Here is a 72,089-nt window from a genome sequence, read left to right as displayed (position 1 = left end):
GTTAGGTCGATCTCTTTTTTGGTTATTTTTGTAATCCTCTTTCTTAGACCTTTGTCAGGTCTCTTTCAGGGATTACTCTTATAACCTTTTCATTTTGGGCTGACTTTGTTAGGTCGAGCCCTTCTAAGTTAAAGTAATCCTCTTTAATAGGGTTGGCCAGACCTCTTTCCAAGGTTTACTTATAACTTGGGTTGACTTGGTCCGACTTCTGGACGTCGGCCAGTCTTTAAGTTATTATTTTAGCTATCCGTAAGACCTCGTCAGGTTCTTTTTTGGATTGCTTTCGATAACTTCTTACATTATTCTATGTTCATCTTTACCGATTTGTAGAAAGTGGTTGGCATCTTTAGATCGTCCTTTGGGTGAATCGCGCTTTCACCTTTATCGGACGGTTTATCTTTATCGTGGTCGTGCAGTGAAATTGTTTTTCACTTTCTGCCGACCTGTTGCTTTATAATCGGACGATGAATACTTCAGATTAATGCATCTTGAATTCTTGTAGAATATCTAAATAAACTTTATTCAAAGTAAAAGTGCAAATATATACATGTGGGAGTTTTTCATCCCTTTACGTCGGGTATGGTCTAGGTCTCAACCTGGTGCCTCATTAAAAAACTTTTTCAGGAAAAAGAGCGCATCCACTAATGAGATCCTTCACCTTTTTTAACTGTAGTACCTTCTTAGGTTGCAGGCGTGCCATGATCTGGGAAGCTCCCGTCCATCAAGCTCGGACAGTCTATAGTAGCCCTTCCCGAGTACTTCTATAACTCGGTAGGGTCCCTTCCAATTTGCTGCCAGCTTCCCTTCTCTGGGTCTAATTGTTCCAATGCCATTTCGGATTAGGATGAGATCGTTCTCAGCGAAACTTCTCGGTACTACCCTTTGATTATATCTGGAAGCCATTCGGCGCTTTAGAGCTTCTTCCTTGATTCGAGCTCTTTCTTGGATTTCAGGTAGTAGGTCGAGCTCTTCCCTCTGAAGTTGGGAGTTTGCTCCCTCATTATAATGGACTACTCTATGCGATCCTTCCTCAATCTCTATTGGAATCATTGCCTCTATTTTGTATGCTAACCAGAAGGGGGATTCCTTTGTGGTGGAATGTGGCGTCATTCGATATCCATAGAACCTGTAGAAGCTCCTCTGCCCAGGCTCCCTTTGCGTCTTGCAGTCTTCGTTTTAACCCTGCCAATATGACTTTGTTGGCGGCTTCGGCCTGTCCATTGGCTTGTGGATGTTCGACGGAGGTGTACTAGTGCTTTATATTCAAGTCGGCTACTAGTTTTCTGAAGCCTGCATCTGTGAATTGAGTACCATTGTCTGTGGTTATTGAATATGGGATTCCGAACCTTGTGACAATATTTCTATATAAGAATTTTTGACTTCTTTGGGCGGTGGCGTTGGCTAGGGGCTCTGCTTCGATCCACTTTGTAAAGTAATCTACCCCTACTATGAGGAATTTAACTTGCCCTAATCCCTGGGGAAAGGGGCCAAGAAGGTCGAGTCCCCATTTTGCAAATGGCCAAGGCGAAGTCAGGTTTATGAGTTCTTTTGGCGGGGCGATGTGGAAGTTGGCATGTTTCTGGCATGGTGGACATGTCTTTACAAATTCTGTAGATTCTTTCTGTAGAGTTGGCCAATAAAGTCCTGCCCGAAGTATCTTTTTGGTGAGAGCCTTTGCTCCGAGATGATTGCCACAAATGCCGCCGTGTATTTCTTCTAACACTTCCCTGGTGTGGGAGGTCGACACGCATTTTAGCAATGGTACTGAGATCCCTCTTTTGTACAGGATGTTGTTTATGATGGTATAGTACTGTGCCTCCCTTTTTAGCCTCTTTGCCTCCTTTTCTTCCGTGGGAAGTGTTCCTGTTTTGAGGTAGTTGATTATGGGAGTCATCCATCCTTGGTCCTGGCCTGTTATGGTTAGGACTTTTTGTTCCTCCGAGATCGATGGGCTCTGTAGTATTTCCTGGATGAGACTTCTATTGTTGCCCCCCGGTTTGGTGCTGGCTAATTTCGAGAGTGCATCAGCTCGGGCATTTTGTTCTCGGGGTATGTGGTAGATCTTATATTCCCCGATTTGTCCGAGCTGTTCCTTGGTCTTATCCAAATACCTTTTCATGGTGGGATCTTTGGCTTGGTAGCTCCCTGTTATTTGTGATGTGACAACTTGTGAATCGCTGTAAATGTTGAGTTTCTGAGCTCCAACCTCTTCAGCCAGCTTCAAACCAGCTAGCAGTGCTTCGTATTCCGCCTGGTTATTTGAAGCCGGGAACCCGAACTTGAGGGAGAGCTCAACTTGGGTTCCCTGGTTGCTTTCTATTATCACTCCTGCGCTGCTTCCAGTTTTATTTGAAGAACTGTCCACATAGAGATTCCACTCTGTGAGGGTTTCCAAGGCATCTGTGAATTCTGCGATAAAGTCGGCCAGATATTGTGACTTAATGGCCGTCCGAGCTTCATATTGGAGGTCGAACTCTGACAGCTCGACTGCCCATTGTAGAATTTTACCTGCTAAATCTGTTTTCTGCAATATTTCTTTCAAGGGCTGGTTAGTGCGAACTTTGATGGTGTGGGCCTGGAAGTAAGGGCGGAGTCGTCGAGATGTTAGAATGAGAGTATAGACAAATTTTTCTATTTTCTGATAGTTCAACTCGAATCCCTGCAGTGCTTTACTAATGAAGTAGACGGGTTGTTGTCCATTTTCGTCTTCTCTGACTAGTGCTGACGCTACTGCCTGGCTTCCTACTGCGAGATATAATATGAGTGGTTCTCCTTCTCGTGGTCGAGAGAGGATAGGTGGCTGTCCTAAGAACTTCTTAAAGTCTTGGAAGGCTTGCTCACATTCTGTCGTCCATTCGAACTGCTTTCCCTTTCTTAAAGTAGCATAGAAGGGGAGAGATCTTATCACAGCTCCTGCTAAGAATCGGGATAGGGCGGCCAATCTCCCGTTGAGTTGCTGTACTTCTTTGACACAGGTTGGGCTCTTCATGTTGAGTATGGCCTGACATTTGTCTGGATTTGCTTCAATTCCTGACATTTGCTCTTCATGTGTGAGCATGAAACCTAAGAATTTGTCTGCTTCAACTGCAAAGGTGCATTTCGCGGGATTGAGTCGCATGTCATGCTTCCTTATGGTGTCGAATACTTGAGCAAGGTCAGACAATAATGTCTCTTCACTTTGTGTTTTTACTAGCATGTCGTCCACGTAGACTTCCATGATCTTTTCGATGTGATCCGAGAAGACTTTATTCATTAGCCTTTGATAAGTAGCTCCTGCGTTCTTAAGACCGAAAGGCATCACAATGTAGCAGTAGTTTGCTTTCGGTGTTAGGAACGAAGTCTTTTCTTGATCTGGTGGATACATGGGGATCTGGTTGTATCCCGAGTATGCGTCCATAAACGAGATATATTTATATCCGGAGGAAGCGTCTACCAGAGCGTCGATATTTGGGAGTGGGTAAGGATCTTTTGGACAAGCTTTGTTGAGATCGGTGTAATCGGTGCACATTCGCCACTTCCCATTTGATTTTTTCACCAAGACAACGTTGGCTAGCCATAGTGGATATTTGACTTCTCTTATGAATCCTGCTTCCAGTAGTGCCTGTACTTGTTCTTCCACAGCCTGGGATCGCTCTGGCCCAAGTTTTCTTCGTCTCTGCTGTACCGGCCGAGATCCTGGATAGACCGCCAGCTTATGACACATCAGCTTAGGGTCTATGCCTGGCATATCTGCGACTTTCCACGCGAAGAGATCTACATTATCTCGTAAGAATTGTATTAGTAATTCCTTTGAATCTCCTTTTAGGATTGTGCCGATATTAGTTATTTTTTCCGAGGTGTCCCCGATCTGAATCTTTTCTATCTCACCCTCTGGCTGGGGACGAAGTTCTTCTCGTCGTTGAACTCCGCCCAGCTCGATTGTGTGGAACTCTTCTCCTTTGCCTCTGAGGTTTAGGCTTTTGTTGTAACAGCGACGTGCCATTTTTTTATCTGCTTTTATCGTGGCTATCCCTTTTGGTGTTGGGAATTTCATACATAGGTGTGGGGTCGAGACTATTGCGCCGAGTTGGTTGAGTATTGTCCGACCTATGAGAGCATTGTAAGCTGAACTTACATCGACCACGATGTAGTCTATTTTGAGGGTCCTGGATTGGTTTCCTTTTTTGAAGGTTGTATGTAGTGGTATGTATCCTAGTGGTCGAATCAGGGTGTCTCCTAGTCCAAACAGACTGTTTGGATATGCTTGAAGTTCTTTTTCTTCTAAGCCGAGTTTATCAAAAGCTGTTTTGAATAAGATGTCGGCAGAACTCCCTTGGTCTATTAAGGTGCGGTGTAGGTTGGCGTTTGCTAATATGATGGTGATGACCATGGGATCGTCGTGTCCTGCGATGATGCCGGATGCGTCCTCTTTAGTGAATGTTATTGCCGGGATGTTGAGTGCTTCCTCCTCTCCTTCGACATGATATACTTCTTTGAGATATCTTTTGCGAGAGGATTTGGAGATCCCACCTGCTGTGAATCCACCATGTATCATGTGGACATGTCTTTCTGGTGTCCGAGGTAATCATTCTGTTCGTTTGGTATCTTCATCCCTTCATCTCTTTCTTTGATCATCATCTCGGGTGGCCAGGAATCGATCTAACTTTCCTTCTCTCACCAATTTTTCTATGATATTTTTTAAGTCGAAACATTTGTTTGTGGAGTGTCCTCGGACTCGATGGTATTCACAATATTCCTTCCGGTTTTCTCCTCCTTTTTTGCCTTTGAGTGGCCGTGCTGGGGGGATTTTTTCTGTATGACAGACTTCTTTGTATATCTCGACCAAGGATGCCCTGAGAGGAGTGTAATTATGGTATTTTTTTATTTTCTCCCCTTGTCAATCTTCTTTCCTCTTGGATTCCTTGTCTCTATCTCGGTAAGAGGCCCCCGATTTTGAGGTCTCTCCTAACCGAACGTTTTCTTCCATGTTGATGTATTTTTCGGCTCGTTCCTGCACTTCATCCAAGGAGGTCGGGTACTTTTTTGATATAGATTGGCTAAAAGGTCCTTCTCGTAGGCTGTGATGAGTCCCATGATGGCGGCCTCTGTGGGTAAACTTTGTATGTCCATGCACGTTTCGTTGAATCTCTCCATATAGTTGCGGAGGCTCTCCCGATCTCCTTGTTTGATCCCTAGTAAACTGGGGGCGTGCTTGGCTTTATCTTTCTGGATGGAGAATCTGGCTAGGAATTTTTTAGCTAGGTTATCAAAGCTTGAGATGGACTTTGGAGGTAGGTTGTCGAACCATCGAATGGCTGTCTTTGTGAGAGTTGTTGGAAAGGCTTTGCAGCGAACAGCATCTGGGGCGTCGGTGAGGTACATTCTGCTTCTGAAGTTACTGAGGTGGTGGTTGGGATCCGTGGTGCCATAATACAGGGTCATATCCGGGAGTTTGAAGTCTTTTAGAATTTTGGTTTTCATGATTTCCCTGGTGAACGGGTCTTGCTCTTTGCGTGAATTTTCTTCGAGATTGGTCTGAGGGGCTTTTGATTTGAGATCGGCTTCTAATTGCTGTAGTTTTTCTTCCAACTCCTGACGTCGCCGCACCTCTCTTTGTAGATCTCTTCCGATTTTCCGTTGTTGTTGAGTTTCTTTTTCCAGTTGTTTTAGGCGATCTAGGAGCGCTTCTATTGCCCCTGAATTTGGCGAGTCTTTGTCCTTGTTGGTTTCCGAAGTATCTTGTAGCGTGACATCCGCGTTCTTGTGCGGTGTTCTCTCTTCCAGACCTGAATCGTGGTCGTGGTCATGGTTGTCCACCATGGTGATGGGATGACTTCCAGGTCCCCGGCAACGGCGCCAATGTTCCGAGGGTTACCTGAAACTGGAGGTCGATCTTGGTTGAGATCCTCTGTACGGATCGATACCGATGTGTCCGGCTGGTGGGAGACGACTGGAGCTGTCGTGTCCGATTTGTTGATCTGGCTACACTGCTGATCCTTCGTCACCGGAGGGTGGGGGTACCTGCAAGAGACTCCGATGCTTAAGTTAGCATGGGTATTAAACATGTTTTTAGTAGAATCAGAGTATGAGTTATACTTGGGTGCTCCAGTGTATTTATAGTAGTTGTAGAGTGACCTTTCTAGATAAGATAAGTTAGTTATCTTATCTTATCTTTATCTTTGAGTTGAGGTAAGCTTATCTTCAAGGGAACCGCCCTTATCTCTATAGGCTTGGACGGCCTTTGGATTTGGGTCGTGTTCCTCTACTTGGGCCCTTTATGGGCTTTCCTGTCGATTTGGCCGAGTTCTTTAAGAAGAAGTCGGTCCGCTTGACCTGAAGAGGTTGGTCGCTTTGTCGTCGATCATCCCAGGTCGGATAGCTCGACCCAGGGTATGAACAGTAACCATCTGGCTGATCCGATATAGGTAGAAGCTGGAGGATTTCTTCTATTACTTCTTCAGTAACCAGAATCTGCTTGCCTCGAAGCTGTACTGCATCCAGGGATGTTTTGAAGTAGTTACAGTAGAATTCTCTAAGCCAGGATGAGTTGACTTCAGTCAAGTTCCTTTCCAAGAAGAACCAGCCTCTCTGTTTAATTTGTTCTGAAGTGTATTGTTTGAGTTCTTCTGAAATTTTAAGGGTCCTTTCCAGGTATAGGTTCCTGGAAGTGGCAAAAACTGGATACTTCAGCTCACAGTATCTGTTGGCAAACTTGATAGGGTCTGTGGCAGTCAGTAGCTGATCGGCCTTTTCCTGCGGGGTAAAATTCTTTTCCCACCAGGAATCATCATGGAGGATATCCAATATAGAGGTAGAGGATTCTCTTCTTTTTCTTTTGCCTGTGGTTGCCTTACCTTTTCCTTTGCTTTTAGGGTCAGACATCCTGAAAACAGAAGTTCCAGGAAATAGTTTAAGAAACTAAAGAAGGAAAACAGGTAAGCAAATAGGAATATATCAATAGAAGCATAGAGGGGCAAAAGAGGAATAAAGTGGCAATATAAGCATGAATTGAGTTAAATTGATGTAAAATTTTGGATTGTAGGCAAGTTAAAAGTTGAAGAATAGAAATCACAATCCAAAATATATGATGTGCAGAATTGTTGTTAATCAGGAAAAACAGAATCATGCCTAGAAGTGGTTTGAAAGTGGTTAGTTGAAAGCGAATAGGAAAGTTAGAAAGTTAAAGTAGTTAAGAGTTAAAAATGAAGTTAAAGTAAGTGGCATGGTGTTTTGGTTCCCAATTAACTAAAATTGCACAAATTTGAATAGCAAGTAACTCACATTCAAGTCAATATTGCATATAATTGATGATCAATCATAGAAAAGAATTGCAAAATTAAAGTGAAATCATCAATAATTTGATTTAATCAAATAAGGAAATTAGAAAGAATAAGAAAGCTAGCCCGTGCATTCATGAATTATTTTGGTTGAAAACAATTAGTGCAAACTTAAAATTTCCAAAACTAATTCATGAATGGTGGTTGAGTGGAAACAATTTGCTGAAAAAAAAAATTGAGCAGCATTTCGTCTAAAAATTGGACATTTCTGGGTAATAAATAACAACAAAAATAGTTCATATGATAATAAGGTAGTGCAGAAAAGAGTAACAAATAGTAATTCACATGAATTCAAATTAAACAAACTCAATCTGCATCAAAAAATAGTAAAGAGCAGCTGGTGCACGAAATTGTGATCTCTGGTAATGGCTCCAAAAACTTGGTGCTCTAATTTCAATTCATAATTTGTCACAACTTCGATACAACTAACCAGCAAGTGTACTGGGTCGTCCAAGTAATAAACCTTACGTGAGTAAGGGTCGATCCCACGGAGATTGTCGGTATGAAGCAAGCTATGGTCACCTTGTAAATCTCAGTCAGGCGGATAATAATTGATTATGGAGTTTTCGAAAATAATACTAATTAAACAGAAAATAAGGATAGAAACACTTATGTAATTCATTGGTGAGAATTTCAGATAAGCGCATAGAGATGCTTTCGTTCCTCTGAACCTCTGCTTTCCTGCTGTTTTCATCCAATCAGTCCTACTCCTTTCCATGGCTGGCTTTATGTAAGGGCATCACCGTTGTCAATGGCTACATCCAATCCTCTTGTGAAAATGGTCCAAATGCTCTGTCACAGCACAACTAATCATCTGAGGTTCTCGATCATACTGGAATAGGATTCACCCTCCTTTTGCGTCTGTCACTACGCCCAGTACTCGCGAGTTTGAAGCTCATCACAGTCATTCATTCCCTGAATCCTACTCGGAATACCACAGACAAGGTTTAGACTTTCCGGACTCTTATGAATGCCGCCATCAATCTAGCTTATACCACGAAGATTCTGATTAAGAGATCCAAGAGATACTCATTCAATCTAAAGTAGAACTGAAGTGGTTGTTAGGCACGCGTTCATAGGGAATGATGATGATTGTCACGTTCATCACATTCAGGTTGAAGTGCGAATGAATATCTTAGAAGCGGAATAAGTTGAATTGAATAGAAAAACAGTAGTACTTTGCATTAATCTTTGAGGAACAGCAGAGCTCTACACCTTAATCTATGGAGTGCAGAAACTCTACCGTATGAAAATACATAAGTGATAATAGAGGGTAAGCATGGCCGAGTGGCCAGCCTCCCATGGAGGTCTAGAGATCTAAAAATGATCAAAAGATGTCTAATACAATAGTAAAAGGTTCTATTTATACTAAACTAGTTACTAGGGTTTACAGAAGTAAGTAATTGATGCATAAATCCACTTCCGGGGCCCACTTGGTGTGTGTTTGGGCTGAGCTTGAATGTTACACGTGCAGAGGTCAATATTGGAGTTGAACGCCAGGTTGTAACGTATTTCTGGTGTTCAACTCTGGTTTGTGACTTGTTTCTGGCGTTTAACTCCAGACAGCAGCGTAGAACTGGAGTTCAACGCCCTTTTACGTCGTCTAAACGCGACCAAAGTATGGACTATTATACATTGCTGGAAAGCCCTGGATGTCTACTTTCCAACGCAATTGGAAGCGTGCCATTTGGAGTTCTGTAGATCCAGAAAATCCACTTTGAGTGCAGGAAGGTCAGAATCCAACAGCATCAGCAGTCCTTCTTCAACCTCTGAATCTGATTTTTGCTCAAGTCCCTCAATTTCAGCCAGAAAATACCTGAAATCACAGAAAAGCACACAAACTCATAGTAAAGTCCAGAAATGTGAATTTAACATAAAAACTAATGAAAACATCCCTAAAAGTAACTAGATTCTACTAAAAACATACTAAAAACAATGCCAAAAAACGTATAAATTATCCGCTCATCAGCAGCATATGAACAGCATTAACATCACAGCAAATTCAAATTGCAAAAAAGATTAAACAATTAATAAGAATGGCGCAGTTATCAGGCCTAAATCTACTAACCACATCCTAGCTACCTAACCACCTAAAATCCACTACGATCATGCATCTCTAACTATCCTAATTTGAACATAGTACGAAAAAAAAATAATGCGGAATTAACTAAAAATTGGGAATGGAATCGGTGTTTGGCGGAACCTGGTTTGTAGAGGTATGGAATATGGAGTCAGAGAGATGGCGGGGGTGGTGACACGGCGGCGCTGGGAGGCGGTCACGGTGGCGGTTCGGTGGCGGGGCAGGGTGGCGCGGCAGTGGAGGTTTGAGGGTGAAAGGGGGTTATGGGGGAGGAAAAGAAGAAGGGGGCGAGGAGGGTGAGGGTTATGGTGGGTGGTGGTCGGCCGGAGGTCCTGGGTGGTGGCGGCGGTATTGGGGCTGGGGTCGTGGAAGGAGGAGGGGAGAGGGGAGGGAAGAGGGAAGAAGAAAGGGGAGGGAGGAAGGGGGTGCTGTGAGGGTGGCACGGTGGTAGGGGCACGGTGCGACAGGGCTGGGTGGTGGTGGTTGATCAGTGGTGGCAGAAGGGAAGAGGGAGAGTGCAGAGGGGTAGGGGGTGGGTTTTTGGTACGCAAAAGGGGTAGGGGTTCGCGTGGGTTGGGGGTTAGGGTATTTGAATCCACGCGGACACGTAGGTCACGCGATCACGTGATTAAGGCGAAAAAGGCAATGACGCGAACGCGTCATTTATGCGATCGCGTGATTGAGGGATGATGAAATTGACGCGTACACGTGGGGCACGCGTTCGCGTCGCTTAGAATTGTGCTAAATGCACAATTCCAGTGTCGTTTTGGTGCAACTCTCTGTTTCCATTTAGGGGGACAATAATATTCACGCGATGCGTACGCGTCGCCCACACTTTCGCGTGGTGTGTGTGAAGTGAAAGTGACGCGACCGCGTCATTGACGCGTTCGCGTGGCCCAATTTGTGCCTAACGCACAACAGCCTCACGATTCTAGCCCAACTTTCTTGGCGTTGGATTTTAACGCCGATTTGCAATTGTCGCCCACGTGTGGCCCATGCGCACGCGTGGGTGCTTTTTTTTTTGTGCAGAATGCAAAAATGCAATGCTGATATGGATGTTATGAATAATTCCAGGTTCAATTAAAATAGAATAAAATAAAACTTAAAAATAAACAAAATGAAATAAAATAAAAATGAAAAAGGAACGATCATACCATGGTAGGTTGTCTCACACCTAGCACTTTTAGTTAAAGTCCTTAAGTTGGACGTTTTGATGAGCTCATTGTTATGGTGGCTTGTGTTTGAACTCATCCAGAAATATCCACCAACTTTTGTAGTTCCAATATCTTCCGAGGTCCCAAATTAGGAATGTAAAACCTTCGAGCAAATCAAAGCAGGTTTTCAGGCTCCACAGGTGTTGATTGTAACCACTTTTGTAACTGCTTTCGCTTTTATCTACATTGTTCCAACCGGGCGGTACAGAATTTGAATTCTCACTAAGATGACCAAACATCTTCCGAGACCCGTTCAATTGAACTCGAAACCAATTCTTGTACCTCAAATTGAAGTGTGAAATTTTATTGAATCTTGCATACCAGCTCTGAGTGCGAACCATTTCTCTTTTACTCTTAAAGCCACAGAGAGCTCTAAGCAGGCCATCTGTTTCAAGCAAACCATATTCAAGTGGAAAGGTAAAGATAAAGGCTAAGGAATTTACCCACTTGAAATTTGTATTGGGTGGTAATGGCCTTGGAATAGGTGTTTCCAGTGGTTTTGCAAGCTCTACTCCCTTGTATTCGTCTGTGAATTCCTCCACTTCCTTACAAACTTCTTCAACTGCAACCACGTCTTGATCAAAGTCTTCGATATCTTCCTCATCACTCAAGTCATAAGTTGGAGGTTGAGAAAAGTCTACCTCCGCATCATCTTCGTATTCATTTGGGAAAGATTCTTCAGTCTCAAAGAATTCACTTGCGGATGCAAGTTCATTACTAGGAGAACTTGACTTGTGATTATCATTATCAAGGAAACTCGCTTCTTCAGTTGTTCCGTCCAGTTCTTCATAAGATACCTGCTTTGGGGGCTGTGCACTATCCTCCTTAGCATCAATTACAAATTCCTTGACAGAATTCTCCACAATTCTGGATTCCCATGGAGGTTCAGCATCTCCTAAGTCTTCAACCAATTCTTCTTCTTCGATAATTTCAGCTTCCTCCACTTGTTCCAATACAAAGTCGTGCTCCTTACTGTCCATTGGAGTTTCTAGTATCTCCTTCATGCTACGTTCTTCATTAGATTGTCCACAGGAAGCCATGGGGGTTCCCTGAGTGTCCGAACGTCGGGAAGGTAATCGATTGATCGCTTGCTCCAGTTGGTGAAGGGTTGCATGAAATTTTTCCACTGTTTCCTTGAGACGCTCCCGTGATTCTTGGGTCGATAGATATGGACATGGTGCATAGGGAAGTGGTGGTTCTTAGGAGTAATGGGATTAGAATTGGGGTGGATATGGGTTAGGGTCATATGGAGGTGAATGGTGGTAGGGGGCTTGTGAGTATGGTGGTTCAAAGCTACTGATGAGGTGGTTCATAGGCATATGATGGGGCTTGTTGGTAACTACAAGAGGGTCCACCATATCTATCATCTTGGTACGCACCTCGGAATGGCTCTTGACCATAGTAATTTGGTGGAGGTTGGTTGTCACGAAGTTGTCAACCGTAACTATTGTCTTGGCATGCATTGTAGAATGGTCGTTGTCCATGGCATCTTGGAAGGTGTTGTTGCCGAAAGGGTTGATCAGATCCTCGTGGCTCCGTCCATCTCTGATTGTTTTGACCTTGATGCATGTTCCTGTTATAATTTCTATTCCCTGCAACAACATTGGAACCAAACTCAAAGCGACGGGGGTGAGAACTCATAATAGCTAATAAAAATTAAAAGCAAAAATAAAAACAAATAAAATGATAAAAAAAAATAAAAACAAATCCTCGCGAACAAACATTTATATCAATTTTTCCCGAGCATATTCTGCATCAAGCCTATCCACTTGTGCTTCTGGGCTAGGCGATGTGCCTGTTTTCTGTCGTTTGCCTCTATTTAAACTGGGATTGCTTATGCAAATCTTTAAATGTGATCGCATTGCACTTGTTCTATTCCCGCACTTGATCACTTTCAAACAGTGTTGACATTGAGCCTTATTTTCATCATCAGGGGTTCTCTTGAAGTGGTCCCAAACTGATAATCGATTTTTGCGCTCAGATGATGTAGTTGGGAGAGGAGATAATGTAGAAGTCGAATGCTCTGCAGACTCTGACATGGGAACATCACGATCAGCTACCTCATTCTGAATAAGAAGCCATAAAATCTAATTATTAAATACTTCAACAAAGCAAAGTTGTCAAGTACAAAGCAAAGTTCAAACAATATATACATATACTTGAAACCGATTCTAGGGGTGTACAAAATGTTGATGTTCACAATATATACATGTTTATTTATTTGCATTTTATTTTATTTTGCTACTATGAGCTGCATAAGCAATGACAAAAGGATCCTTACCTTCACGCTGAGCCAGCGATGCTCCTATTGCCTGGTTGGAAGCATCGCACATGATTTCGAATGGCTGGCTCCAGTCAGGTCCTCTCACAATTGGAGCTTGAATCAGGGCGGTCTTTAGCTTATCAAACGCTTGTTTGCAATCCTTACTGAAATCGAACTCAATATCTTTTTGCAGTAGTATGGATAAGGGTAGTGCTACCTTACTGAAGTCGTTAATGAATCTCTGGTAAAAACCTGCATGGCCAAGGAACGAACGGACTTCCCTCACAGAGGAGGGGTAAGGTAAACTAGAAATAACATCCACCTTTGCTGGATCTACAGAAATGCCAGTATTAGATACAACATTTCCTAGTACAATCCCTTGTTTAACCATAAAGTGACATTTTTCAAAATTCAATACAAGGTTTGTACTGACACATCTATCTAATACTCTAGATAAACTATCTAAGTAAAGGCTAAAGGAATCACCATAAACGCTAAAGGGGGTATTGCATTGCACAAGCCAAAGGGCATTCTCTTATAAGCATAAGTCCCAAAAGGACATGTAAAAGTAGTCTTTTCCTGATCTTCAGGAGCTATATGAATCTGGAAATAGCCTGTGTAACCATCTAAAAAGCAATAATGTGATTTACCTGACAGGCGATCCAGTATTTGATCAATAAATGGAAGGGGGTAGTGATCCTTACGAGTGGCCTGGTTGAGGCGCCTGTAATCAATGCAGACTCTCCAGGCATTCTGTACTCTGGTTGCTATGAGCTCTCCATGCTCATTCTTCACTGTAGTGACTCCAGACTTCTTGGGTACCACTTTGTATTGGGCTTACCCATTCACTATCTGAGATGGGGTAGATGATATCCGCCTCAAGTAGTCTGGTCACTTCCTTTTTGACAACCTCCAAGATAGTGGGATTTAGTCTTCTCTGGGGTTGACGAACAGGCCTAGCTCCCTCTTCTAAAAATATTCTGTGCTCACAAACTTGAGGGTTGATGCCTTCTATGTCTGCCAAGCTCCATCCAATTGCTCTTTTGTGTTTCCTCAGCACACTGAGTAGCTGTTCTTCTTGTTGGGAAGTGAGTTCCCTTGCAATAATAACTAAAAACTTTTGCTTGTCCTCAAGGTAAGCATACTTGAGGTGTGGAGGGAGGGGCTTTAATTCTAATTTCTGCTCATGGTCAGGCTCTGGATTATCTGGGGCTGGTGATAATGGCAAAGTGCCCTCATTGTCCTCCAAGAGTGTCCCCACACTTGGACCTTGTCCTGTGTACTTCTCTTCTAACTCCTCCTGGTGAACTTCAGCCACGGTTTCATCTATGATGTCACACTGGGAGATAGAAAGGTCATCCAGAGGGTGCTTCATTGCTCCATTTAGACTGAATTTCACTATTCTACCATCTATTTCAAAGGAATAAGTTCCGGAAAATGCGTCCAGCTTGAACTTTGAAGTCGTCAGGAATGGTCTTCCAAGCAGATTGATGATGGCTTTCCTGAGTTATTAGGGGGCATCTCCAGGATATAGAAGTCAATGGGAAATGTGAGCCCCTTAATGCTCATTAATACATCTTCAGCAACTCCAACCACTGTAATAATGCTTTTATCTGCTAACACAAAACGGGCTGCCAACCTTTTTAAGGGAGGGAGCCTCAAAGTATCAAATATAGATAAAGGCATTATACTAACGCATGCTCCTAAATCACACATGCAGTCAGAAAATATCACACCAATAGTACAATTAACCATACATGGACCTGGATCACTACACTTTTCAGGTATACCTCCCATTAAAGCAGATATAGAACTACCTAAAGGAATAGTTTCTAATTCATTAATTTTGTCTTTATGTATACATAAATCTTTTAGAAACTTTTCGTATTTAGGTACCTGCTGAATAACATAAAAAAGGGGAACAGTTACCTCAACCTTTTTGAATATCTCTACCATTTTGGGATCAAGTTCCATCTGCTTCCTGTGCTTCCTTGCAATTTATGGAAATGGAATAGGGAGGATGTTTTCTCCAGGGTCTGCCTCCTTGGGTGCTTCTTTCTGTGGTTGAGCCTCTACTTCTTCACCTATGTCTTGTATCGTCTCTTCCTCTTCAGCATCCTCTACTTCTACCACCTCTTCAGCTGAGGCGTGTTCTGATGGGATTGGCTCCTCCTGATTCCTCTCTTGCAGTGTGGTTCCGGACCTTAAGGTGATGGCATTGATGCCACCCTTTGAATTAAGTAAGGGTTGAAAAGGAATTCCACTGGAGCTTGCATGTTGAGTGTTTAAAGTGTTGGGTGGTGCCAGCTGAGAGATGAGAGCTTGTATAGCGGATGCTAGGCCATTAAGTAAACTTTCCATGTTCCTTTGTCCTTGTGCAATGGATTGAAGAGCCTCATCACTCAGAGAGGAATTAGATTGAGTGATCTGCGGAACTTGTTGTTGGTTGTGCTGTGGTCCTTGGGACTGCCTCAGGTGAGGTGCTCTATAAGGCTGGTTCTGGTTCTGCTGCCTGTTGTTGTTATTATTCCACCTCTGATATCCTTGATTGTCTCTGCCTCCTCTGTTATTGTTGTCCCTCCAATTCTGGTTAGAATTATCTCTCCAACCTTGGTTAGAACTGTCCTGCCATCCATGGTTGTAACTGCCACCTTGATTGTACCCTTGGTTGGGGCGGTCATAGAAGTTATGAGTGGCTGCCACAGTGTTGTCTTCCTACTGGAGCTGCGGACATTCATCAGTATAATGGCTGTAATCAGCACAGATCCCACACACTCTCTGTGGGACTAGCTGTTGGCTTTGCTGTGCTTGTTGTTGACTCAACTGCATCTGCTTCAGTAAGTTGATCATTTCACATATACTCTGAGCCAGAGCAGTAGTTTCTTTGCTAGAAGATACCTCTGCAACAGCCTTTGACCGGCCTTGTGTCTGCCTGTGGTTCCTTGTAGACTCAGCCAAGTCGCTGATCAATTGCCATGCCTCATCAGTAGTCTTGTACTTTTTCATAGACCCATTGCTAGCACTTTCTAATGTGGTCTTATCTTGGGGCCTCATGCCCTGTGTGACGTAGCCGAGAAACACTATCTTGTCAATCATATGGTGGGGACATGCTTTCAGAAGGTTGTTGAAGCACTCCCAGTATTCATAGAGAGAGTCTCGGATTCGTCCTAAACAATCATGGAAATGTCCTTCCTCAGTTTATTAGTAACTTCAGCTGGAAAGAATTTTTCCAAAAATTCTCTTCTAAGCGTATCCCAGTCAGAAACAGTTACTGCGGGTTGAGTGTAGTACCACTCTCTCGCCTTTCCCTCAAAAGAGAATGGGAAAGCTTTTAACAAAATAGAAGTTTCATCCGCACCATCGCGCCTGACAGTAGAACAGGCTGCTTGGAAATCCCTAAGGTGCTTGATAGGCTCTTAAGTAGGTAAGCCATGAAACTTAGGCATCAAGTTGAGCAGTGCAGTCTTTATTTCAAAGTCTGTAGCCACTGCTGGGTGATGCGCTTGAAACGGTTGCATTGTGAAATCAGGGGCTCCAGCCTCCTGGATAGTAACTCTCCTAGGTTCTGCCATGTCACCTGCACGTAATTCAACCGAATCAGTAGAAATGGAGCTTGTTTCTTCCTCAAGTGACGTTTCAGATTTTCCCTCGGAGAGGACTAACCGACACCGAGCTTGCCTTATTCGTGAGATAGTTCTTTCAATCTCAGGATCAAATACTGGCAAGCTTGGATCAGGAAGTAAACGTGTCATTTAACGAAAGAAACATGCAGCTCATAGTAGCAAAATAAAATAAAATGCAAATAAATAAATTCCAATCAATAACTTAGCACTCTATTGCAACTCTCCGGCAACGGCGCCAAAAATTGACGTGGCAGAAATTGGCGAGTCAAGAAATTATTATAAGAGATACGTTGCAAGTACAGTTCTTAACCAACCGAAAATTCGCTTATCAATTTAGAAGGGGTTGTCACAAAATTAGAATTAAAATACTAGGAGTATGAATCCCAGGTCATCTCCCAACGAGTTGCAGAAAAGTGTGCTATTTTATTAATCAGATGTTTTCTAAAATGGTTTGAGTTGATAAACAGGAAATTAAATCAGAGAAATTATGTAATTTAAATAAAAACCTTGACTGGGAGTAGATTAGTTGGAAGCCCTATCCTTGATGGAGTTCTCCCAAGATTAAAATGATAATTGAAGGTTGTTCTGCTTAGTTATCCTTTACTAGGTAGAGAAAAGTCAAGCAAGTTGGAAGGCAATTTCTATTCACAACTCCTAATCCTCTCCCTTGGGAAGGACTAGTGTCAGTGACTAGAGGGCGATCCAGCAATAAACCCAATTACAATTTTTCTCTTGAGTAATCCAACTCAAGGTTTCCTTTCAATCATCTCCCAATCAAGTTATGGAACTACTCGCTCATTATGAATGTAAATTTCACAAAATAAGGAAGAGAAATACTGAAAGACATGATAAGTAATAATCAAAAGGATCAATAAAAAATAAAAATAGTTCTTGTATAAATAGATTCTAGAAATAATCCAATAGTAACTCTGAGTAAATAAAGGACATGAAAGAGTAAGTGACAAGTAAGGAAACAAACTAGAATGACGAAGTCTTGACGGAGGTAATAACTCTTCTCAATATCCCAATCCAAAAAGCAATAAAATCAAAATCCTAAGAACTATGAATGTGTAGAGAGAAAACCTAGAGGAGGAGTAAATTCAGATCTAAAACTGAAACTATGCGGAATGAATGTTGTTTGTTTTTTTGTCTCTGCATGTTCTCCGGCTCTAATATGCTTTTCTGGGCCGAAAACTGGGTCAAAACAGGGCCCAAAATCGCCCCCAGCAAATTCTGTAGATCGCGCATGTCACGCGATCACGTCATCCAGGCGTTCGCGTCATCCAGCGTTTTGCCTTGCAACGCGTGCGCGTCATCCATGCCTTCGCGTCACTTGTGCAGTTTCCAATCCGCGCGGTCGCGTGAGCCATGCGTCCGCGTCACTTCTCGCTGGTCTTCTCCTCAATTTCTTGTGTTCCTTCCATTTTTGCAAGCTTCCTTTCTAATCTCCAAGTCATTCATACCCTATAAAGCCTGAAACACTTAACACACAGATCATGGCCTCGAATGGAATAAAGGAGAATTAAAAATACAAAATTAAAAGTCTCTAGGAAGCAAGTTTTCAACCATGAAGTATTTTTAGGAAGGAATTATAAATGCATGCTTATCATATGAATAAGTGGGTAAAGATTTGATAAAACCGCACAATTAAGCACAATATAAACCATAAAATAGTGGTTTATCAACATCCATGAGTAATTTGTAGGGAAGTGCGTAGGTTTGGTGGAGCACACACTTATTTGGTACCAACCATGTCTTAGGACCATGCTCAGATAGATAGTAGTTTGATTTGCAAAGTCGTATTACCTATGATAAAGACTGACCCGTCGGTGTCTATCCCGATGTTGCAACGTACGGTACATTAGAGTTACCATTTCAAGCCCTCGTATCAAAAAGTGTGGATGGCAAAGCAGAAAGCGATTGCCCAGATCTATGGTGACTGGGAAGAGTCGTACAATAGGTTACCTGCGCTCTTACAAGCTTTGCAGGAATGCCTCCCAGGTACGACTCACGAATGCATTATTTATCCTTATTACAACAGGGACATGGTTGACAGAAAGTGAAGCCAATTTGATAAGGTATTTTGGGCATTGCCTCCATGTATTGATGCATTTAATCATTGCAAGTCTTTTATATCTATGGACGGGACACACTTGTACAGAAAGTACGAGGACGTGCTGTTAATTGTCGTGGCTCAAGATGGTAATAACAACATGCTTCCTATAGCTTTCACATTAGTTAAGTCTGAGACAACGGAGTCATAGTCATTTTTGCTCTCAAATTTGAGACAACATGTCACTCCATAGCCTGGAATCCTTATCATATTAGATAGATTATAGGCCATTCGCACTGTCCTAAATGCACCTCACAGTGGATGGCATCCTCCGTCGGGATATCATGCTTACTGCATCCGGCACATGGCTTCAACTTTCAATTCACAGTTCAAATCGGTCGAGGGTAAGAGGTTACTTATAAATGCAGCGTATTCCAAGCAAGGAGGGTTGCGATTGGTACTTGGATACTTTGGGTACACTATCCCGTGACATGGTAGATTGGGCTCTTCGTTTTAGGAAGGATTTACGACTACAACATTGTGATGAAGGTCGTCAGTATAGTCACATGACAACAAACCTATTGGAGTGTATAAATGTGGTGCTGAAGGAAACGAGGAATCTTCCAGTAGCTGCCATTGTTAGTGCTACGTATGAGAGGTTGCATCAGCTATTCATGCGCAAAGGTCACGAAGCACATGCTCAGTTACAGGATGGACATATATACTCACAGCGGCTGTTGGCAGCTATAGAGAAGAACAGATAGAGCCTACCAATGATGCGAATCACCCATTGTGACCATAAGGCATCCGTGTTCAGTGTCAAGGTGGTTGAGTCGGTGGATGGATGGTCACAGACATCTCAACGCACGTACATGCCACTGCGGTCTATTCCAGTCATTACATTACCCATGTTGACACGCCCTGGCAGAATTGTGCAGCTGTGAGCATTGAGTCGGGGCATCTCATCAATCCCGTGTACAAGATGGCCTCTATTTTTAAGGTATATGAGATGGAGTTTCCTCTGATACCTGTCGTCTCCAATCTGAGGCATCCCGTGATAACTGTAACTCATCTCTCTGACCTGGAGCCACAAGGAGGATATCAACCGGTGGTGATGTTGCTCTGGGATCGGCAAGAACCTCCTCCCCTGACAGAAATCTAACTCTACATGCTTGTTGCCACCAGGTGAGGTACTCCTGTGTCGAACGAAGGTCAAGATGGCCATTGATTGTAACCAAGTGTTGTAGCTGGTAACATCCCCTGAATAGATCGTACCACTCACGATACACATTGGGACACCTGGTATCATCTCCTCACATCGTCTTGAAAAGATACTCGTCGACATTCACCAGATTTGCTGGCCTGTGCTGTCCCCCCCCCCCCCCGAGCTGCCTCTTCACTTCGTCTACGTGATAAAACTCTACAAAGTGAAAGCAGACACAACAATCGTCCATGTATAAATCTTTACGTCACTCATAAGCCAATCGGGCGTAATCTGACGTAGCTGAAGATCCTCGTAAGGTGTACACCAAAACTATTCACATCGTGTTAAAGTACCATAATTAGAAATAACATACCAATACATGAAATAATATAGAAACCAAAAAACGTCATACATGGTCAAATGTGAGTCCATCGATGTGACGACGTAGAGTCTGGATCCTGTCATCAGGACAATCTCTACTTTATTGCCCTAGTCCTGTCAACCTATGCAGAATAAAAATATTTGAGCAGAAATTAATTAATTACATTCCCTAACACGTCTTCAATGTGTACTACTTGTTAACTTAAAAATTATTTACAATATGTACATACCTAGCTGCAAGTAGGAACCTGACGACGTCATATTCCGCTGGACTAAAATACGGAAATCTATTGTAGATCCACGAGACAAAAAGCGGCATGCCATCACTGAAAGTCTCCGGTACAACCCCCCAATTCGCTCTCTATAAGTGCGCAGACCAATGTGGTAGGCCACATCCTAGAGCATAATGCTAACCTCACCCCATAGAAGGTAGAACGTGTGGGTTTCAGGCCTCCACCGCTCGACAAATACAGAAATCAAGGAAGTGTCAAACATGAAGTCCATCAACTCTACTGCATGCCCAAATCTAGCCGCTCTTATATAAGGCAATAGGATGTCCGGCAGAGGAAGACTCATGGTCACACGGCGTGGCAACACTAACTGTGGTCTCTAGAATTCCCATGATATTTACTCTCGCATATTAATCTCGTCTAAACTAAGTAGATAAATATCGATAATAAATGGAACAGATACAACACGAATATAATTTCTATTGTTAATGTTCATAGCACTTACTAAAACAGGACTATCACGTAATATGTAAAAAATTAAATTATTCATGTTGCACTATCTTAACCTGACTGTCACATTTGGGCATGACTTCAATTAATTACCTATTAATTATTAATTAATCGTTACCTATTTTATTTATTTAACTTAAGTTGCAATTAGTTATCTGTTTTATTTATCTCACTTAAGTTACATTTAGTTACAATCAATTATACAAAATATCAAATCATACTATACCTGACTAAATATATATCAATTGCCTAACTTTGTCTATTCACTAAGTCTTACCACATTAACTAAGTCACTAAAGCCTAAACATCTAAACTAATTATTTACTGAAAATAAAATAAGAAAAAACTACTAACCTTATATAGGCGTTCGAGCATATCTCAGATGCTGAGATTCCTTTTTCAGTTTCCACATATCTCGGATGCTCAGTCCCCAATCTCTATGGTAATACATATGCCGGGTGCGCACACACACACACACACACACACACACACACACACACACACACACACACACACACACACACACACACACATATATATATATGTTTCGGCATCACCTGGTCACAGTACGGGGTCTCAAACGCCGAGACATGCTCAATTTTTAATATGTCCCTCAACATCCGAGATGTGTATGAGTACGCAATTTTATGAATACCTCACATTTTATGTATTTCTGTAATTTATATATTTATTTAATTTAAAAAAATTCTTAAAGTTATGAGATTACAACTTAATAAAACATTGAAGCTCAATTTAGTTTTTAGTTTAGGAATTTGGTACATTGTTGAGTGAAGGAGTCAGAAGAAGCGGGAACAAACATACCTGAGAATGCAGACGACGTAGACAAAGAGAAAATGGATACTAACCACGGTCACGACACCGATGGCGTGGCAGCAACGACCTCGAGCAATGCCAGACGAGGAAGCAATAACGACGACAACAAACGCACGGGGAGCACCAACATGCGATGACGCAGTGCAGCGAGCCACCGACGGAGGCGACGACCTCCCCTTGCTTCGCCGGCGCTATCGTCTTCCCCTTCTCTTTTTCCTTTCCTCTTCTTGATCTGTGTCTGTGAACTCTCTCTCTCTCTCTCTCTCTCTCTCTCTCTCTCTGTGATAAAAATGACAACGGCAACGGCGAATAACGGTCCTCCCTCCGCTGGTGCCGTCCTTCCCGTTCCTCCTCTTCTTCTGTTCTTCTTCTCTCCTCAATCCCTCGTTCCCCTACTCCCTCTCTTCTGTATTTAGGGTGTACATGGCCGGATAAAATAGTAATTTAGGATAATTATAATATAATAAAATTATTTTAAAAATAAATAAGATAAGATATTTATTTATTAATTTATTTTATTCATAAAATTAAATTCAAAGTTTTAATTATTTAAATTAATTTTTTTAATTTTTATTATTTTATAATTACTTAAATTTTAATTCAAATTATGTACCATGATTAATTATTAAAAAAATAATAACAGCCCTAATTAATTAAAACTGTGAACATAGACATTTTTAGGTTGCTCTTTAAAATTGTGATCATAAATTCTTTTCGATCACCCTAAAAATTGTGATTATAGACTCTTTTTAGGTCACCCTTTTATAAAATCGTGACCATAGACCTTTTTGTGTCACCTTTTAAAACCGTGACCATAGACCCCTTTTAGGTCATCTTCAAAAATCGTGACCTAGACCCCTTTTAGGTCACTCTTTTGTAAGTAGTGACCATAAATCCTTTTAGGTCATCTACCCTTTAGGTCACCTTCAAAAATAGTGACTATAGACCCTTTTTAGGTCACCCTTTTGTAAAATCATGATCATAAACCCTCTAGGTCATCCACCAAAATCGTGACCATAGACCTCTTTAGGTCACCCTCAAAAACCGTTACCATATACCCCTCTTAGATCACTCTTTTTCGGAAAACCGTGACCATAAATACCTTTAGGTCACTTTCCAAAACCGTGACCATAGACCTATTTAATTCACCCACCAAAACTGTGACCACAGATCTTTTTAGGTCACCCTTTCGTAAAACCATGACCATAGACCTTTTTAGGTCACTCCCAAAACAGTGACCATAGATACCTTTAACTCACCCCCTAAAATCGTGACCATAGACCTTTTTAGGTCACTTCCAAAAATCATAACCATAGACTCTTTTAGGTCACTCTTTTTTGAAAAACGGTGACCATAGATTCTTTTAGGTCATTCCCAAAATCGTGACCATAGACCCCTTTAGGTCACCCCCAAAATCATGACTATAGACTTTTTTAGGTCATCCTATTTTAAAAAATCATGACTATAAACCTTTTTAGATCATCCTCCGAAACTGTAATCATAGTCCATTTTAAGTCACCTCCAAAACTGTAATCATAGACTCTTTTAGATTATCTTTTTTAAAAAATCGTAATCATACTCTATAGTCATCATTTTTTAAAAAACTGTGACAAAAAACTTTTTTTTGTCATAGTAAAAGATCATAATCATAAACTCTCTATAGTTACAATTTCTTACTGTGACAAAATTAAAATTATTTTTGAATAATTTTGCTAAAAAATACAGTACGTTTTTAATAATTTGTCGAGAATAATCCTTTAAAATAAATTTTTAAAAGAATAAAATATTCACATAATTTATTTTAAAAGACTAAAATATCCTTTTAGCATAATTTAAAAATAACAACAAAATACCCTTAGCTCATATTTAAGAGGCAAAAGAAATATTTTTAGCTTTAATTTCAAAAAAGAATATAACCTTACAGAATTATTAAAGATTGTTTGATTAGATTAGGAAATAGAAATTTAAATTCTATATTATAAAGACTAAAATGTCCTAATAATTTATTTTTAAAAGATTAAAAATATCTTTTAGAATTAATCTTAAAAAAGATTACAATGGCCTTTATTAATTTGTTCTTGTATAAATGAACTTTTAAGAATTTGTCACTTGTAACGTTGTAATATGCCTTTTTCTTGATTTTAGTGTTAAGTTTTTTTAATTATATTAGAAATATAATTTTCATTTTAAAAAAATTAAATAAGATAAAATTTTGTATTATTTAAAAGGATTAAAATTATCATTTTAACTTATAGATGTTTAATTATATTAAAAATTAAAAATATGAATATGATTTCAAATTATTAAAATACACTTTCACATTCTTGCTTATCTTACGTTGTTTCTAGTCAAATCATTATCTACCACATACTTGTTCCAACAAAATATCTAACATCTATGAGTGGTGTGTTTGCAGTGCATTGTTGTGAATCACCTTGAATTTTGAAAAAAAAAAAACAATTCTAAACATGTTTTTTCTTTAATTATCTAATTATTATATTCAAATTCTTGTTTAGGTTCCATTAGATATTGTTCTGTTCAGCTTCGGCCGAGGTATACGTCTTCAAGCGAGGCTATCTGCTTTAGGGAAGAGCTATAAGTCGCATCGAGGGTGTGCTCAGAATTAACCTCGGCGTTTGCGAAACACGGCGGCGGGAGCACTTACAAAAAGCACTCCGACGCTCAAGTTAGAAGAGTATTCAAAATAAAATGAATAAGTGAAAGTGAGAGTATATTGTGACCTGAGCCTTTGTGAGTTTGCTTAGTTCTGTTTTATAGACGAGTGGGGGGTCTATGCTGTTGGGTTTGTTCCGATATTCTTGGTGAGTTAGTAACGGGCTGAAGATAGGATCTGACTTGTGTGTGACGTGATCAAGTTATGTTTGCCAAGATATTTGGTCGGTTAGCTGAGAAGGATAGCTGCCGAGTTTTTAGGGGTACACATCATAGCCCTGATGAGCGGATAATTTATACGCTTTTTGGCATTGTTTTTAGTATGTTTTTAGTAGGATCTAGTTACTTTTAGGGATGTTTTTATTAGTTTTTATGTTAAATTTACATTTCTGGAATTTACTATGAGTTTGTGTGTTTTTCTGTGATTTCAGGTATTTTCTGGCTGAAATTGAGGGACTTGAGCAAAAATCAGATTCAGAGGTTGAAGAAGGACGGGTGATGCTGTTGGATTCTGACCTCCCTACACTCAAAATGGATTTTCTGGAGCTACAGAACTCAAAATGGCGCGCTTCTAATTGCGTTGGAAAGTGGACATCCAGAGCTTTCCAGCAATATATAATAGTCCATACTTTGGTCGAGTTTAGATGACGCAAAAGGGCGTTGAACGCCAGTTCTACGCTGCAGTCTGGAGTTAAACGCCAGAAACACGTCACGAACCAGAGTTGAACGCCAGAAACACGTTACAACCTGGCGTTCAACTCCAGAAAGAGCCTCTGCACGTGTAACATTCAAGCTCAGCCCAAGCACACACCAAGTGGGCCCCGAAAGTGGATTTATGCATCAATTACTTACTTCTGTAAACCCTAGTAACTAGTTTAGTATAAATAGAACTTTTACTAATCTTCGGATCATCTTATGATTTTTAGTTCATCTTTAGATCATATTGATCACGTTTGGGGGCTGGCCATTCGGCCATGCCTGGACCTTTCACTTATGTATTTTCAACGGTAGAGTTTCTACACTCCATAGATTAAGGTGTGGAGCTCTGCTGTTCCTCACGAATTAATGCAAAGTACTACTGTTTCTCTATTCAACTCAACTTATTCCGCTTCTAAGATATTCATTCGCAATTCAATATGAATGTGATGAAGGTGACAATCATCATTATTCCCATACGAACGCGTGCCTGACAACCACTTCCGTTCCACCTTAGATTGGATGATTATCTCTTGGATCTCTTAATCAGAATCTTTGTGGTATAAGCTAGATTGATGGCGGCATTCATGAGAATCCGGAAAGTCTAAACCTTGTCTGTGGTATTCCAAGTAGGATTCAGGGATTGAATGACTGTGACGAACTTCAAACTCGCGAGTGCTGGGCGTAGTGACAGACGCAAAAGGATAGTAAATCCTATTCCAGTATGATCGAGAACCTCCAGATGATTAGCCATGCAGTGACAGCGCATCGGACCATTTTCACAGAGAGGATGGGATGTAGCCATTGACAACGGTGATGCCTCCAGATGATTAGCCATGCAGTGACAGCGCATCGGACAATTTCACAGAGAGGATGAGATGTAGCCATTGACGACGGTGATGCCCTTACATAAAGTTTGCCATGGAAAGGAGCATGACTGATTGGATGAAGACAACAGGAAAGCAGAAGTTCAGAAGAACGAAAGCATCTCTATACGCTTATCTGAAATTCTCACCAATGAATTACATAAGTATTTCTATCTTTATTTTCTATTTATTTATTATTATTATTCGAAAAACTCCATAACCATTTGATATCCGCCTGACTGAGATTTACAAAGTGACCATAGCTTGCTTCATACCGACAATCTCCGTGGGATCGACCCTTACTCACGTAAGGTTTTATTACTTGGACGACCCAGTGCACTTGCTGGTTAGTTGTGCGAAGTTGTGAAGTTATGTTTGGACCATGGTATTGTGCACCAGTTTGTTGGCGCCATTGCCAGGGAGAGAATGAACAACAAATTTTACAACCTCAGAGTAACAATTTCGCATACCAAGTTTTTGGCGCCATTGCCGGGGATTGTTCGAGTTTGGACAACTGACGGTTCATCTTGTTGCTCAGATTAGGTAATTTTCTTTTTGTTTTATTTTCAAAAAAAAAATTTCAAAAATCTTTCAAAAATTTCTCATCTGTTTTCGAAAAAATAAATATTTGTTTTCAAAATCTTTCAAAAATATTTTCCCTTTGTTTTCGAAAATTATTTCAGAATTTTTAAGAACGAATTCTAGAGTTTCATGAAGCATGTTGAAGCCTGGCTGGCTGTAAAGCCAGGTCTAATTCTTTTTGATAGGGGCTTCCAACCATCAGCATAGAGGCAAGTTAATTTGAATATCAGCTGTTGCATGCCTGATTTATATCCTAAAGCCGACTGGCTATTAAGCCATGTCCAACCCCTTGATTGGAGCTTTAGGCCAACATTGAAAGATTCCTGGAATTCTTATAAAAATTTTTGAATTTCTTATTTTCTTTTTCCTATATGTTTTTCGAAAATAATATACAAAAATCCAAAAAAATTAATAAAATCATAAAAATCAAAAATATTTTGTGTTTCTTGTTTGAGTCTTGAGTCAAATTTTAAGTTTGGTGTCAATTGCATACTCATCTTGCATTTTTTCGAAAATTGCATTCATGCATTGCATTCATCATGATCTTCAAGTTGTTCTTGATAAACCTTCTTGATTGATCTTCATGTTATATTGTTTTGTGTTGTATGGTGTTTTTCATATGCATTCTTGAATTCTTAGTGTCTAAATATTAAAAATTTCTATGTTTGGTGTCTTGCATGTTTTCTTTGCATAAAAAATTTTTCAAAAATATGTTCTTGATGTTCATCATGATCTTCAAAGTGTTCTTGGTGTTCATCTTGACATTCATAGTGTTCTTGCATGCATCACATGTTTTGATCCAAAATTTTCATGCATTGAGTCTTTTTCATGTTTTTCTCTTTCATCATTAAAAATTAAAAAAAAAATCAAAAAAATTTTCTTCCCCTTTTTCTTCTCATAAATTCGAAAATTTGGATTGACTTTTTCAAAAATTTTTAAAATCTAGTTGTTTTTATGAGTCAAATCAAATTTTCAATTTAAAAATCTTATCTTTTTCAAAATCTTTTTCAAAAATCATATCTTTTTCATTTTTCTTAGTCATTTTCAAAAATTTAAAAAAAAATATTTTTCAAAAATCTTTTTCTTAATTGTATATCATATTTTCGAAAATATCTTCAACAATTAATGTTTTGATTCAAAAATTTCAAGTTTGTTACTTACTTGTTAAGAAAGATTCAAAACTTTAAGTTCTAGAATCATATCTGGTGATTTCTTGTGAATCAAGTCATTAATTGTGATTTTAAAAATCAAATCTTTTTCAAAACTAATTTCAATCATATCTTTTCAAAAATATCTTTTGATTCTATCTTTTTCAAAAATTTGATTTTAAAAAAATATCTTTTCTAACTTCTTATCGTCTTATCTTTTCAAAATTGAATTTCAAATCTTTTTCAACTAACTAATTGACTTTTTATTTGTTTTTTATCTTTTTCAAAACTACCTAACTAACTATCCCTCTCTAATTTTCGAAAATACCTCCCTCTTTTTCAAAAAATTCTTTTTAATTAATTAATTGTTTAAATTTCAATTTTAATTTTAATTCTCCTTTAATTCTCGAAAATCATTAACTCCTTTTCAAAAATTATTTTCGAAAATTCTCTTCTCTCTCTCATCCTCTTCTATTTATTTATTCATCTACTGACACTTCATCTCACCCAAATTCGAACCACCTCTTCCATCTGTGTTCGAATTTTCTCTTCTTCCCTTCTTTACATTACATTCTTTTCTTCTTCTACTCACACAGGGGAACCTCTATACCTGGGTAAAAGGGATCCCTATTATTATTATTTTTCTGTTCCTTCTTTTTCATATGAGTAGGAGCAAGGACAAGAACATTCTTGTTGAAGCAGACCCTGAACCTGAAAGGACTCTGAAGAGGAAACTAAGAGAAGCTAAAATACAACAATCCAGAGATAACCTTACAGAAATTTTCGAACAAGAAGAGGATATGGCAGCCAAAAATAACAATAATGCAAGGAGGATGCTTGGTGACTTTACTGCACCTAATTCCAATTTACATGGAAGAAGCATCTCCATCCCTACCATTGGAGTAAACAATTTTGAGCTGAAACCTCAATTAGTTTCTCTGATGCAACAAAACTGCAAGTTTCATGGACTTCCATCTAAAGATCCCTTTCAGTTCTTAACTGAATTCTTGCAGATCTGTGATACTGTTAAGACTAATGGAGTAGATCCTGAAGTCTACAGGCTCATGCTTTTCCCTTTTGCTGTGAGAGATAGAGCTAGAGTGTGGTTAGACTCTCAACCCAAAGATAGCCTGAACTCTTGGGATAAGCTGGTCACAGCTTTCTTAGCCAAGTTCTTTCCTCCTCAAAAGCTGAGTAAGCTTAGAGTAGATGTTCAAACCTTCAGACAAAAGGAAGGTGAATCCCTCTATGAAGCTTGGGAGAGATACAAGCAACTGACCAAAAAGTGTCCTTCTGATATGCTTTCAGAATGGACCATCCTGAATATATTCTATGATGGTCTGTCTGAATTAGCTAAGATGTCATTGGATACTTCTATAGGTGGATCCATTCACCTAAAGAAAATGCCTGCAGAAGCTCAAGAACTCATTGACATGGTTGCTAATAACCAGTTCATGTACACTTCTGAGAGGAATCCTGTGAGTAAAGGGACGCCTCAGAAGAAGGGAGTTCTTGAAATTGATACTCTGAATGCCATATTGGCCCAGAATAAAATATTGACTCAGCAAGTCAATATGATTTCTCAGAGTCTGAATGGAATGCAAGCTGCATCCAATAGTACTCAAGAGCCATCTTCTAAAGAAGAAGCTGATGATCCTGAGAACCCTGCAATAGCAAAGGTGAATTATATGGGTGAAACTTATGGAAACACCTATAATCCCTCATGGAGAAATCACCCAAATCTCTCATGGAAGGATCAACAAAAGCCTCAACAAGGCTTTAATAATGGTGGAAGAAACAGGTTTAGCAATAGCAAGCCTTTTCCATCATCCACTCAGCAATAGACAGAGAATTCTGAGCAGAATCCATCTAACTTAGCAAATTTAGTCTCTGATCTATCTAAGGCCACTATGAGTTTCATGAATGAAACAAGGTCCTCCATTAGAAATTTGGAAGCACAAGTGGGCCAGCTGAGTAAAAGAATCACTAAAACCCCTCCTAGTACTCTCCCAAGCAATACAGAAGAGAATCCAAAAGGAGAGTGCAAGGCCATTGAATTAATTACCATGGCCGAACCTGTAAGGGAGGTTGAGAACGTGAATCCCAAGGAGGAAGACCTCCTGGGACGTCCAGTGATCAACAAGGAGTTTCCCTCTGAGGAACCAAAGGAATCTGAGACTCATCTAGAGACCATAGAGATTCCATTAAACCTCCTTACGCCCTTCATGAGCTCTGATGAGTATTCTTCTTCTGAAGAGAATGAGGATGTTACTGAAGAGCAAGTTGCCAAGTTCCTTGGTGCAATCATGAAGCTGAATGCCAATTTATTTGGTAGTGAGACTTGGGGAGATGAACCTCCCCTGTTCACCAATGAACTAAATGCATTGGATCAACTGAGATTGCCTCAGAAGAAGCAAGATCCTGGAAAGTTCCTAATACCTTTCACGATAGGCACCATGACCTTTGAGAAGGCTCTATGTGACCTTGGGTCAGGGATAAACCTCATGCCACTCTCTGTAATGGAAAAACTGGGAATCTTTGAGGTACAAGCTGCTAAAATCTCATTAGAGATGGCAGACAATTCCAGAAAATAGGCTTATGAACAAGTAGAGGACATATTAGTAAAGGTTAGGTTGAAGGCCTTTACATCTCTGCTGATTTCATAATCCTAGATACTGGGAAGGATGAGGATGAATCCATCATCCTTGGAAGACCCTTCCTAGCCACAGCAAGAGCTGTGATTGATGTTAACAGAGGTGAACTAGTCCTTCAATTGAATGAGGACTCCCTTGAGTTTAAAACTCAAGGACATCCTTCTGTAAACATGGAAAAGAGGCACAATAAGCTTCTCTCAAAACAGAGTCAACCAGAGCCCCCACAGTCAAACTCTAAGTTTGGTGTTGGGAGGCCACAACCAAACTCTAAGTTTGGTGTTGAACTCCCATATCCAAACTCTAAGTTTGGTGTTGGGGAGTCTCAACAATACTCTAAACATCTGTGAGGCTCCATGAGAGCCCACTGTCAAGCTATTGACATTAAAGAAGCGCTTGTTGGGAGGTAACCCAATTTTTATTTATCTAATTTTAATTTTATTTTATTGTTCTTTCATGTTTTATTAGGTTCATGATCATGTGGAGTCATAAAATAAATAAAAAATCAAAAACAGAATCAAAAACAGCAGAAGAAAAATCACACCCTGGAGGAAGGGCTTACTGGCGTTTAAACGCCAGTAAGGAGCATCTGGCTGGCGTTCAATGCCAGAACAGAGCATGGATCTGGCGTTGAACGCCCAAAACAAGCAGCATCCTGGCGTTCAGACGCCAGGAATGCACACTGAGGAAAGCTGGCACTGAACGCCAGAAACAAGCATAGAACTGGCGTTCAACGCCAGAAACATGCTGCATCTGGGCACTGAACGCCCAGAACAAGCATCAATTCGGCGTTTAAACGTCAGAATTGCATGCAAAGGCATTTTACATGCCTAATTGGTGCAGGGATGCAATTCCTTGACACCTCAGCATCTGTGGTCCCCACAGGATCATCTCAGCATCTGTGGACCCCACAAGATCCCCACCTACCTCCACTCATATTCTTCCCTCTTCTAAATGTTCATCCTCTCTTCCCAATAAACACCCTTCCCCAAAACCCTTCACCAATCACCTCAAGCTCTCTTCCCTATTACCTATTCACCACTCACATCCACCCACTCTTCCCCATAAACCTACTTCATACACCCCACCTACCTTCAAAATTCAAAATCACTTTCCCACCCAAACCCACCCTAAATAGCCGAAACTAACCCCTCTCCCTTCACTATATAAACCCCTCCATTCTTCTTCAATTTCACACAACACAACCCCCTCCTCCTCTTCTTGGCCGAAACACATCTCTCTCTCCCTCTCCTCCATTTCTTCTTCTTCTTCATCTATTCTTTCTTTTCTTGCTCGAGGGTGAGCAATATTCTAAGTTTGGTGTGGTAAACGCATAAAGCTTTTTGTTTTTCCATTACCATGGCACCTAAGACCGGAGAATCCTCTAGAAAAGGGAAAAGGAAGACAAAAGCTTCCACCTCCGAGTCATGGGAGATGGAAAGATCCATCTCCAAAGCCCATCAAGACCACTTCTATGATGTTGTGGCCAAGAAGAATGTGATCCCCGAGGTCCCTTTCAAACTCAAGAGAAATGAGTATCCGGAAATCCAACATGAAATCCAAAGAAGAGGTTGGGAAGTTCTAACAAAACCCATCCAACAAGTCAGAATTCTAATGGTTCAAGAGTTCTATGCTAATGCATGGATCACTAGGAACCATGATCAAAGTAAGAACCCGAACCCAAAGAATTATCTCACCATGGTTCGGGGGAAATACTTAGATTTTAGTCCGGAAAATGTGAGGGTGGCATTTAACTTGCCTATGATGCAAGGAGATGCACGCCCCTACACTAGAAGGGTCAACTTTGATCAAAGGTTGGACCAAGTCCTCATGGACATATGTGTGGAAGGAGCTCAATGGAAGATTGACTCAAAAGGCAAACCGGTTCAACTTAGAAGACTGGACCTTAAGCCTGTGGCTAGAGGATGGTTGGAGTTCATCCAACGCTCCATCATTCCCACTAGCAACCAATCTGAAGTTACTGTGGATCGAGCCATCATGATTCATAGCATCATGATTGGAGAGGAAGTAGAAGTTCAGGAAGTCATCTCCCTTGAACTCTACAAAATAGCCGAAAAACCCTCCCCCTTGGCAAGGCTAGCTTTCCCTCATCTTATTTGCCATCTATGTTACTCAGCTAGAGCTTTCATAGAAGGAGACATTCCCATTGAGGAAGAGAAGCCCATTACTAAGAAAAGGATGGAGCAAACAAGAGAGCCCACTCATGGAGCTCAAGAAACACGTGAGGAAGCTCATCATCAAGAAATCCCTGAGATACCTCAAGGGATGCACTTTCCTCCATAGAATTTTTGGGAGCAAATCAACACCTCCCTAGGAGAACTAAGTTCCAACATGGGACAACTAAGGGTGGAACACCAAGAGCACTCCATCATCCTCCATGAAATTAGAGAAGATCAAAGAGCTATGAGGGAGGAGCAACAAAGACAAGGAAGAGACATAGAAGAGCTCAAGGACATCATTGGTTCCTCAAGAAGAAAACGCCACCATCACTAAGGTGGACTCATTCCTTGTTCTTAAATTTTACTGTTTTTCGATTTTTAAGCTTTATGTTCATTTATGTTTGTGTCTTATTACATGATCATTAGTGTCTAAGTGTCTATGCCTTAAAGTAGTGAATATGAATCCATCACCTCTCTTAAATGAAAAAATGTTTTAATTACAAAAGAACAAGAAGTACATGAGTTTTGAATTTATCCTTGAACTTAGTTTAATTATTTTGATGTGGAGACAATACTTTTTGTTTTCTGAATGAATGCTTGAACTGTGCATATGTCTTTTGAAGTTGATGTTTTAGAATGTTAAATATGTTGGCTCTTGAAAGAATGATGAATAGGAGACATGTTATTTGATAATCTGAAAAATCATAAAAATGATTCTTGAAGCAAGAAAAAGCAGTGAATACAAAAGCCTGCAGAAAAAAAATGGCGAAAAAAAAGAGAAAAGAAAAAGAAAAAACAAGCAGAAAAAGCCAAAAGCTCTTAAAACCAAGAGGCAAGAGCAAAAAGCCAATAAACCTTGAAACCAAAAGGCAAGAGTAAATAAAAAGGATCCCAAGGCTTTGAGCATCAGTGAATAGGAGGGCCTAAAGGAATAAAATCTTGGCCTAAGCGGCTAAACCAAGCTGTCCCTAACCATGTGCTTGTGGCGTGAAGGTGTCAAATGAAAACTTGAGACTGAGCGGTTAAAGTCAAGGTCCAAAGCAAAAGAAGAGTGTGCTTAAGAACCCTGGACACCTCTAATTAGGGACTTTAGCAAAGCTGAGTCACAATCTGAAAAGGTTCACCCAGTTATGTGTCTGTGGCATTTATGTATCCGGTGGTAATACTGGGAAACAAAGTGCTTAGGGTCACGGCCAAGACTCATAAAGTAGCCGTGTTCAAGAATCAACATACTGAACTAGGAGAATCACTAACACTATCTGAACTCTGAGTTCCTATAGATGCCAATCATTCTGAACTTCAATGGATAAAGTGAGATGCCAAAACTATTCAAGAGGCAAAAAGCTACAAGTCCCGCTCATCTGATTGGAGCTATGTTTCATTAATAGTTTGAAATTTATAGTATATTCTCTTCTTTTTATCCTATTTGATTTTCAGTTGCTTGGGGACAAGCAACAATTTAAGTTTGGTGTTCTGATGAGCGGATAATTTATACACTTTTTGGCATTGTTTTTAGTATGTTTTTAGTAGGATCTAGTTACTTTTAGGGATATTTTTATTAGTTTTTATGTTAAATTCACATTTCTGGACTTTAGTATGAGTTTGTGTGTTTTTCTGTGATTTTAGGTATTTTCTGGCTGAAATTGAGAGACTTGAGCAAAAATCAGATTCAGAGGTTGAAGAAGGACTGCCGATGCTGTTGGATTCTGACCTCCCTACACTCAAAGTAGATTTTCTGGAGCTACAGAACTCAAAATGGCGCGCTTTCAATTGCGTTGGAAAGTAGACATCCAGAGCTTTCCAGAAATATATAATAGTCCATACTTTGGTCGAGTTTAGATGACGCAAAAGGGCGTTGAACGCCAGTTCTATGCTACAGTCTGGAGTTAAACGCCAGAAACACGTCACGAACCAGAGTTGAATGCCAGAAACACGTTACAACCTGGCGTTCAACTCCAGAAAGAGCCTCTGCACGTGTAACATTCAAGCTCAGCCCAAGCACACACCAAGTGGGCCCCGGAAGTGGATTTATGCATCAATTACTTACTTCTATAAACCCTAGTAACTAGTTTAGTATAAATAGAACTTTTTACTAATCTTCGGATCATCTTATGATTTTTAGTTCATCTTTAGATCATATTGATCATGTTTGGGGCTGGCCATTCGGCCATGCCTGGACCTTTCACTTATGTATTTTCAACGGTAGAGTTTCTACACTCCATAGATTAAGGTGTGGAGCTCTGCTGTTCCTCACGAATTAATGCAAAGTACTACTGTTTCTCTATTCAACTCAACTTATTCTGCTTCTAAGATATTCATTCGCAATTCAATATGAATGTGATGAACGTAACAATCATCATCATTCCCATACGAACGCGTGCCTGACAACCACTTCCGTTCCACCTTAGATTGGATGATTATCTCTTGGATCTCTTAATCAGAATCTTCGTGGTATAAGCTAGATTGATGGCGGCATTCATGAGAATCCGGAAAGTCTAAACCTTGTCTGTGGTATTCCGAGTAGGATTCAGGGATTGAATGACTGTGACAAACTTCAAACTCGCGAGTGCTGGGCGTAGTGACAGACGCAAAAGGATAGTAAATCCTATTCCAGTATGATCGAGAACCTCCAGATGATTAGCCATGCAGTGACAGTGCATCGGACCATTTTCACAGAGAGGATGGGATGTAGCCATTGACAACGGTGATGCCTCCAGATGATTAGCCATGCAATGACAGCGCATCGGACCATTTTCACAGAGAGGATGAGATGTAGCCATTGACGACGGTGATGCCCTTACATAAAGTTTGCCATGGAAAGGAGTAGGACTGATTGGATGAAGACAGCAGGAAAGCAGAAGTTCAAAAGAACGAAAGCATCTCTATATGCTTATCTGAAATTCTCACCAATGAATTACATAAGTATTTCTATCTTTATTTTCTATTTATTTATTATTATTATTCGAAAAACTCCATAACCATTTGATATCCGCCTGACTGAGATTTACAAGGTGACCATAGCTTGCTTCATACCGACAATCTCCGTGGGATCGACCCTTACTCACGTAAGGTTTTATTACTTGGACGACCCAGTGCACTTGCTGGTTAGTTGTGCGAAGTTGTGAAGTTATGTTTGGACCATGGTATTGTGCACCAGTTTGTTGGCGCCATTGCCAGGGAGAGAATGAACAACAAATTTTACAACCTCAGAGTAACAATTTCACATACCAAGCCCCCATGCTTGTTTTGTCTCCATGTCTTTGGTGACAAGCAAGCTTTGATCAGCTGGGTTTTGTTTGGGTTGGTTTGTTGGTTGCTGGGCCCATGTTTGGTCTTTGGAGTCAAGGGAAGTCAAGAGTTTTCTATCTTGTTTGGCGCGTCATGTTTAATGAATCTCTTTGGTTTTTTCGAGGCATTTACGGTTGTCACTTGGTTTACCCACTACGTTAGTGGGCTTGGTGATATTATTTGGTTTTTGTTTTGGGAACTGACGCTCTGTTACCTCACAGTCTTTCTGATTTTATCTTGGACCATGAACTGTAGAGGTTAGTATTTTCTCTCCCACTTTACTGTTTTTTTTTTACTTTTGTTATGGTGAAAGATAAAGAGAAAAAGGTGGCTGTTGAAGAGAAGAAAGATAACCCATATCATTGGGTTAATGATGATGTGAAAACTCGTTCTTCTTCGTATGTTGATTCGACATCTATGCGTGAACTAGAAAGTTTGAAAGTTATGAGAGAGGGTTCTAGTGTGGGTGTGCAGTTGCTTCCCTGTTCAACTGATGATAGGGTTTGCGAGAGGAGGGGGGATTGGGAATATTTTTACATGTATACTCCCTGTTTTACGGAGTTAGGTGTGAAGTTACCTTTTTCTGCATTCGAGTGTGACTTGTTGACCCAACTAAACTGTGCGCCTTCTCAACTACACCCAAATTCATGGGCTTTCCTTCGTGCTTTCCAGTGCTTAATGGATTTCTTGTCGTTTCCTTGTTCCCTTTCTCTATTCTTCTTGCTGTTTCAGTCTAAAGGGGTTAGGAAAGGGTTGTGGGTTTGTCTTAGTAATTTCCCCGGTCGTTCCCTCTTCTTGCTTTATAAGTCTTCCTTCAAAAACTTTAAATATTTGTTTGTTAAGGTCCGGTCGTTGGAGGCCGAGTATCCATTTTATCTGGATGACGAGCTCATAGAAAGGTTTCCCTTGTACTGATGTTCCGAGCCATGTCAGATCTTTGAGGCTACCGAGCGAAGTGAGGATGAAGACTGCCTTCTAGAGTTTCTGATTGAGTGTTTTGCTGATGGGGTGTGTTTATCGATCCCCGACCTTCTTCGTCTGCATGATGCAGGTGATAGTGAGAGTTTGAAAGCTTACATAGGTAATGATGGCTGATGTACTGTCTGTTGTGTATTTATTTTGTTTATTTGACTGTTCTTCCTTTTTCAGGTGGGCGAGCTCCTCTTCTCGATCCCTCTCGATTCCAATCTTTTTTGAAAAAGAAAAAGGAGAAGGATGCTGGGGTTTCTGGGGTTCTCAAGGATGGTGGTGGCGAGGCGGCTCAATCTACTGCCCATCCCGCATTGTCACCTAAGAGAAAGAGAGATGAAACGGATCAGTCTTTGGAGGTCATTTCCGAATGTGATAAGGATATTGCTAGAGGTGCTAGGTCTGCATTTGATCGGCAAAGGCGACTTCATGGGTTCATACCAGGGACGAGCACTCATTTTCTATGGAGTGACCAGTTCCCCATAGCCAAGCTCTCTGATAGGGTTTCTCAATACCCTGGCGATATGCTCATGACTCGCCGTATTGGAATGGAGGGAATGGGAAAGTTTATTCAGGTTAGTTTTTGTGTTTATTTATTCTGTTTCTTTTTGCCTTCTTGTGATACTGCCGTTGTTTATGTGTTCTTGTGTTGCTATTGATAGATTGTTGCTTCACGCTTGATGTGCATTGGTCGTACTACCAAATTGATCGGAGCTGAACAGCAGGCAAGTGCGGGGAAAGCTGCCGAGCTGGAGAAGTTGTTGAAGGATAAAGATACTGTAATGGAGAAGGATTTGAAGGAGAAGGACGAGGCTTTTGCGGATGTGACATTGAAGCTGAAGTTGTCTAAGGACGAGGTTAATCGTCTCAGGGATCAAATTCGGCTCCTCCAATCCGACATCGAAGATAGTAACTTGGCTAAAGGTCAGCTGACTTCCTGAGTTCACGAATTAGAGGAGTTGGGTATGGAAATGTTTGCCTCTGGTTTCGATCGGGCTGTTAGTCAGATTTCCGCTTTGGCACCTAATTTTGATTGTGCTCGGATGGACGCGACAAAGGTCGTTATTGATGGGAAGTTGGTGGTGGATGGCACAGTGGAGGACCATGACGAGAACGACCCTCCTCCTTGAGTTGTTTTTTTTTTGTTTATATGTTTGGACATGTTTTGTTTGTAATGATGACTTGTTTTGTTTGTGGCCGAGTTATGGTCGGTTTGACATTTTGTGAATACTTGGTTCTTGTTTGGAATTAAGTTATGCGTTGACCGTGGTTAGGTCACTTTGATGATATAGTTATTGTGATAAAATGGTGTATTAAACAGTAGTGTAAGATAGGCGAACAAATAATCAGTTGCATTTGTTTGATTTGGGCGTCCGGCCTCATTAAAACCCTCCTTAGGTAAAAACCCATTTTGGGATAAAAAAATCCTTAAGGGGGAAAAAGAGTACCTTCATTCGCAAAAATGTGCAATTTTATGATCTGTACAACTTTAGTGAAGAGATGTTCCAATTCCCTGAAATTGGTTTTCCTTGTAACGTTTGTAGCTGGTAAGCCCCATTTCGAGCACTCTGGATACTCGGAATGGTCCCTCCCAGTTTACAGCGAGCTTTCCATGGGAGGGAGGTCATCTGGCTTCTTCTGTTCGTCTGAGGACTAAGTCGCCCTCCTCGAATGCCCTTGGCATCACTTTTTTATTGTGCCTTCTTTCTGCCAGTTGTTTCTGAGCTCTTTGTTTAATGGTGGCAATTTCTCGGTCCTCTTCTGTGAGATCAAGCTCGGCATTTCTTGCATTTATATTGTGTTGTTCGTCATATAGGTCGGCTCTTAGTGTGGGGACTCCGACCTCTACCGGGATTAAAGCTTCCGACCCATAGACTAGCTTGAAGGGTGTTTCGCCCATTGTTGTTTGTATTGTGGTGTTGTAACTCCATAATACTTCTGGTATTAGCTCCGCCCATTCCCCTTTTGCATTATCGAGCTTTTTCTTTATTGCCTGCAATATAACTCGGTCTGCAGCTTCGGCCTGCCCATTGGTTTGTGGGTGTTCGACCGAGCTAAAATGGTTGTGTATATTAAAATTTTTTAGAAATGAGCCGAGATTATTATCAGTAAATTGTCTACCATTGTCTGATATTATTTCTTTTGGTATTCCAAATCGGCATATGATATTTTTCCATATGAAAGATCGTACCTTTTCGGCTGTTATTTTTGTTAGAGGTTGTGCTTCTATCCATTTTGAGAAATAGTCTATTGATACTAAAAGAAATTTTACCTGACCTGGAGCTATTGAAAATGGGCCGAGAATGTCGAGCCCCTATCTGTGTAAGGGCCAGCTTACCTCCATGCTGTGCAATGCTTCGGCCGGTTTTGTAGAGATGGCTGCATGCTTTTGACATTTGTCACATGTCTTGACCTTTGTTATGCAATCTCTTTTCATGGTCGGCCAATAATATCCTGTTTGGACGATCTTTGCGGCGAGGGCCTGACCTCCGATGTGGTTCCCACAAACTCCCTCATGGACTTCGTCCATCACCTCTTGTGCCTCATCTTTGTTTAGGAATTTTAGCAATGGTTGTGAAAAACCGCGCTTGTATAGTTCTCCAGCTATGTTTGTGTAGAGGCTTGCTTTTCATCTGAAGTGTTGCGGGTTGAGCTCGTGTCTGGGAATGATACCTGCATTGATGTACTCAAGGAAATGTGTTCTCCAGTCTCGGAGGTGGTTAATGCTTGTTATAGATAATAGTTCAATGCTGGGTTTTTTAAGTGTTAGTTGTGATAATGCCGATGTTTGTGTGTCCGCCCTTGTGGCGGCAAGTTTGGATAATATGTCTGCTCTAACATTCTTTTCTCTATATACATGTAGAATAATAAATGAGCTGAACTTTGAGATGAGATCCTTTGCTATGAGCCAGTATCGCTCTAGCAAGGGATCTTTTACCTGAAATTCTCCTCGGATTTGTTGCACCACTAAGAGGGAATCACAGTGTGCTGTCAGGCTTTTTGCTTGGAAATTTAGGGCGAGCTTAAGTCCCGCTATGAGGGCCTCATATTCGGCCTGATTGTTGCTTTCCGGGAAGTGGAACTGGAGGGATTGCTCGGCCACCACTTTGTCCCCTTCTTTAAGGATTATCCCAGCTCCGCTTCCTCCTCGGCTGGACGCCCCGTCGACGTGTAATTCCCAAAATTTATTGTGCTCGTCCTGGGTTAGTTCTGAGACGAAGTCTGCAAGGATCTGTGCTTTTAATGCCGATCTTGGTTGAAATTGGATATCGAATTCCGAGAGCTCGATGGACCACTTGATCAGACGTCCGGCCAGTTCTGGTTTTGTTAGTATTTGTCTTAGTGGTTGGTTTGTCCTTACTATTATTGTGTGACTTTGGAAATAATGCCTTAGTCTTCTTGCCGTTATCACGAGTGCTAAAGCTAGCTGTTCTATCCTCAGATATTTTTGTTCCGTTGATTGCATGACTCTACTGACGAAGTACACCGGTTGTTGTGTTTTTCCTGTCTCAATGACCAGAGCTGATCTTATAGAATAATTAGAAACAGATATGTATAAGTATAAAGGTTTACCGACTTCCGGTCTTTGCAGCACGGGTGGTGATGATAGAATGGTTTTGAGTTCGGTGAACGCTTTCTCGCATTCTTTTGTCCATGGAAACCTTTTATTCTTTGATATTGTTTGGAAGAAATGATATGATCGGCTTGATGCTGTTGGCAAGAACCGAGATAGTGCCGCTACCTTTCCTGCTAGTTGTTGTACTTCTTTTATTGTTTTAAGGCTCGCCATGTTAAGTATTGCCTCACATTTCTCAGGGTTTGCTTCAATTCCTCGTGAGGTCAACATGAATCCAAGGAATTTGCCTCCTTGTACCCCGAAGGCACATTTCTCGGGGTTGAGTCTCATGTTGTTTGCTCGGATTTGTTCGAATACCTCCTTGAGGTCATCGCAGTGTGATTTTTCCCGTGTAGTTTTGGCGACCATATCGTCCACATAGATTCCATGTTCCGACCTATTTGATGGCGGAAAACTTTGTCCATCAGTCGTTGGTAGGTTGCGCCTGCATTCTTTAGGCCAAATGGCATTACTCTATAACAAAAATTTCCATGCTCGGTTATAAATGCTGTTTTGCTTTGGTCTTCTGGATGCATAAGGATCTGGTTGTAGCCAGAGTATGCATCCATGAAGCTCAAGCTTTTGAAACATGATGCATTATCTACGAGTTTATCAATGCAAGGTAAAGGATAAGCATCTTTAGGGCATGCCTTATTTAAATCTGTAAAGTCGACGCACATGCGCCATTTACCTGAGTTTTTTCTTACCATTACCACGTTCAAGAGCCATGTGGTGAATCTAATTTCTCTGATGAAATTAGCTTTAAGAAGTTTTCCAGTTTCTTCTAGGGTTGCCTTTGACTTTTCGGCTCCAAGATTCCTTTTCTTTTGAGCTATGGGTCGGCTGGTTCTGTCCGTGGCGAGCTTGTGGCAGATGATGTTTGGGTCTATACCTGGCATGTCTACTGGGGTCCAGGCAAATAAGTCAGCATTGTCTTGTAGTACTTTTATGAGCTCCGATCTTTCTTTTCCTTGTAGTGCCTGACTGATGTATGTGACATGCTCCGGTTTCGACGTCAGCGGGACCTTCATGAGCTCGTCCGCTGGCTGAGGTCTTTCTTGGGTGTCTTCTCTGGGGTCAAGCTCTGCTAGGGACAATACCTCGTTTGTGCTATGAATTGCTTTGACCTCTTGTTGGAACTCATGTCTTGCGATCGACCTTTTCAGGCTTGCGTTATAGCACTGCCGAGCTTGTTGGCGATTTGAGTGGAGTGTAGCTATTCTACCGTCCTGTGCCTGAAATTTAACACATAGATAAAAAGTGGATACTACTGCCCTGAACATGTTCAGAGCAGGTCTTCCGAGAATGATATTGTAAGGGCTTGGGCAGTCAACTACCAGATATTGCATATCAATGGTTCGTGACAATGAGCCCTCTCCCATCATTGTCTTTAACCATATGTATCCTTTAATTGGGACCCTTTCTCCAGAGAATCCTACCAGTTCTCCAGATGAAGGTTGCATGAGTTTTTCTGATAATTTCATTTTTAGGAAAGTAGAGTAAAAAAGAACATCTGCACTGCTACCTGAGTCCAAAATGACTTTTCTTACCAGTAATTCGCCTGTTTGGATGGAAATTACCACTGGGTCATCCAGGTTTGGTGCCGCCGAGCATATATCTTCCTGGCTAAAAGTGATATTGAGGTCGGGCGCACTTTTGGTGTTTTGTGGTGTTGTACCTTCGAATGCCAACATTGCGTGGTAGCTTCGTTTTCGCGCCGACGTTGTCTCGCCTCCCCTGGCGAATCTTCCGGATATGCAGTTTATGATGCTTTTGGGTGGAGCGTTGTTCGACCATTTGTTGTCCTCCTTATGCCCCGGAGCTTGATGACGCTCTTCTCGGTCCTTGTTACCCTCTTTGTGCTTTCTCCCTTTGATGTATTTGTCGAGGAGGCCTTGCCAAGCTAGTCTTTCTAGTAGATCTTTAGCTATCATGCACTCATCAGTTGTATGTCCATACTTCTGATGGAAAGTGCAGTGTTTGCTTTTGTCGATGAAGCGCTGATCTTGGTAGTTTCCTGCCCTTGCTGGAGGTTTTATGATCTTAGCACTGAGGATTTCTTTAATTATCTTTTCCTCTTTGTGTTGAATTCGGTGTAATTGTCAAATTTTAGGGTCAGTCTGAAGGGCTTTCTGGAGTCTTTGATATTTGCCGACCTTGTGGCTCTGTCATCCTCTCTGTTTAGTTGTTTTCTCTCTGTTCTTTCGGCTTCACGGAGCTCTTCAATCTTCATCTGTCCTGCTGCCCTTTCTCGAAATTCTTCGAGTGTCTTTGGCTTAGTTACCACGATTGTTTCTCTGAATTTTCCAGGTCTGAGTCCGGCTTTCAGGGCATGCAGGTGGACAGCGGGATCCAGGTCGGGTATCTCCATTGTTGCTTCTGCAAATCTGGTCAGGTAGTCTTTCAAGCTTTCCTGGGGACCTTGGCGGATGGTGCCGAGGTAGTCCGATCCGTGTACATATATCCGTGCTGCAGCGAAGTAGTCTATGAAAGATTTTGCCAATTCCTCAAAGGAAGAGATTGATCCTGCAGGTAATTTTAAAAACCAAAGTAGAGCAGCGCCGTCAAGGTAAGTAGGGAAAGCTCTGCAAAGAACAGGTTCGTTATTAGGGCCATTAAAGAACATCATAGATTGAAATTTCTTAATATGAGCCCGGGGGTCACCAATCCCCCTATACGGCTTGAGTGAGGAAGGTAGTGTGAAATGTTTTGGCATCTGGTAATTGGTGATCTCTTCGGAGAATGGGTTGTCCAATGTCAGTTTCTCCTTTGGTGGGTCGACACTTAGTAGGTCTGCGTTGCCTTTTCCTTTGCTTCCATTCTCTTCACATTTACTAGCGTTCACTACTAGAAAACTAATTATTACAGACGGATATTTCCGACAGATTTTATCCCACTGAAATACAGACGAAATTTCAGAGGGATTTTCTTGTCAGAAAACAAAAAAAAATAAATTAGCATAAATTACAGACGGAAAAGAAAATCCGTCTATAATTCTGTCGGAAAATTAATTTTTTTTTCGTGGAATGATTACAGACGAATTTACAGACGGATTTTCCGTCTGTAATTAAGTAGACAAAATGCACGTTTTATTAAATTATTACAGACAGAAAATCCGTCTGTAATTTAAATTAAATCCGTCGAAAATATTGAAAACCCTAATTTTATCACCTCCCATTCACACTCCATTCACACTCTATTTGAACTCTTTGCCCACATCCTTCGAACTCTTTGCCCTGCAGCCCGCCGCCCACAGCCACCGCAGACTCTGCCGCCACTGCAGCCACGCAGCCCCCGCATCAGCCCTCGCAGCTCCCCGCAACCCCCACAACCTCGCAGCCCCGCAGCGGCGCAGCCACCGCAGCCCCTACACAGACACAGCCTCCACCGCCACCGTAGAAGATCTGTCGCCGTCGTAGGAAGCTGTGTTACCGTGATTGGAAGCTCCCTCGCCGTCGTTTGGAAGCTCGTTGGCCGTCTTCTCTGTTCGAGCGCTCTCCTTCTCTCTCTGTGTCGCCGTTGTGTTTCTGCCACTGCCCTTCTTCCTCGCCACCGGTGAGTAAATGCTATTTTTCTCTAGTGTTGTGAACAGCTCCTTTTTCTCCACTGTTGGATTTGGAGTATATGTATGCTTATTACTGAGTGAATCACATTGAAAGTGTAATGCACAGTTAGTGCTTGACAAAATGCCTAGCTGGGTTTTGCTGTTCATTTTGATCATGCTTAGGTGTGTTTATGTGTGCTTATATGGTTTCATGGTTTATGTGTCTTTCAAAGCAATTATTAATTGGGAGTCGTAAAAAATTCCTCTGATTCTTCCAATGATTCTGTTAAAAACATAAAATCATTTTTCAGGTATCTGCTTTGAATGAGGCAAGACCAGGAAGTGTTAAGTCAGTTTTTAAAGCTTGGGAGGAGCGTCTGAATTCTTCTGGGGTAATACATTCAACAATCCACTTTAGCTCCTTTTTTATTTTCACGTTGAATGAAATGAACATCTCGCTTCCAAGAAAAGTGCTTTGCTCTCTTGTGCAATCTGAGTGGTGTTATTAGGTCAGAGTGGTAGTAATAAATATATCACTAACTGAGTAACTGAAACTCTAACAGAATGATGATGGTTCTAACAGAATTCCTAGGAAAATTAGTGAAGGAGAGAGGTCTGGTAAGGAAAACTAATGGTGATTGAAATGCAAGTCTAGATCAAAGTGTTTATTTTTATTGTGCATAATTGAATTTGTTGTGAGCATAACTGTATAATTATATTGTCACTGTAAATGATTAACACTACTAAAGAACATTAAATGTTGAGCTTGATTTGCTTGATTTGAATTTGAATCTTTTTTCTTTTACTTTTTTCAATGATTGTTTGATTTGGTTATCATCATATGTTTTTAATGCTTTGGCTTGGAGAACAACTTATTTCTCCTGCTGATGCAAGTTCAAACGAGTGTACCAACAGCTCAATTATCAACATATGATGTAAAATGAAATGCCTTAATAGAATTATTATTTGGACAGGGCTGGTGCAACAAGAAGACTACCTCGATTGATCAGTAAGGCAATAGCAAAGGATCTTATATTGATCGGTCGAAGGGTTTACGGCAGAGAAGTTGAGGCTCTAGGTACGCTGATTAGTTCCCACCATATTTATCATTGTTTAATAAACTCTAACTAATTTGGAGGTATAAGAATATCTTTGAACACATAACACATTGTGTATCGTTCCATTTACTGCAGGGCTTGCCAACTACTGTGTTCTTGCTGGTGAAGCTTACACAAAGGCACTTGAGCTTGCCAGGAATATCAATGAGAAGGTAACATCACTGAAAAATATCTTTCATGTTTGTTGAGAATCATGCACTGAACTGGGCAGCATCAATTAAAATTCAAGAGAAAGTGTTTTTTTCCCCGAATTATGGTTGTTTTTTCACTTTCTTTATTTTGAAGATATTAAAACATGGGGGGTCTTAAGTAAAACTAGTTACCAACCATGGGCATTGAGTATGCTTTTTCTGTCCTAAGAGACTCTGAAGTGAAAATTGGAAGCAGTGACAGAAGCATTGTTACTTAGGTTTTGCTTTAATACAGGTTATAATTCATTTGGCATTTTCTTTCCCCTATGGATTTCTAGATGATCCCTATTTTTAGTTGTGTTATAATTGCCAATTATTTACTTGGTCCTGTATATTGGCAAGTTTAGTTAGTTTAAATTCGAGTACTAATCATAAAGAAACTTACTTGGTCCTGTATATTGGCAAGCTTTGTTATTAATAAATGCTGAGGTTCAAATGTTCAATTATCAAAAGAGATAAAAGTCTAGACTCTGAGCTGCTTATCTGTTGAGCCACTGTGTAAACAACATAGCTACTCCCTTCGTTGCAGACTTTAAAGAATGCATTATCGCCTTACAAATTGGGAGGAGCAGCAGGTGGAAGTGATTTTGATCCAAAAGGAAAAAGTGATAATGAGGTGACTTTCCTACTTATTCCCCCGCCCCTTCCTTTTTTTTTTCACCTGCTTGTATAATTTCTTAGTGTAACTTAAATAAGTTGGCAGATCATGCGATTTTGTCAAAGTTTCATGAGTGAGATGTATCGGTACTTGGGTCCTGACAAGGTAATTGAAAATATATAAGATCCTTTATACTATTTAATTTTGAAGCCTCTTCTGCATCTTATTTTTGTTGTAATGGTTGCTTGCTAGGACCTTCCATCAGAGGAGATTGGCGTTGGTTATGCAGGGAAGTTTTACAGGACCAAGGATATTTTGGTCTGGAGCCAGTCTTCGAACTGAAGCTACTGGTTATGGCCTGGTAATATTTGCTTGACTATGTATAATATGTAACTAGCCTTACCTGTTTTTTCTTACATATAAAGATTGCTGTTGTCGGCTCATGTATCATTTGTGCTACCTTCTAACCGTTATTTCTAGCTATTAAGATTCTAGTGGTTCAAAGAATGAAGACTTTGAATTTAATACTCCCTTTATATTATAAACTAGAATGTTCCCATTTGCATGTATATCAATTTCATTTACTAATTGTTTGTCTGCTATTTCAACCAATTATATACTAGTAAATTTTTCGCTAATTAGATTCGTTTTACATGTTCATGATTCTTGCATTTGGGGATACTCTTCTTCTATTTTGGTTAGATGTGTTGTGAGTGGTTCTGGAAAGATTGCAATGCACGTTTTGGAGAAACTGATTGCTTATGGTGCCCTTCCTATCACAGTCTCAGGTAATTTTGATTTGCTATGAGTTACAAATATAGGAATCCTACAGCATGATGTTATTGTGCATTTTTCATGTCAGATTTTATCTTTCATATTCATCATGAGATTAAGATTAGAAGTACTCGTATCAAAATTGTTGGGATTGAGTTCCCTTATGTTACCTGATCTTTTGATGCCATATGCAATGTTCTTAAAAATCATTTTCAGATTCAAGGGGATATTTGGTTGATGAAGAAGGATTTGACTACATGAAAATAGCATTATTGAGAGACATCAAAGCTCAACAAAGAAGTTTGAGGTTTGTCTCCTATCATTTATGTTGTATTTTCTTTAAAAAATAAATTTCCCCAGCATAGGCATATATATATTGTTCTTTACATATATTGTTCTTAATTTGTATGTCTTAGTTGTCATGTAACTTAATCGTTAACTTAGATATTGTTGTCGAGAAGAAGATCAAGATATACGTAAAAGCATAACTCTTGTCCCTTTTCTGAAATTTAGGAAGCTTCATATTCTTTCTTATTGTTTTTAATCTCTTTCTTATAGTTTGGTTTGAAGATTGAATCTCTCTCTTTGTTGTAGTGGCAGTAGTGAAGGAAATTCATTGGGAAGGTAAAGGGTAGCAGTGCACGAATGAGGTGAGCCCCTTCTCTCACTCTCTCACTCTCTGTGTGCCCCGCGTGCTCTCTGCTGCTTCAACTCCAAATCTGCATCCTTTCTAGTACTACTCCTCCATGCAAACTGACCATTACTCAACTGTTCTAGATTTTCTTCTGTAAAAACAATTTCTTCTGCATCCTTTACTCACTACCCCAGTTATTAATCCTCTTCCTAATCTTAATTACTCTAATCCCAGTTCTGGATTTTTCCATGGCTAATTTAAAATCCATTAATAGAACAAAATATGAATCTATCCCATTTTAGAATCATTTTTAATGGATGTATTTGATGCCTTAATCTGTGGCATATAATTCATGATACTGTCTTCTTTTACTTGTATTTGATATTTTTACTGCCAAGATAACTGTTATTTGTTATCAGGTTTGAATTTTAATCCAAGCTCTAAGTTATTTGTTATTTGTTATTTGATATTTAAATAACTACACTTTTGGTCTAAACTAGCATGTGATTAAGTTTTTTCTAACTTATGATATCTTATCAAAATGATTATGTTTACATCTTTAATGGGAAAATATAATATTTTACACACTATAGGCCTGCAAAAAAAAATCTGTCTAACTTGATAAGCAGCAGATTGGTAGATTGCTGATCAATTATGAAGTGGGTTTGCTTGATTCTCTTTTTTGTTTGCTTGATTTATGTACCCATCCATCTGCTCTGCACCCTCTCTAAACAAGTGTATCTATGCTCTGCACCCTCTCTATGCTTAATATTTTGCTGTCAATTGTATTCTATCAACCTTTTGAGTTTTGTGCATAATAGTCTTTTAATATATATGTAGGTCATGGCTCCTCGGGTCAAGGGTAAAGGTGTCAAGGGTCATAGAAGTTCTCGCACCACTGCCGCAGCCGCTATTTCAACCACCTCCACCTATTCTAGTGCAGTTCCACTACCACTGCCACCACCGCCACCCTCAATGTCTTCGGATGAGGACTATGATGATGATGAGGATGAAGATGACACTGAAGACTATAGCTGATAGTTTTAGCATGGTTGAACAATATACTAGGAATTATAGTTGATGATCAATACATTTTGTTTATATTTTGAATTATATTGACTTGCTTGTTTATAGTACTTTTCTTTTAGTTTGATAATACGATGAATTTGTTTATTTTTTGAAATATTATAAATATTCGAATATAAATTAGATAAAAATTTGTATTAAATTTATATTTATTTTGTATGAAAACAAGTTTATTTTGTAATTAGAAAAAGTAAAAAAAAATTCTATTTTACCTTACAGACGGATTTTCTGTCTGTAATCATGATTTTCCAAAGTTTAAATTACAGACAGAAAATCTGTCGGAAAATCCGTCTGTAAGTTCGTCGCCTTAAGGAAATGGAGGGAGAATTTACAGAGGGAAAATCCGTCGGTAACTGGTAAAAATCCGTCTGTAATTTTCCGACGGAAAAAAAATCCGTCGGTAAATAATTTCCGACGGGACTTTTACAGAGGGACAAAATCCGTCGGTAATTTTGTCGGTAACCAAAAATCCGTCTGTAATAAACACTAAATCTGTCTGTAAATCTGTCTGTATTAATCAATTTTCTAGTTGTGGTTGTTTTGGGTGGATAGTTCAGCAAGTCTTTTGACTTCTGCTTGCAGCTCGGTCATCTGGGCTATGAGTTCGGCCTGAGTAAGCTGGTGAACTCCATTGTCGGCCATGTTTGAAGGTTGGAGAACCCTGCGTAAAAAAGAAATACAAAGTGCGATATAGAGAAATAGTGGGGTTAAATTAACTTTTCGGGCCCCACGGTGGGCACCAAATGTTCCGTTCAGCTTCGGCCGAGGTATACGTCTTCAAGCGAGGCTATCTGCTTTAGGGAAGAGCTATAAGTCGCCTCGAGGGTGTGCTCATAATTAACCCCGGCGCTTGCGAAACACGGCGGCGGGAGCACCTGCAAAAAGCACTCCGACGCTCAAGTTAGAAGAGTATTCAAAATAAAATGAATAAATGAAAGTGAGAGTATATCGTGACCTGAGCCTTTGTGAGTTTGCTTAGTTCTGTTTTATAGACGAGTGGGGGGTCTATGCTGTTGGGTTTGTTCCGATATTCTTGGTGAGTTAGTAACGGGCTGAAGATAGGATCTGACTTGTGTGTGACGTGATCAAGTTATGTTTGCCGAGATATTTGGTCAGTTAGCTGAGAAGAATAGCTGCCGAGTTTTTAGAGGTACACATCAGATATAATCACTTATATTTGTTAAATTGCCAATAATTACTCTGTAATGCCTTCTGTGAGTTTTGAATTTGTTTAAAAAATTATGTTATTTTAGTCTTTTAAAAATTAATTATCAAGAATATCTTAATATTTTCATATAAAATTTTAATTTTTTTCTAAAATAATCAAATAATATTTATTAATCCTATAAAAATATTTTAATTTCTCCAAAATTAATGTTTAAAAGTATTTTTAATTTTCTAAAAATAAACTACATGAATACTTTAGTCTTTTTCAAATTAATGCTAAACTGGCATTTTGGTCTTCTAAAATAAACTCGGTAAGTATTTTAGTCTTTTTAAAATCAAATTCTTTTAATTGCTAATATTTTTTAAACAACTTTAAACTTAAAATGATATTTTCTTTTAAGTAATTATAAAAATTCATATTTGGCCAAAAGTTAAAACGGATACTTTGGTCTTTTATAAAATTATTCAAAATGCTATTTTGGTTCATAATTAATTAAAAGTATATTTTAGTATAAGATAATATATAAGATATTTTCAGGTCTAGTAAATAGTTAAGGTAAAAAATATGAAATATATAATTAGAATTTAAAAATAACATTAAATAGACACATATAAACGGTACCATAAAAATAATTTTTACCTTAATTAACCAAGATGGGTAAAACACAAAAAAGTTAAGTTAGCTAATTTGGAATAAAAATGTTAGCAAAGACAAAGCCAGTTGAGGAAGGAAAAGGACCGGTAGTTAATATTGAACCACAAACTTGTGTGTTTTTTAGGTGGTTAGGATCTACTATCTGCACTCTACAGGGTCTTGTGGCTCCAAAACTGATATACACACACGCGCAATGCAAGCTTCTTCCATTAATTCTATTCCATCATTTCTCTCTCTCTCTACTCTGATGATCTCAAGTCTCAACTCTCAAGTCTCAACCACCATAGCATAGCAATCCATTCTTGTCCTTAAAAGAGTGAAACTTTGAATGACATTTTTGTATTTTTGGGCTTTAAGGATTTTTATTACTCTTGCAGCCATCAGCTTTTTCAGACGGCACAAACAAAATTGTATCAGAGGGCCCAATCACGTGTCATTTCGTTATTACGTATGTGCCACTCATTATGTCATGCATTCCCTTTTTATTATGGGTTTATCTAATATTACATAATAAAAAAAATGAGTAAATCAGTCTCAAAGATTTTAAAATCCGACATTTTAGTCCCAAAAAAATTAATACACAAATCAATTCTTAAAGTTTTATTTCGACAGACAAATCAGTCCTTAGTTTATTTTTCGACAAAGTAATTATCCAGATCAGTCCCCAAAGATTTTAAAAATAGACATTTTAGTCCCCAAAAAAAATTAATGTATAAATCAATCCCAACGTTTCTTTCTATTAGACATAACAGTCCTCCGTCCAAAAATAAAATTATTATTATTATTAGAGATTATTTTAAAAAATATGTTTGTATTAAAAAAATATGTATTTAATATAAATTCAAATTAAAATATTTTCTTTTAATACATATTTTTTAATACAAACATATATTTTTTTTACATAGGACATCTTTTGATTATATTAAATACAAAAATATCAAATAGTTTTAACCTTGAATTTCTTGTAGAATAATCTCTAATAATTTTATTATTATTATTATTATTATTGAGTGACTATATCTATATATAAAAGAATTTAATGAATAAATTTATCATTAGTTTTGTCCAAAAAATACAAAAAATATAGTACAATATTATTGTGTAATTAATAATAATAATAATTTTATTTTATTTTATTTTTAGACGGGGGACTATTATGTCTAACAGAGAGAAACGTTGGGGATTGATTTGTACATTAGTTTTTATTGGGGACTAAAATGTCCGTTTTTAAAATTTTTAGGGACTGATTTAGGTAATTACTCTACCAGAAAATAAACTGGGGACTGATTTGTTTGCCGGAGTAAAACCTTGGAGACTGATCTGTGTATTAATTTTTCTTGGGGACTAGAATGTCCGATTATAAAATCTTTGGGAACTGATTTGGGTAATTACTATAAAAAAAATTTTATTAAAAATATAAAAAATTAAATTTTCAATATATTTGTGGTTCATTTTTTATATTATGAAATGTTTATTAGTGTTTTTAATAGAAATAAAAAATTTTGGTGTATTTACATATTCGTGGACATGTGAGATGACAACTTCAAGACGTGGGGGCGTGCTGACGCAGTACGTAGAGGGTGAGTTGACACCACGGGGAGGGCATGTTGATAACGGACGTGTCGATGTCTGATTCGAGGGCTGGATCAATACGTGGGGGGCGTGTTGATAACGTATCGCTCTCTAATTCGATGGCGATGCAACACGTGGTGTGCGTGTTGAGTGCTTTCCCTATAAAAGGCAATGCTCGGTACCATTTCATTGCGAAGAGAAGAGTTGTTTGAGTTTGTTTATAGTGTGATGGAGGGTACCACAAATTTGGTAGTGTATTGTACTGGTGAGATTATACTCATGAGGGAATGAGTTTTGCGTGTGAGAATCCGTTTTTGTTTGTGGTTCCATGCACCATGACGTTCCTGGAGCTTCGGAATGGTCTGTCAAAGCATTGATGTTAAGGAGAATGAGCAGTATTCTGTACCGGAATCCAGTTATAGTTTTTGGTAGTCTAATATATTTTGATATTATGCCGATCATCTACGAAACGAGTTTGCAGAATATGTACCATACTCACCGGCAGACTCAGGTGTGAGCCAAATATTGAGTTGTATGTTATGTTTGAAAATGTAGAGGCAGATGGGATTCAAAATAATTCAGATATAGAGGATAATAGAGCTGAAGTGTATGAATGAAAGAATACTGATAGCAAAGAGGACTTCGAAACTACTTATGAAGCCGGCGACAAAAATGAGAATGGTAATGTGGGAGTTGAGGAAGCAGTGGAGAATGTAGTGGTTCCTCCAGCAGTTAGTCAACCGATGGACGTTCCACCTTTTATGCATAACTTGGATCTTAACGCCATGCATGCACCAGAATTTTTAGAATATACAAACATAGGTACGTGATGAGTAAATGATACGCTTTTCTTAATTTATATTTTGGATGGATCAATAAATGATGATTTCTGCTTTGTGTAGGTGTTACTGATTCTAAAGATGGGGAGTGCAGGATCGGAATGGAATATAGTTCTAGAAAGTCGGTCGTCGTAGCAATTAAAAGTTACATTATCTCTAGAGGAGTCGACTACAATATGTATGAGTCTGATCCATAGACGTTCTATGCAAAATGCAAGATGTATGGGCATGGGTGCGACTGGCTTATCTGAGCCAGCTTGATACGAAAAAAGGTTGTCGGGAGATACGCAGATACAACGGTAGGCACACATACACTATGGAAACGATTTCATAGGATCATTCCTGACAATCACGGTACTCAGCCGATGGTCTAAAGTCCCAAGTCGGAATGGGGTGCCGATACCGCAACCGAGTGTTACGACGGATGCCCCATTCCATTATTCACCCCGCATGTAAAACTCTCTAGTCAGGAAGCTGCATTCCGCGAAGAGTGATGCAATGCTCTTCCGGTAGAATGACTTTTGCTACCTTCGGGGCAGGTTGCGCATACCCGAACTGACGCATCACTCAGTTCGCAGGGTGCCATTCGACACACTCGAATGACAATAATGGAGCAACAGTATCACACACCTCAAGGTGTCTATGTAGCTCATCGGGTATCATCAATTCTTCGTACGGCTACCACACAAACTGCAACATATTATTAAAAAATTAGAACCCTAATATTAATATTGGATATTAACACACACAAAGCAAAAATATTTACCTCGTCCATGTAGTCTATTTTCTGCCTAAATATCATTGTGGTCTTGGATAATCACGTTGTTGTTCGCGCGGAATGACTCCACCTGAAACACGTAACATTGAAAAAATAAAAAAATGTGCCGTCAAACAAATATGCATCGTCAATAGAATACACAACTAAAATAGAAACTGTTACCTCCGAGCAACCGATACGTCAATTGCTGGAAGGTACTGTCTCGGTACAGGCACAATACATGGCATTCGCTCCCATACCCAAACAAACAAAAGATTAAGAGGGTCATCCATCTCCTTAGTATTATACCGTGATGCATAGTACAATGCCATATAAAGATACGCGAGACATGCTGACCCCCAACTGTAAGTGTGGAACCGCTCAAAATCGCGGAGCAACGGTAGATACTTCACGTGGGCATATGGCATCGACTTATCCACGAATAGGGTCGAACCCAACAAACAGAAAATCTGGTATCTCACGTATCTCTAAATAGACTTCAAAGTGTCTATTGGCTCTGCGTCTCTGATACGGTAAACCCATGCCAACTTTATATAAGATTTTGGAGGAATTACTCACAACGGGATCGCGGACAAAAATTGCGATGCTCTGGCTCTGCAGGAATTTGTCATTGCTATCTGTATAGCCGCTCACAACCTGTCCATCAATGGGTAGGCCAAATATATGAGCGATATCTTCCAGTGTCACGGTAACCTCATCCACCGACAATACAAAGGTGTGAGTCTCCGACCTCTACCTTTCTACCAAAGCAGATAGTAAGGGATAAAATTCTCTGACCACCCCAATTCTAGAAACGAGGTAGAATCACGTTGCTTGTGAAGCGTCTTCTACTATTGGATTCTATTTCTCCGGCTAATCCAGTTTACAAACCATAAGATTCTTGTTAGACTGGTATAACAAAAATATATTTATTCATCAAACATATCTATTAATTTAAATTAATAAATATTATAACAAATAATTATTTAATAAATAAATAAAATATAATAATAATTTAACTGTACTACTTTACATAAATAAAAAAATTAAATTAAAGATATTATAGTATACTATTTACTTACTAGTTTAAATAATATAAATATGATCATAAATAAAAAATAAAATAACATACAATAATATTAAAAGAACAAAATTTTGTTTGATATTCATATTATTTATTTATTTTTGTAAATAAAAAATATTTATTACTATTAACATTTAAATTATTTATTAAATCTACAAAAAAAATCATATTATAACAAAAAATTCAAAAAATTTATACGACTATATTTATATTATTTATTTATTTATTAAGTAACAAATATAAAACAAAATAATAATATACTAAAATTTATATTATTTATTAAATTTAATATTTACAAATTTAAATAACATAGTAATATTAAATACAAATAAAAATAATAATATTAAAATCTATATCATTATATAATATTAACACAAAAAATTAATATGAAATAAAATTTAAAAAAATTAGAAAAATTAAATTACAAAAAAAAATTTATCAACTTACATAAACGAAATGATCCAAATAATTGATTATATGTTCTTCGGATTCCGTATAATTACGCACCATTTTTTATTAATACAAACTAATAATTTTTTTTTATGTATAATTACTCTTTTTTTAAACACACTACTAACACACTACTACAGAGCCACACTACTAACTCTCTTCTTTTTCTTCTTCTTCACTTTAGACTTCTTATCTCTCAAATTCACTACGAATGCATGTTATGGAGGGGGGTTGGTTAAGCTCTATTTAAAGAGCTTCAGCCTTGCGTCACTGGTTTTCGAAGAAAAGAGCTGTCCCTTATATGCAGACCACCTCTAAGTCTCTAACACACCCACCTGTGTTGAATGAGCACCTGCAATTTCTGAAAAACGTGCAAGAATCTCTGCAAAAACTGGTTGGATTCCTGACGCAACACGCCCACCGCGTGTGGACAGGGTGCTGCCATGATGCTGACGACATATATTCACCACGCCTTCTGCGTGTTGAAACTTGCACCCACAAAATAGCAAAACACTCCCAATGTCAATATTGAGAAAAAACACAATGGTGTTTTTCATATGAAAAATAATTCTGTATGGAATACTCTACTATATAAATTAAAGTTGTATAGAGAGAGTATAATTTTTTTTGTAGTTATTTTTTATTATATTATTGCTGTTCAAAATATAAGTTCTAGTTTTTTCAAGTATTATTTCATCCTATAAAAAAAAGATGTGTAAATTTACATCTTTATCATATAATTTACCATTCTGTATATTTGTTTTATATTTATTAAATAAAAATATTTAAAATTTTTTACTAATGATAAATTTATCATATGCTCTTAAAGTATATATTAACTAAACCCTTTTATTATTCCAACTAATGTATGTTCCCGTACGGGATAATATATAAGGTTATATAAAAAATTTTATTAAAAAATTAAATAAAATATATATAGTAATTATTATGATAAATTTTTACAAAATTATAATTAAAATCAAATTCTCAAAATTTTAATATTAAAATATTAAAAATAATTAGTATTTGTCTTAATCAATTTGAGTTTGTTGAGTGGTTATCTCACTCGTCCGCTTAAACAACTATTAGAAGTTAGAATTTTACCTTGTATGTGTAGCAATCTATTAGCTAGCGGTAAAACCTTAAGTAGCATTTAGAAGAGAGACAGAGACTGAAAGACTGAGATTGAGAGACAGAGACTAAGAGACAGAGATTGAAATAAGTTTTAGTATTGTATTTGGTGTAAAATAAGGGACTGAGATTGAAATAAGAATGAAACTCTAATTTAATTTGTACAAAGGGTAAAGTTGAAATTAATTAATTAATTGAAATGGAGGTATTTTAGGTATAAAATATTATTAAAGTTTCAGCCCCATCTCTAAAAATTTTAGTCCCCTGTGTCTCCACTTTTTGGAGGTACTGAAATATTGAAATTTTAGTACTAGTCTCTGTGCCAACAAACATAATACTGAGTTTCAGTCTCTCAATCTTCGTCCCAGTACCTCAAAACAAACGCTACCTTAATAAATGGAGCATGATACGTAATTAGGCTTGGCAGGAGTACCCGAATACGCAGGTACCTAACTCGTCCATACCCGGTTGGAGAGGGTAATAACTTGACTCGAGTCGGAACAGATTTTGCTCGGGACAGGACATGGTCGGGTTTAGGGTGTACCCGCCCCGGATATATATATATATATATATATATATATATATATATATATATATATATATATATATATATATATATATATATATATATATATATAAACATTGTTTAGGAATTAGGATTTGCCTCACATCACAGATTCAGTGATTCACAATTTCAGTCCATACTCTATAGCCATGCTAGAGAAATTCAGCCATCCTTACCCAAAGTCTTCTTCTTCTTCTCGAATTCTTCACAAAAAACCTCATAGCTCCCATCATCGTCGTTGTTGAGCCCATCATTGCCTACCCCCTTCATAGCTCATATCTTCCTTCACAACTCATGTCGCCGTCGCTGCTTATCCCGTTACCGTCGCCATTTTTCTCCTGCCGAGCCCCTTTTCTTTAGGCAAATTCCTTTCTCTCTCTCTCTCTCTCTTTCTCTCTCTCTCTCTCTCTCTCATTGTGAGTCTGTTAAGTTCTTCTCTTCTTCTTCCACAGACTCATCACTTAGTCGCCGTCACTATGAGCCCGAGTATTACCGTTGCAGTTTTATGTGAGTCTGTCACCGAATAAAATAGAATTTTTATTCAAGTTAGACCAATTAGAAATAGGCATGCATGAGATTATTTTTATATGTAATTTCTGAATTTTCTCATCTAAATTTGATCTATGTAGTTGAGTATTTTAGTATGGCGATCATCGTGGTTTTGTTGCGACACTAATGTCATAAAAGCTGCGGTAATTTCATAACTAATATATGAGACAGACCAGATTATTAAAGTAATCAAGGAAATAACATTCAGATATGTGCATAAAGTTTATAAGATATGTTAGGAAAATATATATGTATATTCCAAGTGGAAGATTGTTAGAAAATTATTTTTTCTTAATAAATTTATGGACAATACATATATTAATTATAATCACAAATTAAGTAATTTCACATTAAATGACTTATATAACGGTGATCTCATTTATTATCATAAATATTGAATTAAATAAGTCATTATTACTTTTGATTTGGATAAATGAGATTAAAACCAGAGATACTATTTTATTGGGTTTTAGGATTTAATGAGTGTCATACTCAAATATAAATAATGACTTTAGGATTTTGGTCACCAACACATCAAACCTGCCTCCGTAGCTCTTTTTCCACAGTGGAGTTGCGATTCAGCCCTATCAGAGATATATAAGATTTTGGTTGACGAAGATCAAAGAACCAAAAGAGCCAAGCTCTCGGACTCAATCATGCTCTCAAATGAAGGGACGCTTCCGCACTCTCAATTATATTTCTTAATGATTTAACGTAAATGATCTTGAGATTGAGAAATTCTAAATTTTCAGATAAATAGAATTTTTATTCAATCAAATGATGATAAATAATTTTATTAAATTAAATTATATTAATGTAATCATTAGATGATAAAAAATGCTAAAAAAATAAATAAATAATATTTTAAGAGCATAGAAATATTAAATTGTCATTTCAATTTACTTTTTTAATCAACGACAATAAATATCTTGAATTAATTAAATTTTAAAAAATTATATAACTAAAATTATTTCATTTATTCAAGAATTTTTGAACATACAATAGTTCAATTAGAGGTTGATTATTGAGAATTGAATATAATATTTTAAAATTTGTATTTTCAATAAAAAGATGTACTTAGTTCTATCCATCCTAAATAATTCTATATTCACTATTACTTTTCCATCTAAATGATTCTAACATTGATAGAATATTATTTTAGATGCAAAAAATTTAAAATATATTTATTCTATTTCAAAAATTAATATTTATATTTAACTTAAGATTTTAACAAATATAGCAAGAATATTATATTTTTAGTTAAAAAAGTAAAATATCTATAAATAATATATTTTTGTGCTTTAGCTTTAGATTTTTCAAAAAAATTTGGCAAGTTAATGGAATCAAACCATATTTCTATAACATATATAAGAATATATATTACACATAAATAAAAAATATTAGGTGTAATAAGAATAAATACATAAATTAAAGTAAAATTTAAAAAAATAAGAACCAATAAAATATTGAAGAAACAAAATATAAATAGAAGAGAAACAAAATTATTAGACGGAAGAGAAATAATTTAATAAATTTTATGTGTATATAAAAGAGGAATAAAATGGAGATATATATAGTACCATATTTAATTTAGCAAGATTTATGAGAATAAACACATAGAATAAAAGAATAAATAATAATAATAATAAAATTAAATATCTGAATTAATATCAAAATAAAAAGTAATAAAATAATAATAATCCATCAACATCTTAATATTTTAATATAATTAATTAATAACAATATAATTAGTCTACTATAATTTTAATTTAATTTTTTAATATAATTAATTCTAATTAAGTAATCAAATAAATTGAATATATATATATATATAAACTAAGTGGAGGTCCGAACCGACTGATGTTGAAGAATCAGCGGATGTGGATCGAGAACAAGCTACTTTTTATTAGTAATAGAAGGTCAGGAGCGCGCTTAGCCGATTCGCACCTTTACTCTCTGTCTCAATCGAACCCTTTTTAGGGTCAGATCAATAGAGAAGTCAGGCACGAAGAGTGCAGGCCCACTCGATGAAACGAAAAAATTTGACTATATAGTGCGAGATTCTTTCATTATTGATTTTCTACGGGCTCTATAGGCGTCTTCTATTAGAATCTTTGCGTTCAATCACAGATCTTGGCATAAGATCCCATTCCCGCGAAAAGGCGGAATGAGAATATTTGATGATACATTCCGTACCTTGCTATATATATATATATATATATATATATATATATTGGGAGTAAAACGTTATTTTAAAATGAGATTATTATTATTACTAACATATAAATATTAAAAGTGTATTAATGTATTAATTAAAATATATTATTAGAATAAAAAATTATAAGAATTAAAATAACTGAAATTTATTAACCTTAATTAGTTAAATTAATATAAAATAAAAAATAGATGATTAATCAGGTTAAATAAATTAAAAAATATTATTTATCAAAACAAATGTCACAATAATTATATTACTAATTGAAAGAAAATCAATTCAATCAATTCAAATTTTCATTTAAAATAGATAATTAAATATCAACATTGATAAAAATGAATGGGAATAATAAAAAATAATTTTAGTAGTATAAATAATTAAATTAAATTATTATATATAATTTTTATTTTTTATCTTATTATAATTTAAGTTAATATTAATGATAAAAAGTTACTTTTAAATAGCCTTAATTTGTAGTTTGCAACATAATTAAAGCACAATTTATAATTTTTTATTTTGTGATTAACTAATATTTTTTAAATTTTTTAGTTAAGTCTTCTGTATTTTATAATTGACAATTTTTTTCTACAAAACACAAATTTGTGATGAATTATTATAATTTTAATTAATTAATAAAATCAAGAAAAATTTATAAAAAAATAAAATAAAAGATAAAGAGTAGAGTAAAAATTTATGGTGAAGCTAAAAATTTGTTAATTGTGGTAGAAATTTTAAAATTTTGTATCTTATTATATAATTAATTTTTTTACTCATTTCAATTTTATTATCCTTTTGTATCTAAAAAAGTATATAATGTCACAATTATTTTAAAAAAAATAAAACTCTTTAAATATACGATATAATGTATAATTTAAGAATAATAAAATAAAAAATATCTAGAATTTTATAATAGTATTTGAAAATTTTAAAGACGATAATATAAAGAGTTTAAATCTACTAAATAAATTCTAGATCTCAATTCAATAGTTATCCTTTGCGCATCTTATTTAAATTTAAATTTTAAAATTTTATTTATATCTTTTTTCTCTAAATATATATTATTTTTGACAAAAAAATAGAAAAAATCTATTAGACAAAAAAAATAGTCTATCAAAAAATTATTATAAGAAGATTTATAATTAGAGAAAAAAATAATAAAAATATTAACAATAATAATAAAGAATAAGAAATGAAGCTCATATTAAAAAATGTTAGAAAAGAAATAATGACGTTCATATTAATAATAATAATAATGCTGAGGAATGATGTTGCTGTTTTAGGCTTTTAGCTTCCGCTTTTGGCCATCGTTTTTTTCTCTTTCTTTACTTTTTCTTTTAATTATCAAGTCATAAAAAAATAAAGAATAATTAAAAAAAAAAACGAAAACAACAAGATCAATAGTAACTATACAAATCAAAATATGTAAGAAAATAGACTATTATATAATAGAATTAAGGGTAAAGTATACTTTTTATCCTTAAAGTTTGACAAAAATTTTAAAAATACCCTTAAGTTTTATTTTGTTTCAATTTTGTCCCAAAAGTTTTCAATTTGCATCAAATATACCCTTAAACGGCTAAATTTTCAAAAAAAATTAAGACCAATCTAACAATAATGCATGAAAACTATGCTTGATTTGCTTGTGTTGAGGGTTGTTCTTATAAAATTGTTGTTGAATTGGTCTTAAATTTTTTAAAAAATTAGCCGTCCGGGGTATATTTGATGCAAATCAAAAACTTTTAGGACAACATTGAAAGAAAATAAAACTTAGGGGTATTTTTAAAACTTTTGTTAAATTTCAAGGACAAAAAATATACTTTACCCTAGAATTAATATGAATATTTTATTATTAAATAAATAAAGTTAACATAAAACAAAATTACACAAAGAGAAAAAGAAACAAAGAAAAAAGAGTTAAAATATCCAAAATGATAAAAAAGATTAATTTTACAATTTTATTCTGTCATATATATATTTATATATATAATTATGAGGAGATTTATAATTAGAGAAGAAAATAATAAAAACATTAATAATAATAAAGAATAAGAAATAAAGCTCATATTAAAAAATGTTAGAAAAGAAATAATAAAATTCATATTAATAATAATAATGCTGAGGAATGATATCGCTGCTTTAGGCTTTTAGCCTCCGTCTTTGGCTATCGTTTTTTTCCCTTTCTTTATTTTTTTTTTAATTATCAAGTCATAAAAAAAATAAAGAATAATTCAAGAAAACAAAAAACAGTAAGATCAATAGTAACTATATAAATCAAAATATATAGAAAAAAATAGACTATTATATAATAGAATTAACATGAGTATATTTTATCATTAAATAAACAAAGTTAACATAAAATAAAATTACACGCACGTAGAGAGAAAAAAAAACAAAAAAAAGAGTTAAAGTGATAAAAAGATTATTTTTACAATTTTATTATATATATAAAAGTCTATAAAACAATGAATTTCTAATTAAATTAATTTGTATTTATTATATTCAATTAATTGATATACATAATATTAAATTTTGTGATATTTAAATATCTAATCAAATCAATTAGTTGATATAATTAATTTATTATAATGAATTATATTTAATGAGTTAAAAAAAATAAATCAGGAAACACTCTAAAAAATATGTCACGTCAACTTTATTATTAAGTGCAAAAATCTAATTTTTATATAATAGAATAGATTACTACAATTGATAATAGGTAACCAAAAGACAATACACACCAGAACAAATTCAGCAAGTGAAGATATATAACAATGTAGAAAAATATCAAATAATCAATGAAACAGTGAGAATGTAATTGTAGTAAATCAACAATAGCAACAACCCTGACTCACGGAAGACTCCTATAGCAACCTTCCATATGAAATATGCCTCCTCTCCCCCATTACACTCCTCTCTCCTTATATACATACATTCTCTCTATTGTTGTAACTAACTCTCCACCTCAGCATACTATAAGAATCTCCTGTGACGCACCCTCATATCACCCTTCATAATCCTTCATCCACACAGGTGGTTTTCTTATTCTTTTACTTGTTGGATCTGCAATTGGTACATTTGGCCCATCATGAGTTGTCGGTTCTGCAATTGCTGTATTCGGCCCATTATGAGTAAGTTTGCTCGTATCAATCACTCCCCCCATTACAATGACCTTGTCCTCAAGGTCTTCCCCAGGATACATTCTCACCAACTCAGCCCAACTCACCCATGTTGCTTCCTCTTTTGGTGTTCCTTGCCATTCCACCAACACTTAAACATCCTGAGACCCATCATCAAGCTGCAAGGTTCTACTATCAATAATGGCTACCGGCACTAGTTCAAAAGGCAGAGAAAGAGGAAGCTCGTTGATGCCCCCTGCCATAACGGACTCACCCTTAAACTCCTTCAGTAGTGAAACATGAAAAACAGGATGAATGGCACTTCCAACTGGTAACTCCAGTTTGTAAACGACAGTTCCCACTCTTTGGAGCACCTTAAATGGTCCAAAATATTTCTTACCAAGCTTCAAATGTCTTCACGTCACTACGGACCCCTGCCGATATGGTTGAAGCTTTAAGAGAACTAAATCACCAACATTGAATGATTTTTCACGTCTATGAGAATTAGCTTGGCGTTTCATGCGTTCTTGGGCTTGTTGGAGGCGAAATCGGAGTTCCATGTCAAGAATCTCCCTAACTCGCAATAGATCATCCACGTCTTAGACCAAAGAAGAGCGACTAGTATAGCCGGGTATAGTTCTGACAGCAAACCCATACAAGGCATCATGTGGTGACATTTCAATAGTGTAGTAAAAAGAATTATTGTAACAGAAGTCTGCCCAATTGAGGTAAGCAGACCACTTGGTTGGATGAGCATGTGTAAAAACACACAGATATTGCTCTAGGGTCCTATTAACAACCTCGGTTTGCCCATCCGTCTGAGGATGATAAGCCGTGCTATAGAGTAGCTTAGTACCAAAATGCTGAAACAATTCTTTCCAAAAATGACTAAGAAAAAGAGGGTCCTGTCTGAGATAATAGTGGCTGGGAAGCCATGATACCTCACCACGGATTTGATGAATTTCTGAGCGACCAATTTGGCAGTGAACCCCGTCTTTAACGGTGCAACCCGAGCTGTTTTACTGAACTGATCCACCACTTCTAACACTGCAGTAAAACCATTGGAATTTGGTATTTTGGTGATAAAGTCTAAACTAATGTCTTCCCAAGGCTTTGCCAGAACTGGAAGCGGTTGCAAGAGTCCCTGTGGCTTGGCAGTGATATACTTTGTACACTGACACTCCACACAACGATTGACAAATCGAACCACATCTTGGCGCATCCCTGGCCAAAAAAATAGCTCACCTAACCCTTTATACGTTTTCAAAATACCCCCATGCCCTACAGTCAAGGCTGAATGGAACTGGTGCAACAACGTCTCACGTATATTAGCAACATTTAGAACCCAAACTTTACCTCGGTATGTCATCAACCCATCCTTGAATACATATTCAGAAGGTAATGTACCCCTCTGTAGCTTCTCTTGCAACTGAAGCATCTCCTCACTCTCGTTATTAGCCTGGAGCAGGGTTGGCAAAAGATTGGACTGCACTGCTGTGAATGCTTGGAGCTGTGTGTGATGCTCATCATCCCCTAGCTTGGATAGCGCATCTGCAACCTTGTTAAACTTCCCAGGGAGGTACTCAATCTCAAATTCATATCCAAGCAATTTAGAGAGGTAGTGTTGTTGTTCTGGGGTAAGGATCACCTGCGTCATGAGCTCCCGCAAACCTTGGTGATCAGTTCTGATTAAGAATTTCTGCCCTAATAAGTAATGTCGCCATTTTGCCACAGCTTGAGTTACTGCATATAGCTTTCGGACATACGCAGATGCTTGAGATAACCGAGCTCCCAATTTCTTGCTGAAGTAGGCTATGGGGTGTCCCCCTTGGGATAAAACTGCCCTGACGCCAGTACTCGAAGCATCAGTCTCCACTATGAAGGGCTGTGTGAAATCAAGGAGAGACTGGGATATGAACCATCAGCTGCTTCAATTGATGGAAAGCCTGATCAGCAGCGATATTCCATTGGAATGCATTCTTCTTGAGAAGTTCTGTCAATGGAAACACTCGTTGTGCATACTGTGCCACGAATTTCCTGTAATACCCCATCAGCCCTAAGAATCCTCTTAATTGTTTTAGAGACTTAGGAACATACCACGCTACAATTGCTTCGATTTTGGCTGGATCCACGTAACCCCTTCACCCGAAATCACATGCCCCAAATACTCAATTTGTTGTTGCAGAAAGGTGCATTTAGAATGCTTGGCGAAGAATTGGTTCTCTTTCAAGATTTGTAAAGCTTGAACTAAATGATCCAGATGCTCCTTGATGGACGGATAATTTATACGCTTTTTGGCATTATTTTTAGTATATTTTAGTTAGTTTTTATTAATTTTTTATTAGTTTTTAAATAAAAATCAAATTTCTGGACTTTACTAAGAGTTTGTGTATTTTTCTATGATTTCAGGTATTTTCTAGCTAAAATTGAGGGACCTGAGCAAAAATCTGATTCAGATGCTGAAAAAGGACTGCAGATGCTATTGGATTCTGACCTCCCTGCACTCGAAGTGGATTTTCTGGAGCTACAGAAGCCCAATTGGCGCGCTCTCAATTGCGTTGAAAGGTAGACATCCTGGGCTTTCCATCAATATATAATAGTCCATATTTTTTCCGAGATTTGATGGCCCAAACCGGCGTTCCAAGTCAGCATAGAAATTTTGGCGTCAAAATGCCAGAACTGGCATAAAAGCTGGAGTTAAACGCCAAAACTGGCACAAAAGCTGGCGTTTAACTCCAAGAAAAGCCTCTACATGTGAAAGCTTCAACGCTCAACCCAAGCACACACCAAGTGGGCCCTGAAGTGGATTCTGCATCATTTACTCATTTCTGTAAACCCTAGGTTACTAGTTTTCTACAAATATGACCTTTTGCTATTGTATTTTCAGACTTTTACACACTTGATCATACTTTTAATCTTGGTTCTTCTGGTTTCCTCTCTGGGACCGAAGCCAATGATCACCATTATCACTTTTGTATTTTCAACGGTGAAGTTTCTACACACCATAGATTAAGGTGTGGAGCTCTGCTGTTCCTCATGAATTAATGCAAAGTACTATTATTTTTCTATTCAATTTACGCCTACTTCTTCTCTAAGATATACACTCGTTCTTCAACCTGACGAATGTGATGATCTGTGACACTCATCATCATTCTCACCTATGAACGCGTGCCTGACAACCACTTCCGTTCTACATGCAAACAAGCTTGAATGTGTATCTCTTGGGTTTCTAATCTAAGATTAGAACCTTCGTGGTATAGGCTAGAATCAATTGGCGGCCATTCCTGAGATCCGAAAAGTCTAAACCTTATCTGTGGTATTCCGAGTAGGTTCAGGGAAGGGATGACTGTGACGATCTTCAAACTCGCGAGTGTTGGGCATAGTGACAGACGCAAAAGGATCAATGGATCCTATTCCAACATGATCGAGAACCAACAGCTGATTAGCCGTGCGGTGATAGCGCATTTGGAATATTTTCACTGAGAGGACAGGAGGTAGCCATTGACAACGGTGAAACCCAACATACAGCTTGCCATGGAAAGGAGTATGAATGATTGGATGACGGCAATAGGAAAGCAGAGGTTCAGAAGGAACAAAGCATCTCCATACGCTTATCCGAAATTCCTACCAATGAATTGCATAAGTATCTCTATCTTTATTTTATGTTTTATTCATATTTTAATTATCAATTCTCCATAACCATTTGAATCCACCTGATTGAGATTTACAAGATGACCATAGCTTGCTTCAAGCCGACAATCTCCGTGGGATTGACCCTTACTCATGTAAGGTTTATTACTTGGAAGACCCAATGCACTTGCTGGTTAGTTGTGCGGAGTTGTGACAAAGAGTTGAGATTACAATTGTGCGTACCATGATGTTGGCGCCATTGATGATCACAATTTCGTGCACCACTCCTCTCGGGATGGACTGTAAACCAGGATGTCGTCAAAAAATACAGCAATAAATCGCCTCAAGTATGGTTGGAAAATCCTGTTCATTGTTGCTTGGAAGGTGGAAGGTGCATTAGTAAGCCCAAAAGGCATCACTACAAACTCATAGTGACCCATATGAGTACGAAATGTTATTTTACTTATGTCTTCTTCACGCATTCTGATCTGATGGTACCCACTCCTGAGGTCAATTTTGGAGAAAAACCTAGCTCCATGCAACTCATCGAGAATCTCATCAATAGTAGGGATTGGGAATTTATCTTTAATTGTTATCATGTTCAGAGCTCTATAATCGACGTAGAATTTCCAACCACCATCCTTTTTTTACTAGCAATACTGGACTTGAGAATGCACTCTGGCTATCCCCAATCAGCCTCGCTTGTAACATTTTCGACACTAACCGCTCCATTTCCTCCTTCTGAAAATGGAGATATTTATATGGTCGAATGCTTATTGGCGATGCACCCAGTGTAAAGTGGATGGGGTGGTTAATAGCTCTATGAGGGGGAAGTTGTTTTGGTTCTTCAAAAACATCAGTGAATTCCTCAATAATTGTTTGGATAGCCACTTCCTCTACCTCCGGAACGGGCTCTTCCACCGATGGAATCGCTGCCAATTGAAACAATGAAGCAATGTTACTACTCTCGCGACAATCGTTCACCCCTGAATGTGATCCATGTCCCCATTTTCTTAAATTTCATAAACAGCTCCATGTAGTTAATTCGGATGGTGCCTAATCTCATCATCCAATGTACACCCAACACAACATCTGCTCTTTTAAGGTCCAAGACGTACATGTCCGCGGAGAATCTGTATCCCTGCACCAATAATGATAGGTCTCGACATTTTGCAGCACAGTTTATGGATTCACCATTACCAACCATTACCTTTAATGCAGGTGTAGGAGTGAGAGACAAATTGAGATTTTTAGCTATGGACCCCTTGATAAAATTATAGGTGCTACCCCCATCGATTAAAATCAGCAGCTGCTTGTTGGCATGGGTACCCTTCACACGCAGGGTCTCAGGGTGAAATTCGCCCTCAAAAGCATTGAGCTTAATCCGCGGATTCTGTTGTTCACCCTCTTCCTCCTCTTCTTCGGTGTCTAACTCATGTACCTCTCCATTACCCCCTGTCGTTCCTTGCAACAACTCCCGAAGTTCCTCTTCCCCAATGAGCAATTGACATTTGTCATCACAATAGTAACACAATCCTTTTTCTCGTCTAGCCCGAATCTCAGCACTTGTTAATTTCTTGAATGGTGGCTGGGGTTCCTTGGTGGGAGTGTTGGTGGAATGGAGAATCACAGGGTATGCGGGGTTGGTAGAGGTAGGGTTAGTTTGAATTTTCTGATTAGTGTAAATGAGATTGAGAGTGCGGTTGGGTGCAAATCAGGTTGGGGCTTGTTGAGTAATAGGCTTACTACTAGTGCTTCTAGCAAGGCCAGCAATTACCGCATTTTTTTGTTCATGCAGTTTGGCAATGGAGACAGCTTGTGCGTAAGAGGTAGGTTGGGCCAAGAGCAATTCACACTTCAATGGCTCTTTGAGCCCGGCTATGAAGAGTGAGATTATCCATTCTTCACTAAATCCGTTGACTCGGTTGGTCAATTCTTTAAGTTGGCATTGATATTCTTTCACCGATCCACTCTACTTCAACTCTTTAATGGCGGCTCGGGGGATCATAATAGAGGTTCTTTCCAAATTTGAGGACCATCGCCTCCAGAAACGCTTCGCATGTATACGCCATGTTGTTGTTGATCCTCCACCGGTACCAAGCATAATCCGCCCCTACCAAGTAAAATGACAAAACCCTGATTCGTTGTTCCATGGGTATCTCAAAAGTCTCTAAGTATTGGCGGGCCCGAAACACCCAATCCTCCACCCCCTCACCGTCGAACATTGGTAGATCGGTGACTTTCACTCTGAGTCAGGGCCACAGTTGCTCAGCCCCCACACTCACAGACCCTGCCCCTGAACCACCTTCCATGGTGTCATCACCATTGAAGCCATAATCATTCACCTTAAGCCATAATCATTCACTTTAAGCTTCAATTTCAAATTATCACAAAGCAGTTTTTCAATGGATCGTAAGGAAGAGTCCATGTTCATGAGCTGAGCTTGCGTATCAGCGATCCTCTCGTTAGCTTCCACGAGACCGCGGCTAAGGGTGGTGACCTCTTGCTTGTTCGATAAAGTGAGCTCCTCTAATCGGTTCAGACGTGTTCCTTCCACCATGGCTCTGATTCTCTCAATGAGAGCACCAATTAATAGGTAACCAAAAGACAATACACACCAGAACAAATTCAGCAAGTGAAGATATATAACAATGCAGGAAAAATATCAAGTAATCAATGAAACAGTGAGAATGTAATTGTAGTTAATCAACAACAACAGCAACCCTGACTCAGGGAAGACTCCTATAGCAACCTTCCATATGAAATATGCCTCTTCTCCCCCATTACACTCCTCTCTCCTTATACATATGCATTCTCTCTATTATTGTAACTAACTCTCCACCTCATCATACTATAAGAATCCCCTATGACGCACCCTCATATCACCCTTCATAATCTTTCATTCACACAGGTGATTTTCTTATTCTTTTGCTTGTTGGATCTGTAATTAGTACATTTAACCCATCATAAATTGTCGGTTCTGCAATTGCTGTATTCGGCCCATTATGAGTGGGTTTACTCGTATCAATTGAACTCCTTATTCAAGAGCCTAGACAGCCATAATCTTTTATTGAAAACAAAATAAAAACTTAACAGGAAATGGTCAATTCGTAATTCATCTTTTGAATAATAAAGTGGAAAAATAAATTAAATCCCATCTATCATTGAGCACTAGCTACAAAAGTGGCACGTAGAAAGCTCATAACATATTTTATTTAATATTTCAGTGAATATATAGCATACCTTCTCAATTTCTCAATGCAGCATTTTATTACCAAACCTAGCGACCATTATATATATATATATATATGGAATGAGTGAATTGAAGGGATACTTTTGTTGTAATAAGAATGGGACGTGGATGCCCATTCCCATGTGAAGCTCACATTCTCAAGAGAGAATGTATTTAATAAGGTTGAAAAAGTTACCTTCCTGTATGCATATAAATAGGACCCTAAGCCTCAGACAAATACACACATCAATAAAAGCATTTTTTCTCTCTCTACGAAGCTTTTCTTTCTCTTAATATTACAAATATAGTATTAATATATAAATCATAGTTATTATGGTAGGATGATATTAATATTAGTGAATATTAATACTAGAGTCTTTCATTTATATTTCTTTATTTTATCTTCCTTATTTAGTTATTTTATAACACGTTATCAGCACGAAGCTCTAACGAAATTTTAGGAAGACTCCAGGTAACAAATTTTTATTATATCAAAACTCTTTCATCTTGAATATAATGCTCTTGATATATTTGGAAATAATTATTTATCATAGATATAGATGTTGAAATCCATCTTGATTCAATGGATCTTGAAGATACCATTGAGGCTGAAAATAATACATCCCAAAAGGATAAAAGTCAAGGCCATGACTTTCCTTCATCGTCATCTTGACGAATGATTGAAAAATGAATATCCCACATTAAAAGATCTTGCAGATCTGTGGAAAGACTTTGAAGAAAGGTACAATCATGTGATACTTCCTCAAGCCCGATGTGTTAAGGAAAACTTTCTTGACCTTCCATGTCTCGAATGTGCTCCTGCAGCAGCAGTATCGAGAAAAATAATTTAAAAATATTCTGAGTTATTTTCTTGCTTTCTTGTTGCTGAATGCAACAATAAGTTACTTTTAAGGAATCATGAAGCGCGCCCAGTTGGCGCCGCCCTATTTCCTGAAGTAAATGCGGCAATTAACCCCAGAAGAGGTAAATGGTAAGATTTTGATAACAAGAAAAATTATAGAAGGAAAAGAAATTATGTTCACAAGAAAGATCTCACTAGAAGTGGGATAAAGAAAGAAATAATGGGCAAAGTAAATCAATTAAGGATAAATGCTTCCGTTGTGGTGGAAAGGGCCATTGATCACGTACCTGTCGTACCCCAAGGCACTTAGTTGATCTTTATCAAGTATCCTTGAAAAAGGATGACAAAGGAAAGGAAACAAATTTTGTTTCAAATTATGAAAATTCCACCATTCATTATGATGTATATAATTTCTTTGAGGATCCTGAAGGAAATATTGGCTATTTGATCAATGATGGAATAGTTTGATATATGTATGTGTTTGTTAAGTATTTATGTGAATAATTTTACTGTGCATGTACTTCTACTCATTTTATTATCATGTCTTTGAAGAAAAATGACAAGGACATATCCTGAAGATATTTGCCTTACGGATAGTGCAAGTTCGCACACTATTCTTAAAAGTGATATATATTTTACCCATCTTGTGCCAAAAGAAGAATATGTTAATACTATTATTGGCTCGGACAATGTGATAGAAAGCTCCGGAAGAGCTATAATTTTGTTTCCTGGAGGAACAAAATTCATAATAAATAATGCACTATTGTCTACCAAATCTCGAAGAAACTTGTTGAGCTTTAAAGATATTCACCGAAATGGATATCATATTGAGACTATGAATGAAGAAAATCATGAGTACTTATGTATCACAACTCATGATTTAATTAAAAAGTTTATATTAGAAATGTTACCATCACTTTCATCTCGATTGTATTATACTAAGATTAGTGCAATTGAATCACATGCCACTGTAAACCAGAAGTTTACTAGCCCAAATGAATTCATAACTTGGCACGACCGATTGGGTCATCCGAGAACAACCATGATGAGGAGAATTATTGAAAACTCTCATGGACATTGACTAAAGAACCAGAAGATTCTTAAATCTAGTGAATTTTGTTGTGCTGCATGTTCTCGAGGGAAGTTAATTTTAAAGCCATCACCAGTAAAGATTGGATTTGAGTCCCCTGAATTCCTTGAAAGGATTCAAGGTGATATATGTGGACCTATTCATCCACCATGTAGATTTTTTAGATATTTTATGGTCCTGATAGACGCATCTTCGAGATGGTCACATGTGTGCTTATTGTCTTCTCGCAACCTGGCATTTGCGAGATTACTGGCTCAAATTATTCGATTAAAAGCACAATTTTTAGAAAATCCAATCAAAGCAATTCGTCTTGATAATGCTAGTAAATTTACTTCCCAAGCTTTTGATGCTTATTGTATGGCTAATGGAATAAGTGTTGAACATCCAGTAGCTTATGTTCACACACAAAATGGGTTAGCAGAATCACTTATTAAGTGCCTCCAATTAATTGCTAGACCCTTGCTTATGAGAACAAATCTCCCAACCTCGGTTTGGGGGCATGCTATTTTACATGCCGCAGCACTTATTCGTTTGAGGCCAACGAGTTACCATAAGTTCTGTCCTATGCAATTAGCTTTTGGTCAGTAGCCAAATGTCTCCCATTTAAGAATATTTGGGTGTGCGATATATGTTCCCATTGCACCACCTAATCACACCAAAATGGGACCCCAAAGAAAATTGGGGATATATGTTGGATATGATTCTCCCTCTATAGTGAGGTATCTTGAGATACAAACTGGAGATGTATTTAAAGCCCGATTTACGGATTGTCATTTTGATGAATCAAAATTTCCAACATTAGGGGGAGAGAATAAGCTTCCTGAAAAGGAACTTAATTGGAATGCATCATCGT

The 72,089-nt window shown here is 38.1% G+C and overlaps 3 protein-coding genes, 2 long non-coding RNA genes and 1 other non-coding gene across 6 annotated transcripts; 2 read left to right on the top strand and 4 right to left on the bottom strand.

Moving 5' to 3' along the window:
* Positions 1 to 28,869: 28,869 nt before the first annotated feature.
* Positions 28,870 to 28,977, bottom strand: LOC148578301 (small nucleolar RNA R71). The gene has a single exon (XR_015904671.1). It is a non-coding gene; the product is annotated as a small nucleolar RNA R71 (small nucleolar RNA).
* Positions 28,978 to 38,385: 9,408 nt separating this feature from the next.
* LOC148578300 (uncharacterized) lies at positions 38,386 to 39,291 on the bottom strand. Its single transcript, XM_088503001.1, has 2 exons — positions 39,100 to 39,291; positions 38,386 to 38,784 (listed from the first exon to the last, which is right to left on the bottom strand). Exons 1-2 carry the CDS (start codon positions 39,289 to 39,291, stop codon positions 38,386 to 38,388), a joined length of 591 nt encoding a protein of 196 aa, XP_088359127.1.
* A 99-nt stretch (positions 39,292 to 39,390) lies between these two features.
* Positions 39,391 to 42,311, bottom strand: LOC148578299 (uncharacterized). Its single transcript, XM_088503000.1, has 2 exons — positions 41,085 to 42,311; positions 39,391 to 40,851 (listed from the first exon to the last, which is right to left on the bottom strand). The coding sequence occupies exons 1-2, from the start codon at positions 42,309 to 42,311 to the stop codon at positions 39,391 to 39,393; spliced, it is 2,688 nt and encodes an 895-aa protein (XP_088359126.1).
* A 3,458-nt stretch (positions 42,312 to 45,769) lies between these two features.
* LOC148578298 (uncharacterized) lies at positions 45,770 to 46,110 on the top strand. The gene is made up of 3 exons (XR_015902400.1): positions 45,770 to 45,846; positions 45,934 to 45,993; positions 46,081 to 46,110. It is a non-coding gene; the product is annotated as an uncharacterized LOC148578298 (long non-coding RNA).
* A 417-nt stretch (positions 46,111 to 46,527) lies between these two features.
* LOC148578297 (uncharacterized) lies at positions 46,528 to 48,099 on the top strand. Its single transcript, XR_015902651.1, has 4 exons — positions 46,528 to 46,616; positions 46,819 to 46,909; positions 47,197 to 47,252; positions 48,077 to 48,099. It is a non-coding gene; the product is annotated as an uncharacterized LOC148578297 (long non-coding RNA).
* Positions 48,100 to 62,574: 14,475 nt separating this feature from the next.
* LOC148578296 (uncharacterized) lies at positions 62,575 to 68,612 on the bottom strand. Its single transcript, XM_088502999.1, has 7 exons — positions 68,398 to 68,612; positions 68,089 to 68,299; positions 67,037 to 67,724; positions 66,713 to 66,984; positions 63,369 to 64,307; positions 63,028 to 63,285; positions 62,575 to 62,796 (listed from the first exon to the last, which is right to left on the bottom strand). The coding sequence occupies exons 1-7, from the start codon at positions 68,610 to 68,612 to the stop codon at positions 62,575 to 62,577; spliced, it is 2,805 nt and encodes a 934-aa protein (XP_088359125.1).
* Between the last annotated feature and the right edge of the window lie 3,477 nt (positions 68,613 to 72,089).

The sequence above is a fragment of the Arachis ipaensis genome, chromosome B1 (assembly GCF_059453495.1).
Source record: "Arachis ipaensis isolate K30076 ecotype BB chromosome B1, ASM5945349v1, whole genome shotgun sequence".
In the NCBI taxonomy this organism is placed as follows: Eukaryota; Viridiplantae; Streptophyta; class Magnoliopsida; order Fabales; family Fabaceae; genus Arachis; species Arachis ipaensis.
This window is presented reverse-complemented; position numbering and strand designations above follow the sequence as displayed.

Excerpts from the sequence above, each read along its gene's own strand:
- LOC148578300 (XM_088503001.1), bottom strand. The coding sequence starts at position 39,291 with ATGGACGAAGTCCATGAGGGAGTTTGTGGGAACCACATCGGAGGTCAG. Across the intron at positions 38,785-39,099 it reads AAGCATTGCACAGCATGGAG|GCCGAAGCTGCAGACCGAGT; the intron begins GTAAGCTGGCCC and ends ACCAATGGGCAG.
- LOC148578299 (XM_088503000.1), bottom strand. The coding sequence starts at position 42,311 with ATGATAGCTAAAGATCTACTAGAAAGACTAGCTTGGCAAGGCCTCCTC. Across the intron at positions 40,852-41,084 it reads GGCTCTTGAACGTGGTAATG|AGTAATGCCATTTGGCCTAA; the intron begins GTAAGAAAAAAC and ends TTTTTGTTATAG.
- LOC148578296 (XM_088502999.1), bottom strand. The coding sequence starts at position 68,612 with ATGGTGGAAGGAACACGTCTGAACCGATTAGAGGAGCTCACTTTATCG. Across the intron at positions 63,286-63,368 it reads AGAAATTCATCAAATCCGTG|CATTTTGGTACTAAGCTACT; the intron begins GTGAGGTATCAT and ends GAATTGTTTCAG. Across the intron at positions 62,797-63,027 it reads ATACTAGTCGCTCTTCTTTG|GTGCTCCAAAGAGTGGGAAC; the intron begins GTCTAAGACGTG and ends GGACCATTTAAG.